Source organism: Haemaphysalis longicornis, unplaced genomic scaffold (genome assembly GCF_048455015.1).
Source record: "Haemaphysalis longicornis isolate Haplotype H1 unplaced genomic scaffold, Haemaphysalis longicornis Haplotype H1 scaffold_15, whole genome shotgun sequence".
Classification (NCBI taxonomy): domain Eukaryota; kingdom Metazoa; phylum Arthropoda; class Arachnida; order Ixodida; family Ixodidae; genus Haemaphysalis; species Haemaphysalis longicornis.
The window spans coordinates 11,968,587-12,040,675 of NW_027526257.1; the positions used below are offsets into that span (position 1 = coordinate 11,968,587).

Consider the following 72,089-nt stretch of genomic DNA (forward strand, 5'->3'; position numbering starts at 1 on the left):
TAATAAACACAGAGCCGCGTAAGAGTTTCCCGGAAAGCAAAAGTAAATGAAAGGAATAGCCGGACGCACTTTGAAAAGGACTTTGGGCCATAATAAAGACTCCGAGAAATCTAGATGGCGTTGGCCATACCATGGAATCCTTCGGCGGCTTTTCGGCCCGGTTGGAAATGTTTAAAACCGATCGGAATAACGTAATAGAATACTCAACTGCCTGTGTACGCGCGTGCACTCCGCCACCACGAAACGACGAAGCTCGGCAATGGCCTGAACGAGCGGCCAATTAAGTAATATAGAAACCGACGTCGGTTCGAAACGCATATACGCGCTCACTCTAACAAAACGTGAGGCGAATCCTATGTAATTCGATGAGATATAGTTTAGACTGCCATATGTCTCGCGCCATTCCTTCAACAAGCTTTTCCAGCCGTGAGCGCCGTGCAAGATACAGAAAAAATAAAAGAAATACGGACCATACGGAGCTCAGAAGGTCAGACGGCCCCGTCATAGAACCAGCCTGCGGTGCAGAATACCGAAGTTGTAGACAACACTGCAACCAGCTGTTCTTGCAGACGCCACCGAGACGCGAGCCAGCGTAGGCAGTCACATCACGCTGTAGGGGAGCGGGAGTAAACAAGCTATAATCCAGGTGCGAGCGAAAGCGCGATATTTTGATTTGCAAGAACTCAACTACTACTCATTGCTCTAACAAACTTCCTTAATGAGGTGATTGCTGGTTCATTGATTTCCCTGAAAATCCGAACATCCTTGTATCGGGAAAACCTGTTTTGGCGTCCATTTAAACCACAGAATGACAGACGGTGTTTAATCTCCCGAACAACGGTGATTAAAAGGCCTCGATATAAGTGTTTCTGCCTTCGCTGACATCAAGTGTTCGTGAAGCTTAAATAGTATATGCAACCACATGTTGCATAACCGCTCCCTGGGAGACGAAATAACGCTATCCCGTTTTATATTTTAGAACCAGACGTAGCTGTCACCTGCAATTTTTTCAAAGGTATTTTCGTAGTTATTATCGGCGTTAAAGTTTAATCTCAGTATATGAAGCGGAATTTGACGACATTGGGATTTTATTCTGGGCAGTATCGGCTTTCATAGCGTGTCCATTTCTAACTTGAACTTGGTGGTGTATGCCGTAGATATGCGACCAAAAGCGTTTTAAGCAAAAGCTGGGGCTTGTTTACCCGATAAATAGAGTAAGCTACGGCGATCACCGAGCTAAATTTCGGCGTTTCGCTTGTCGTTCCTAAGGGACTGATAAAGCAGGGAATGATGAAGCATTTTGTAAAAACAAAAATACTCCGCAGACACGCCGGCCGTGATTGCGGCCTATAGCCGACGAAGGGGCTCGAAACGACACAGGCTGCGGCAGCAACAGCTTGTTACCGGCCTTCAAACTCCCAATTATTGTGAAAAAGACGTTGTGCATAGACGAAAGCCGATGTTCGTCTGAACGAAAATTGGGCAAACATTGTCATTCCCTGTGATTTTGAAAGAAAGATCAAGTATCGGCCGCGATGCTACGCCTGCATTCCCTACGCCGAACACCCGTGGAAGCCCACCACCAGCCCCTCCACATTCATGCAGGTGTGGCGGACGGCCGAAGAATGGCGCTCCCTTCGCGCAGTACTCAACACAGGCGGCGGAAAATATATTGTCACGACCGTTAAGGGCACTCGCCGCTAAAATATTCTTTCACATTGGAGACAGGAGATGACATAGGTATGAAACATGTATTAGGGATTATCATCCGCAATTTTAATCATAGCAATGATCGAATATCTGGCGGGATGCTAAGCTTAAATTTCCAAACATCCGAACAACGCTGCTTATGCGAGCTGCACAATCTAGCTGCAAATTGTTCAGAGAACCCTCTTTTAAAACTCTGTCGCGCTTGAGCGTGTTGGGTTCCCTTAACTTACTTAGGGGGCACAAAACTGTCTTCCCCTATTCAAAAACCCTCTATTACCTCAAATCATAACATCACAACGTGCATTGCTTCGTACACAGCCTCGCCTTCGTGTGAGCAGTCGTGAATTCTCGAACTGTAGCTCCATGAGCTTGATTATTCTCGAGGATAGGTTCTATGCAAACTGACTAGTGAAGAGAAGCTCATGTTGCAAATGTGGTCTCCCGCGGTCAGACCTAATAAAAGGTATAGTACATGGTATGTCGAAACCGGCACTGACGGCGTTGAAAACTAACGTTCCCGCACTGGGGACATGTTTTCGCGAAAACATTTGACCGCGTATCTGCACCTGCCGTTGCAAATGTCGACGCAAGACGATAGTCAAATGGCACCTCTGGCAAATAAATGCATCCCTTCTCTTTCCCTGTCACCTATCATGCTGTTCCTCTCCAGTCTCGTTCCTTCGATGATAACATGATACAGGTTTGCTCAAGCCCGTTTAAGTTTACCGCCTTTCACTGCTCCATGTTGTGGCGCCTCGATGCCAGCGCTGCCTTACGGCGGAGACGCGCGGGAATCGAGGCACCCGATAACAACGTTTATACCACCACGTTCCCTTTCTCCACGAGCGTTCCAAGCGGAACGCAAAAATATATCCAATACCCGCCGCGGTCGCTCAGTGGCTAAGGCGTTGTGCTGCTGAGCACGAGGTCGCGGGTTCGATTCCCGGCCGCGGTGGCCGCTTTTCTGATGGAGGCGAAAAGCAAAAACGCCCGTGTGTACGAGATTTCGGCGCACGTTAAAGATCCCCAGGTGGTCAGAATTAATCCGGAGCCCTCCTTTACGGCGCGCCTCATCGCCGGCGTTGCGTCGGCGCGTTAAACCCTACAATCAATCAAAAATATATCTAATGGAACCTACCGTTGCTGTTGCCTATAGATTTTTTTAATTCCACAAGGTAGCGCGGGCAACAGCAGGAAAGGGTTATTGCAGTTATTGTAGTATTCGCAAAATCAGGCACCCGTAAAAATCAGGCACTTGCAAAAATCAGGCAGCCGTATTGTTTTATTAAAGGAACACTTGAAATATCACTCATGAATTGATTGTCTGCCTTCTGTTTGCGTAATATCTGTTCTTCATCTCCAATGTTTATAGATATGAACATTAACAAGAGACTTAGACGCTTAGACTTGGCTGCGAGCATATAAGACTATTACACAGCATCTCTGTTGCTCTGGCAGGCTGGCTGAATCGAGCGACAGACAGAAAGACATACAGAAAGACAGACCACAATTTTCAGGTTAAATTGCTCAAGAAAGACTATCGCCTTTAAAATTAACAAATCTGCCATACACTGTCATTTGGTGATCGTTAATCAAATCAAAGCGTAACTAAAGAGAGCATTGGAGAGGGCATAGGACCGCTGAGCCCCCATGGTATACGCTTTCTAGCTGTAGTAAACGAGGAGGGCGCACCCTTAGAACTCGTTATGTTGTTGGCCTTGCTAAGCATCTGGCGCTCCCGCATAGCATGGCTCCACGGTGACGTGGACGCCCGCCCTACGGGGCAATGTTTTCGTGAGTCCATATCACAGTACGTAGAAGTGCAGAGCATGTAGACGTGCAGATGTGCTAAGCATGCGCTCCTGAGTAGGTGTCAAGGATGGAACCCTTGACTGCGCTGAAGTAATGTTAGAGAGACATCAGCCCTGATGGGTTGGTAATTTGTCGCCTGAGTTGCTTATGTAAATAATTTTGTGTTGTGTATCTGTATTGTTTCGAAGACCGGCATTAAAGAAAAAAACACTGCTTATGCAAAATTTCAGATCCCAACAGCGCGTTTCCGCATGTGCGGCGAAGCAATCCAGTCACCGTGTACGGAATGCGCTCCGTGCGTGTGGTGTCATTTCTACTGAGAGGCATTTTTCATCTGCTGTAGTACGGTGTATTTTCTTTGTGCTTACACAGTATGGCGGATGTCAGGTAAGAATTATTTTATAATGGATAACCAGCGTAACGTTTACGGCATCAGTGGCACCGTCCTCTATTGCATTGGCGGCTGTTCGAGCTGCGGGTCCCGGTGGCAGCATCTACCTTTACGGTTCGGTCACACCAGGGACAATCGAGTCAGTGTTTACTTGCCCTTATTGTTAAGTAAGTAGACTATATGTTGTGTGATTCGCCTCAAAATCAATAGCAGGGGGAACACAGTGACTACAAGAAAAAGAACACGCGGCCGCTACGCCATAGGAAATGTATCCTGCAGGCGACAGCATAAGCCGTCTTCCTAGGAGTGACCGCAGTCTTACGTGCATGCTATGTCGTCGGCGCATAAACTGGATAATTCAGACAGACGAGAGAAGAAGGCGATACTGATGCAATAAACACTAACGCGAAATACAGAGATTTGCAGAACGTTTGTTTATCAGGGGCGCAGAAGGTCGCGCACCTGATGGACGAAAGGATAGTTATCCCATTCACTTCTGTCTTGCGCCGTGAAATGCGGAATGCGGCGTCCTCACAATTTTATCGCCCGCGACAGATGCCGCTAGCTTAACCAAGGCTTATGCCTTTGTGACGTTATCTGGGCCCCCTCGAAAGCACCAAGTCGTTCTTTGTTATTGCTCTCTTGGTGGAGCCATACAGGTAGCTTTGTGCCTACATAAATGTTCCCGTGGCGTGTTGTCGCCGATAAGGCATCGCGGAATTTACTATTATCAATATATAGAAGGAATGTAAATATATTTCTGTAACCTAAAAATAGTTGATATTTTGTTGGTTTTAGCAACGCAGATATAATGGCAGTTATGTATGCATCCGCCAAGATTAAAAGTAGAAAAAAACACCAAAGCCGCCTTTTGTGTTGTAATGCAAATCATTGAATTTATCGTAATCAAGCAGGTCCATACGATGCCACATGCTCTGGGGGTGTTCCGGGCTAGCTTGACAAAGATGAACTGACCTCCCATCGAGCGTGAATACCGTCCAGGAGTGGGCATCGCACCATAACGGTCGGACGCTCCCAACAAGACTGCTTACAATTCTGGACATTTACAAGCCTCGCTTATTTTATCGGCTTCGGCAGCATTGACTATACCTGGAGTGACCCCATTCTAATAATCATGAATAAATTAATTATTCAATCATGTTTATTTATGGTGCCCAGGAACAGCCTTGAGGCCTTAGTACTGACGCATTGAGAATAATAAATAAATAAATAAATAAATAAATAAATAAATAAAAACAAACAAATAAATAAATAAATAAATAAGTAAATAAATAAATAAATAAATAAATAAATAAATCGTTTATTAACGTGCCCAGGAACCACCGGAGGGCCTTTGCGCTGGCGCACTAAGAAAAAACAAGAAAAAAAACAGGCAATGTAAGATGCCCACACCTCACAAGTAATACAATTAAAGGACAGCGATACTCACACATACACACAAAATTACAGACTGTCGTACACCAGAATATACATGCACCCACAGAACACGCAAACGCACTTATGCACACAAAAACAAGTTCAGTGCCTTGCAGTAAGGCATGTTACATCACGCCAGTGGTCGTTATACACAGATAATGTCAAAAATATACATAAATGTTAAAGTTTAGTTTCGTGGAACAGAGTGAATGAAGGTAGCTTATAAATTAAAAGGGAGCATGGAAGGAATGTAAATGTAGAGAAAACTAGAAATAGAATAAGGGGTGTAGAAAAAGAGGTAGAGGAATAAAGAGAAGAGGAAGAAACTGCTCGGAAGGGTGGCCTCCTGCCTCTCTGCTTCTCTTCGCCCGCCCCTTTCTTAACATTTGGTGCCGAAAACCCCGTGCGGCAACGATTGACTTCAACGCACGACCTCAAGGGCCCGTCTTTCATCTGCTCCGCCCCTTCGCGCTGCGAGTGGGGGAGGAATCGTTTAACGAAGTGGTCCTGGAACGTCACGGCTGGGGGGACGATTAGGTGCCGCCTACCGCGTAACCGAGCGACTGAAGAGCAAGATTTCTCCGCGAAGAGCCAAGAATACGAGGCTTATAAAGGAAGCTCGCTCGTTGCTCGACGCTGGATGTCAAGACATCGCCAAGCTCACGGGCTTGCAAGATCGACTCATGGCCAACCACGCCGAGCTCTTGAAGATCAGCGAGGAGCTCGAGGCCTTCCTTACGGCGGAGGAACAAGACATCGAGTATCAAGCGGCCGAGGAATACAATGGTAGCACCCTCGACACGTTGGCGGAAATTCGATGCAAGATCGACTTTCTTGAACGAGCCGCTCAGAACGCCCCACATTCGCCAGCTGTTAACGAAATGGTCCCGTTCAGACAGGAAAGTGCGGCCACGACCTCGGGACCTCGGCTTCCGCCGCTGGACGTACCGGTCTTTCGAGGTGAGCTTCAGCTTTGGACGGGTTTCTGGGAGCAGTTCGAGCAAACCATCCACAACAACAACGCTCTGACGCTCACGTCGAAGTTTTATTTTCTGCGCCGTTACGTTATAGGGGAGGCGGCTGCAGCAATCGCAGGCTTACCGACCACAGACGCCTGTTATGCGGATGCTATAGAAATCCTCAAGCAGCGATACGGGAACAAGCGAAGGATTCAGCAGCATCATCTTTCCGCACTGAGGAATCTGTCGCCTGTAAAATCGTCTGCTGACATACGGGGGCTCAGGCAGCTCTACGATGCGGTGCAGCTGCATAGCCGCTGCTTGAACTCTCTGAAGGTGCCCACCTGCAGCTTCTCTGCCATGCTCGTAGATATATTGCAGCACGCGCTCCCACACGATATTGTGCTGAATTTTACTAAAGAGAAGCGGCATCGAGAGCTGACCTCCTCCCCAGGGTATGGCCCTCCTCCAGCCAATTCATCGGGAGAGCTGAACCCTTCCCCAGCAGACGAGGCACTCCCAGCCCGCTCATTGGCAGTGACAGCTGAAGCGGACGATGAATTGAAAGAGCTGCTCACCTTTGTGAGGATTCAGCTAGAGAGCCGCGAGCAGTGCTGCGAGTTGCCCCAGCGACAAGTTGCTGGCAACCGACCAGAGAAGCAGCGAAGTTGCCCCTTCACGGCGTCGGCATTACACGTTAGTTGCCGCAAAGACCGAAAGGAGGAGTGCTTCTTTTGCCATTCCCAGAAGCACAGCACGCGTTCATGCACCGCCAACCTCTCGCTGGCTACTAAGAAAGAGCATCTCGCAAGGGACAGAAGATGTTTTAGGTGCACGACCAAGGGTCACCAAGCGAGAAACTGCAGGGCCAGATTGAGTTTCGCGTCGTGCCACGGGAGGCATGCAACCACCATGTGCGACCCTTCGTTCAAAGGCAATAATGCAACCGAGGGTGGACCGCGAACAATGGTCTGCGTATCGGCCCCGGTTCAAGCGTCTGGAGAGAGCAGCAACGAACAGTCGAACGATCGTTCTAAAGACAATGGGGTGTACCTTCAGACGTTCCGAGCATGGTTGAGCCACGACGGGAGGAGCCGACTCGTTCGAGGTATACTCGACGGCGGAAGCCAGAGGTCGTTCATCACCGAAGACCTCGCAACCAAGCTGCGTTTGAAGGTTGTGAACGAGGCGACGGTCGCATTCAACACGTTCGGCAATGCTTCTACTCCGTTTGCGCAGAAGCGAAAAGTCGTTCAAGTTCCCCTTCGGAGCCAACACGCTACAGATGTCCACTCCATCGAAGCGATAGTGGTACCTGTCATCTGCCAAGATGTATCAGCACCATCAGCTGATATCTCTTTCGTAGAAGATCTGCGAAGGCAGGGCAAGGTCTTTGCTGACCAGCAGATGTTCATAGGAGTAGATTCAGAGCCCGGCCTCGGTCTGCTCATTGGATCCTACTACCTTTGGCGTTTGCTAACGGGAGAAGTTATTCGGAGCCCGGATATCAAAGGCCTGGCGGCGATAAACACTATTTTTGGGTGGACGCTTCAAGGTCCGTCTCGGCAGAAGGCATTCCTAGATGGGGGAACTCACCTCATGGTCTGCGTTCTGAGGGTGAGCAGCGTCACGGAGGACAAATCCGCGTCAGAGCTTTTGCAGGCTTTCTGGCAACTGGAATCAATGGGCATAGCGGACTCGAGCGAACAATCTACTGATTGCCTGGTACAGTTTGAACAAACAATTCAGAAGAACAACGGAAGGTACGCTGTTGCACTCCCCTGGAAAGAAGGCTGGAAGAATTCCTTGACGGACAATCGTGACATCGCATTGAACCGGCTGCAGAGATTAGTAAAGCGACTTTCTCACCAAGAAGGGCTGCTACAGAGGTACGACACAGTGATCAGGCAGTACTTGTTGCTCAACCATGCTGAAGTCGTACCCAAAGTAGTTCCTGACGATCGGGTGGTTTACTACATGCCGCATCGCGAGGTCGTCCGCGAGGAGTCACTGACAACCAAGCTGCGAGTTGTTTTTGACGCGTCCTCGCATTCACAAGGTGTACCATCCCTCAATGACTGTCTCGACAAAGGAACGAACCTCAACCCAGAGTTACTTCAGGTTCTGCTGCGGTTCAGGTGGTATCCCATAGCTATAAACTCGGACATAGAAAAGGCATTCCTTCAAATCGAAGTGCAAGAAACGGATCGGGACGCTTTCAGATTTCTCTGGTTTGAGAACATTCCCACCAGTTCCACGGAAAAGATGGTCGAATGGAGAATGATGAGAGTGCCATTCGGCTCAACCTCAAGTCCCTTTCTGCTCATGGCCACTATCCACCATCATCTGGATACGGTGAGCGAGGACGACCATGACTTCGCCAGAAAACTGAAGAAGTCGTTTTACGTGGATGACTTACTCATAGGAGCGGACACATACAACGAAGGATTGGACGTTTACGAGAGATCGAAATCTATAATGAGTAAAGCTGCTATGAATCTTCGTAAATGGAAAACTAATAACAAGCAGCTTCAGAAGGTTTTTGACCAGAAAGAGGAAAACGTTGACGGAGCATCAACTTCTGGGACCGTGCTGGGAATGCTTTGGAATACAGAGCATGATTGTTTTGACGTATCGCCCAAAGCAGTAACCCAGTACTTGGCTTCGGTCACATCTAACTCGAAGCGTTCTTTGCTGAAGACGGCGGCCAGGATCTTCGATCCACTTGGAGTTCTCGCGCCATTTACTGTCACAGCTAAGATCCTGTTTCAACAATTGTGGATGAGGCAGGTGTCATGGGATGCTGAGCTACCCACTGATGTAGCTATGTTGTGGAAAGCCTGGTGCGCCGATTTACTCCAGCTGGTTTCGATTAGGATCCCACGGTGCGTGAGACATGGGCTTGATACAGTAGTGAAAGCTGCTGACATTCATGTTTTCGTAGACGCCAGCTTGAAAGCATATGGAGCGTGCGCATACCTCAAGGCTTCAGACACCAATGAGCATGTTGTCACTTCCTTGATTATGGCCAAATCTCGAGTGGCACGATGAAAGCCTTGACTCTTCCGAAACTGGAACTGATGGGCGCAGTGGTAGGAACGAGAATGGTGAAATACCTGCGAACATCGTGGGATACGTTGTCGCTGAGCGTTGTCATGTGGACGGATTCTACAACCGTACTCAACTGGATCCGAGGGCATCTGAACAAACAAAACCAGTTTGTCCGGAACCGAATACTTGAAATTACAACTGTAACCAAACCAGAGGACTGGATATATTGCCCAGGTGAAGATAACCCTGCAGATTTGTTGACGAGAGGTGTGTCGGCGACTACTTTACGTGAGAGTCGAATATGGTGGAGAGGCCCAGAATGGCTGCCGAAACCGCGTTCTGACTGGCCTACTGACCCAAGCAGATTAAAAGACGCTTGCGGGGAGCAGATGGTGCCCCCACAGCCGGGTGATAAGGTCTCTCAGTTTGCAGGGGTGCTTCTTCAGACACAGGGAAATTCAGAGCCCATTTTATGCCTCGAGAGATTTAGCAGTCTGCAAAAGCTGCTGCGTATCACAGCGCAGGTCTTCAGGTTCATGGAACGTTGTCGACGTATGCAAAGGTCGTTTCCTGCGTCGATCACCGCCGAGGAGATGGACAGGGCCGAGATTTTCTGGATACGGCATACCCAAAATGAAGTTTTCGACCGAGAGATCGGGCAACTTCGATGTGGCCATTGTGTCGACAAACAATCTGTCCTGCATAACCTCCACCCATTTTTCGACAACAACCGAGTTCTTCGTCTAAGTGGTCGTCTTCAGGGAATGAAAGCTGCCTACGAGGAAAAGCATCCGGTTGTACTACCCAAGCGGCATGCCTTCACAAGGTTAATGGTTGTTGAAGCCCACTGTCGTGTATTTCATGGTGGCGTAGCGAGCACTATGGCCCAGTTACGTCAACGTTTTTGGGTTATTCATGCTCGGCAGGAGGCGAAGAAGGTGATTCGTGCTTGCTTCCTCTGTAAACGATTCAGCAGCAGACCTGTTAACGTACAACATGCTCCGCTGCCTGAGGACAGACTACTGGCTTCCAAACCATTTGAGGTAACTGGACTCGACTTCGCCGGTCCACTTTACGTGAAAAACACCCCGGGCGCAACTACTTCAAACACTTATGTATTGCTGTTCACGTGCTCTACCACAAGAGCTGTGCACCTGGAGTTAACAACCGGACTCTCTTCGGACGCTTTCCTTCTCGCTTTTCGTCGGTTCCTGGCGCGCCGAGGGGTACCGTGCACTTTGTACTCCGACAACGCGGTCGCATTCAGAAGAGCTTCAAGAGATATCAAAGAGGCGCGGAGGATAATGGGCACCTCTCCATTATCCTCATTTCTCGCCACCAACCGGATTAAGTGGAAATTCATAGTCCCAGCAGCGCCGTGGTGGGGAGGTTGGTGGGAGAGGCTGATTCGTTCCGTAAAGTCAGCCTTGCGGAAGGTGCTTGGAAAGACGAGCCTGAGCGCAGAGGAGCTGACCACGCTTCTTACAGAAGTAGAAGCTGTCATCAATTCAAGTCCTCTTACTTATACGTACACCAGTGCGGAGGAGCCCTCGCCTATATGCCCGGCGCACTTTCTCATTGGAACTTCCTTGCTGAGCATACCTGGCCCAGGCAATGAGGACGACTCCTACATCAACCAGGTGACACGTGAAACCACAATTAGCAAGCTTCGGTACCGGCAGAAGCTTTTGGACCACTTGTGGAATCGCTGGAGAAGAGAGTATATCCTTGAGCTGAGGTCCTTTCATCATGATCCAAGTGCGTCCAACCGAAGTTTACAAGTTGGGGACGTGGTCTTGGTGGAGGCAACTGGCACCCCCAGGTGCCTTTGGTTGCTGGGCTGTGTTACAGAAGTTTTTCATGGACGAGACGGGCTCACTCGGGCCTGTAGCTTGAAGACGCAGGATGGGAAGATAATTAAGAGACCGGTGCAGACACTTCATTTCCTAGAAATGGGACCTCCATCTTCTGGTGGGGGGAGAATGTAGAAAAAGAGGTAGAGGAATAAAGAGAAGAAGAAGGAACTGCTCGGAAGGGTGGCCTCCTGCCTCTCTGCTTCTCTTCGCCCGCCCCTTTCTTAACAAGGGGAATATATAAAAAAGAAAATCTTGTGTTGTCATCACTTCATGCTCAAGTGACCGCGCGTGAACAGAGGATAAAAAGGTCACTTACATGAGAAGCTCACAGACATGTTTGCGGAAGTTTGTTGATGAATTAATAAATATGTCTAAATATCCGTTGTACTGATTGTACGTACACTGAATGCGAAACATGCGCCAAGAGGCACGCAGACAGCTCGGATTAAAAAATGTGCCGTGTCTTCTGGTGGATTTTGCGTCACATGGAGAGTAACATGTTGCAGCATTTCACCACAAGACACTGTAGGGGGAATGATTTTGAACCGGAAAATAAGATCAGCCTTAATACGTCTAGAGTTTAAGCACTCTAGCATCGGTACAGAGAATGACCCAAAAGTGTTATGGCTAGCAAAGCGATGATTGAAGATAGAGGTAAACTTTTGTAGACGCTTTTAATATGCATATAGAGTGTTTTGCATGCGCTACTATATACCACAGAAACATACTCGAGCTGCGGACGAAAAATAGTCGTGTACAGCTTGAGAAAAGAGCCCGGCTCCGTGAACTCCTTTGATAGGCAACATATAACGCCAAGCGATCGGTGGGCCCGCCGATTGACCTCCCGGATGTGCGGGGAGAAGCTTAATTTACTGTCCAAATGGACACCAAGATCCCTAACCTCCCCAACACGTGGTAGTGCTTCACCATTAATGTTATAGGAGAACAATATGCTGTCTGTTTTTGTAGTGTAGGTCATTACCTTAGTTTTTGATGTATTAATAAGGAGTTTGTTGCATGAGCACCAATCTGAAAAGACGTGATTGCTTGCTGGAGAGCGGTACAGCTTGCGGTGTTCGAAAGAGCCTTAAATATTTTGACATCATCAGCATATAAGAGAAAGTGACAATCATGAATTACTGAGGAAACATCTGTAGCGGGAAGCTACAGTGCCAGCGGCAGCAGTGTGACGCAGGACCACAGGCGCGCTCACCCGCCGGAGGGCTCGCGCGCCCCTGGCATCAGTAGATAGGGACCCCAGGGCGTTTCGAATAAACCGGCCTTGCTACGTGGTCTGGTCGTCTCTGTTTCAACGCATCCGTGAAATGCGATCTACAGTTGGTGACCCGGACGTGATATCCCTCCCAGCGAAGTTGTAGAGCCATGTCCAGTAACGACCAGAGCCAGCGAGCACCGCAAGGAGCCGGCAACGAGATCGCCGCCCTGGCTATCCACTTGCCGCCGTATTGGGAACAGAACCCCGTCATCTGGTTCCTCCAGGCCGAGTCACAGTTCGCGCTGTCTGGCATCACCTCCCAAGAACGCAAGTTGCACTACGTCCTGAGAGCTCTACCGGCGACTGCTGCGGAAGAGGTTGCGGATATTCTTGTCTCCTTCATACGCAACCCTTCTGCAGCGGCCTACGACCAGCTGAAAGCAGCGCTACTCGAACGTACAGCACCATCTGAGCGCACGTCCCTACAGCAGCTATTCACACCGCGAAGAGCTTGGCGACCACAGATCGAGACAACTCCTGTGGCGCATGACCCAACTCCTCGGCGCACGTGCCCAAGCCATGGACGGCTCATTGCTGCGCGAGCTCTTTCTGCAGCGCCTGCCTCCGAACGTGCAAACGACCCTCGCAACAGCCTCATCCATGGATCTCCCTTCGCTCGCGTCCCTGGCCGAGAAGGTAATGGAAGTAGCCAGCACAGCTTCAACTATTGCTGCTGTGACCGCGACGCCAGCATCACCCGCCCCTCGCACGACGCCAGCTCCTGCCGACGAAGGTGCGTCTGCATCGCCTGCCAGTGTCGATCACCTGTGCGAACGACTGGAGCAACTCGTTGTCGCGGCGACGAGGCGAAACAGCTCAACACATTCTCCCCACCCGTCACTCCGACGCGACCGCTCGTCTTCCCGACGACGTGATGCCGTTCGTGGACGCAGCCCTACATCAGTCCCCGGTGTATGCTTCTACCACCGCCGTTTCGGCGCCGACGCTCACCACTGCCTCTTGCCACGCTCACGGACGGAAAACGGCCCGGCAGACCGCTAGCGGCGACGAGCGCTTCTGGTCCCTTTGAAGAATATCGCCTGTTTAACATCGCTGATCGCACCACCGGACAAAAGTTTCTCGTCGACACGGGAGCGCAAGTCAGCGTCTTGCCAGCTTCACGCCACCACCGCACCTCCAACGCAGTCTTCTACCTCCAGGCAGTGAACGGCACGCGCATTCCCGTTTTCGCGCAGCGATCCCTGACTTTGAACCTGGGTCTTCGCAGAACTTTTCGGTGGACTTTTGCGGTCGCGGACGTTCGCTCTGCCATCCTTGGTGCGGACTTTCTTACCAAGCATGGCCTCCTAGTCGACGTCAAGCGACGGCGGTTTCTCAACGCCACAACCCTCCTCTCAATTCAAGGCGTCGTAGCGACAGCAGCTGCTGAAGTAGCGCCTTCCGGCGCTACAGTTGCTGAAGAACCGTTTGCCGCCCTGGTAAAGGAGTTCCCAACCGTCAGGTCACCACCCGACTGGACACAGCCTGTGACTCACGACGTCCGTCATCATATCGCCACTACCTCAGAAACCATTTTCTTTCATCCGCGACGTCTCGCTCCCGACAGAATGAAGATCGCCCGTGCAGAGTTCGAGCACATGCTAGAACTTAGCATCGTCCGACCGTCTTCCAACCGCTACGCTTTACCCTTGCACATGGTACCCAAGATGAAGGGTGACTGGCGACCTTGTGGCGACTACCGATTCTTGAACCTCTCCACCATCCCAGATCGGTACCCCCTTCCCACATACAAGATTTCAGCAGCAGTCTGCATGGTGCCACCATATTTTCAAAAATCGACCTTGTACGGGCGTACCACCAGATCCCCGTCGCTGAGGAGGACATATACAAGACGGCCATCACAAAATCTTTCGGCCTTTTCGAGTTCCTTCGAATACCCTTCGGCCTCAGGAACGCTGTCCAAACGTTTCAGCGTTTCATCGATACAGTGACGCGTGGACTGCCCTTTGTCTATGCTTACGTGGACGATCTGCTGGTAGCAAGTACGTCGCTAGAGGAGCATCTTCACCATCTCCGCATTCTCCTCGAACGCTTAGCTGCCCATGGCGTTTTCCTCAATGCAACGAAGAGCGAGTTCTGTGTTCCCGCCCTCGAATTTCTGGGACACCGACTGGATGCGAGAGGCATTCGGCCCCTCTCCAACAAAGTCCAGGCCATTCTCGACTTCCACACACCGACGTCGGTCACCAAGCTTCGCCAGTTCCTGGGTCTGGTAAACTTCTACCGTCGTTTTATCAGGAACTGCGCCACTCTGCTTGAGCCTCTCTACCGCCTGTTTTCCGCGAAGCGCTCTACCATTGAAGTGGACTGGAACGCAAGTGCTGAGGCAGCCTTTCATGCCATCAAGCGTGCGCTGGCCAACGCCGCTCTCCTCGCTCACCGAAATCCAGGACGTCCACTAGCGCTGATAACGGACGCCGCAGGTTCTGCTGTTTGAGCTGTCCTCCAACAACACGTAAATGGCACGTGGCAGCCCTTGGCCTTCTACTGAAAACGTCTAACCCGACCGCAAACCCTGTAGAGTGTCTTCGGGTGTGAACTTTTGGCAATGTATCTGGCTGTGCGTCATTTCCGACATCTTTTTCAGGGTCGTCAGTTCCCCATCTTCACTGACCACAATCCCTTGACGTACGCCATCAGCCGGCCCGGCACCCATTACACGCCAAGAGAAGTGCGGCAGCATGCCTACCTGTACGAGTACACGACGGATATCAAGCATGTCAGTGGTGTTGACAACACAGCTGCGGATGTTCTAAGCCGAGTGGAAGCCATTGCCTCGACTTCGCCGCTTGTAATTGCACCCTACCTCCGCCGGCTGGCTGCTGACCAAGCTGACGACATGGAGCTGCTGCGTCTTCGCACATCCCCCACTGCGCTCAAGCTCGAAGACGTGACACTCGACGGACATCAGATCGTTTGCGACTTGTTGACCGGAAAGCCACGACCGTTGGTACCTAAAACCTGCCGTCGCAAGCTTTTCGACGCCCTGCACAACATGGCCCATCCTGGGATTCGTGCCACGCAGAAACTCATCGCGGGTCGTTTTGTCTGGCCTCGCAATAACGCTGAGGTTCGCGACTGGGTCCACGCCTGTGCACCATGCCAACGCGCAAAGGTTCACCGGTACCCAGTTCCTCCAGCCAAGACCTTCCTACAACCTGATGAGCGCTTCGCCGTCGTGCACATCGACCTCATCGGTCCCTTGCCCCCATGCCAAGGCTACCGCTACCTACTAACCTGTGTGGACCGATTCACACGCTGGCCTGAAGCCACACCGCTACCCGACATCTCCGCGCCCACGGTAGCGTCAGAATTTGTGTCGACGTGGGTAGCATGCTTCGGATGCCCATCATCCATCTTCACCGACCGTGGACGGCAGTTCGAGTCTACTTTATTCGCCGAGCTCCTTCACCTCCTCGGCACGACTCGTTTGCGCACGGCAGGGTACCGCCAACAAACTAATGTACTCGTCAAGCGCTTTCACCGCCAACTTAAGGTCACGCTTACACCACACGACTGCCCAACACAGTGGGTCCAGCGCCTGCCCCTCACTCTTCTGGGAATACGCACCGCCTTCAAGACTGACCTGACGTGTTCTTCGGCTGAACTTGTTTATGGAACACAGCTTAGACTACCAGCCGACCTGTTCAAGGTACCGTCTCAAGCACTTTCCGCCGCGGACTACGTGAAATCTCTGAGATTTATCCTCGCTGACCTTTGACCGCAGCCTACACGTGAACGAAAACCCAGAGGAGCCTATGGATAAATAATCAATCAATCAATCAATCAATCAATCAATCAATCAATCATGTTTATTTACGTGCCCAGGAACAGCCAGAGGCCTGAGTGCTGGCGCAAGGGTAGTTTCATGAAAACAAAATACAAGAAACATATAGCAAGAAACAAAGAAGCGACAAGACACACAAATTGAAGTAGTGAAAATGACAAATACAGCACAGGCGGAGCCTGGGTACAGGTAAAAAATAAAAAAAGAAGATGCCTATGTTGCTCTGCCTGTCGTAAAGGCCACACGACAGGCAGAGCAACAAAGTTTGACAGTAATACAACAAAAACAACGGAGTGTAGAGACAAATGATATTATGAACAAATGACAATAAAGTTTCAAAAATAGGCAACTATCAGTTGGATAGACACAACCGCAGAGAATAATAATAATAATAATAATAATAAAATAATAATAATAATCAATTTATTTTAAGTTTCCAGGAACGCCGGTGATGTCTTACTGTTGGTACACTAACAAACATAAAAACAAACAAAACGACATAATACATGCAACACGCATCATCAAAGGTACGCTACACTAATACAAGCACAAAGAACGGTAATAACAATGATATTACACTCCATGGACGGAAGAGTTAGCCACGAGTAATGCACCAGTTAAATGAACGCACAGACAATTAGAAGATAGTGAGGTGTAGTGTCTCTGGCTGCTCCCCTGGTGGTGGACGGTGGACTGCTGCCCTGGTCGATGCCTTTTCTGTTGAAATATAACCTGCAGCCACAACAGACACACACGCACTGGCGCTGCCTGGCTTCACCAAAGTGGGCTACCCGATGGTTTCGCTGGCTGCTCCCCTGGGGGTGGACTGCTGGCCTGGTCAATGCCTTTTCTATAAAAGCAGAAGTTGAATAAAATTTAATAACGACAAACAAAGAAATGTTCCTTAGCAAAGGTTCCTTAGCTATATGTGAACGGAGTAAGACATATAACCTTAGCTACAAACAGCACTACTCAGCCGTGCACGAAAGTTGTCCCGGGAGCCATTAAAAACATCCAATTGTTCACCAAGAAAGTTGTTCAGGCTTTGCAGTCAGTGGATAGGTGAGTGATGACTACTATACTCGGTGACAACTTAAGAACGGCACTGGAAGTTGCCGCTGTGCCTTATCACCGTAGCCGGATGTTTCTCCACGCGGCACAAGTAGGGTGTTACTGGGAATATTTTAAACATGGTGTTAGCCGTTCCCGTAATTTTTAAATGCGGAGCAGTTCTTAGGCTCGCCTGGTCCTGCGTCGTTGATGGCGGCGCCGTACACACGCTCACTGCGCATGCGCAACTCTCCTCCTTACACCCACAGCTCCGCGATACTACACTATAAAAAAAAGAACTAGTCAGCACCCGGTTTCGATCCCACGACTCTCTGGCCGCAAGGGGAAGTACGCGGTGCTCTTCCCACTACGCTACAAATCCGGGAGTGGAGCAAGTGCTACGAACGCGCCCTATGTCCTTGACTCATTCCAACTACGTCAAGAAGCTACTGATACGACGAAGGCACGCGAAGTTGAACGTCAACGGAAACGACGAACTGAAAACTTTAGAGGGGGATGCTGAATTTCCCTTGGGAAAACTTTGGCGGGAAGCGCCAGGCGCCTTCCAGCTCAATCAGCCCCGTCCGCAGCGCCTCTGATGCTGATTGTGGCAGGATGCCCCTAGGGATTGGCCAACCAAAGAATCTATTACGAGATAGGTTCGCGTTCAACCACCGTCGTCATCTTCCCGTAGGGGAACCGCCGAAGAAGAACGAGAAGACGAAGCTGCGAAGAGGAGGGCGTGTACATTGCTCTCAGCCGGTGCACCAATGTCAACAACCTTTACCTCACCAAAGCTGACGGAGACTACCAATTCTCTTCAAGTTACGTGGGCGTGGATGGCCTGTCCACTGCGAGGAGGTGGAGCGAGACCACAAAACAGCAGGTCGACATCCCATGCCCTGATCTCATAAATGTCTACAACACCTTTATGGGAGGCGTGCACAAAATGGATTTTCTGCTCTCGTTGTACCCTATCCGGCAAAGAACCAAGAAATGGCCAGTGCGAGTCATATGCCACTTTGTCTCTTTCGCCATTGTCAACAGCTGGCTTGAGTACGTGAAACATGCTGAAGCGAACAGAATGCAGTGTAAGAACACTCTGGATTTGCTGGCATTCGAGAATGAAGTTGCCATGGCGCTAATTATGTGCAGCAAGAACGTTGCGAAGAAACGGTGCCGCCCAAGCCTCCAAGTGTCGGCTGAACCTCGCCGCAAAGTACACAGCGCAGAGCCGAGGCCATTCAATGCTGTTCGCTATGATGGCCTAAACCACTGGCCAGCCCACTCCGCACAACCGTTTCCTCAGCGTTGGACGTTTGAAGGCTGCATGTCTAGAACGCGCATCCGCTGCCAGAAGTGCAATGTATTCCTTTGTCTTTCTGTCAACAAGAATTGTTTTTACGCTTTCCGTAACAAATGAATGATCAAAAGCACTGTTTGCATGAAAAACACAGCATGTAAAATGCCTGCATAACGTTGGTTTGTGAGAACATAAATCTTTTTTTTTATTTTGCAATTACCAACAAATGTGGTGTGTTTGTACCGGGTGGGGCACGATGTACGCAAATGTGTACGCGACCTAAAACAAAAACATGGGTATGTAGAATTTTTTTGATGCATCTAGTTTATTCTTTAGGGTAATAGATATCAGAAAAGAAAGAATTTTTTTTCCTTCCTAAGTTTTAATCCTGTCTGAATGGGCTACTGAGCAAAGCTGGTGGCAACATCCTCAACATGTTGACCACCGGAATAAGGCAGGCTATTGTGTTCTTTAGATGCCTTAGAACGGCCGCGTACATACCTCCAGGAGTCAGCCGGTTTCTGAGATGCAGAAGCCTCTAACGACTCTATATAGAGCGGGAAGGAACGCCGCTAGAGGTTTTTACAACGTGAGCGATACCGACTAAACTCAGCTTTCCACTTGTCAAGCGCAGAACGCTTTGCCTTTTTGTGGCCGTGGTCCTTATAGATAAGCAAACTTCGAAGTTTTTTAGAGAACCAGTGAGGAAATTTGGAATGAACAGACTTAAAAAGAGGGATGTAATTTTCCATGCCACTCCTTGCAGTTTCGGTAAAACTGTAATAATAATAATTATTATCAATCAATCAATCAACCTTTATTTTTGGTGCCCAGGAACAACCCTAGGGTCTTGGTACGGGTACACCATATACAAGCATTCTTAAAAACAAACTAAAATCAAGACAACACAACACAGAAAACCATATGTATGAAAGAAACAATAAGGTAAAAATAGTTACAGAGATCCCAGAATGCAAAACAGCAAAAAAAGGAAGCCTAGTGTTAGAAGCCATGACACCCGGCCAGCAAAAACGTTGAAGGCACGTGAAAAATTGAAAATACACAAGCAAATACTCAATGAACATGACGGAGATAGATTATACACATAAAACAAAGGCTTTGTAACAAAATGTTAGGAAGTTTCAAAATGGAAAAACGAAGTTCAGCATTACAAGCACTGACACTTAAACCGACAGAAATTCAAGCAACACAAAATCAGGAAAAGTGAAAAACAAACAAGCGAGATGATGATTTGCATAAAATAAATATGGAACAGAAATACGGCACATAAATGACATAAAGGCACTTAAGCTACAACAGTTTTCAATTCATTAGAGAACAAAGACAAAGAGCTCTGGAATATATCAAGACGATCGGAATATTAATTATATGCACATTGTATTCTGCAGATGGATGAGCGTCGTCTACTTACAGCATCTGTTCTGAAAGTTCGGAATCTTCGGAAAAGTTTGTTCGGCAAGTTGACAATGATAAGTGCAACCAAGTCATCACACAAAATATCACCATGAAGAAGTTTATAAAGAAAGATAATGTCAGCTCTCATTCGTCGACACCAAAGGGAAGGAATACTTTTGAGACAAGACATGCTGCCGTTTGCGTCTTCTTGTACATGACGGAAACGGTGCCTAAAGATAGAAAGGAACTTATCTTGAACCCTTTCGATGCGGTCACTATTGGACTTGCAAGTTCCATTCAAGACAACAGACCCGTATTCAAGAAGAGGTAAACAGAGAGCCGAATACAACTTTAAGAAAGGAAGCGGACCTTTAAACTCTCTAGAATACCTGCAAACAGCACCCAGACAACGAAGAGACCGACGGGTAATTTGTGCAATGTGGGAAGAGAAAGTCAGAGGAGAATCAAAAGTACTCCCAAGTCCCGAATTTCGGTCACCCTCGGCAGTATGGTGCCTGCAATTTCATAAGGGTATTGCAGCTGTTGAGTTTTTCTACTATAGGAGACAACTTTAGTTTTTGAAGGGTTCAAAATAAGGTCGTTTTTGGTGCACCAACGATGGAATGACACTAATCAACCTGAAGAGAATTACAGTCCTGAACACTACGCACTTCTCTAAAGATTTTTATATCATCAGCGTACAACAAAAAAGAAGAATTTTGAATGGCAGAAGCAACATCGTTAATGAAAATGGAAAAAAGAAGGGGACCCAGAACGGAGCCTTGGGGTACACCACTGGTTGCTTTGTACCTAAATGATGTTTGACCGTTAACACTTACATAGCAATATCGCTCCTTGAGATAACAACGTATAAGACCCACAAGCGTGTACATCTAACAGAGTGAGCTTTGCAAGCAATAACGAGTGGTTGACAACATCGAAGGCTTTGCTCATGTCACAGTAGACCACATCCAGTTGGCTTCTACCAACGATTGCTGGGACAGCCTGCTCCATGAAGCATACAAGGTTCGTGGAAGTTGAACGACCACGCATAAATCTATGTTGATTAGCAATGAGGACATGTTTAAATGAGAAAGACAAGACCGTATGAAGAGATAACTCGAAAATTTTAGAGGCAGAACAAAGCAGCGAGACAGGCCTATAGTTTATAGCATCAGTTTTTAGGCCTGACTTGAAAACAGGGAATACGCGAGAGATTTTCCATGAGTGAGGAAACGTTCCCGACCGGAGACAGTGATTAAATATTGAAGTGAACACAGGAACGAATATATTTGCATACGTTTTTAGGATTGCAGCAGGAATACCATCTGGCCCACAAGAAAGCGAGGGCTTGAGCCGCTTGATGCTGGTCCGAATGATGTTCTCGTCCAGTTGTAAACAACCGGAGTTCTCGCCCTGGTGACAATGGGCGCTGCTGTTGTCACTACCACCGCTAATCCCAAAAAAAGAAGAAAATTGACGAGCAAAGCAGTCGCCCACCTTGACAATCTCATCGCCGTTAGAGTCTAGACGACGAATAGAATCTTTAGTTGTACTAGATCTAGAATGAATGTATTTCCAGAAGGCTCCTGGTTGGTGAGTTGCTTTAGTTTCTAACGACGCCAGGTACGAAGTATGATCACGTTTGTGCAATATTTTACATAGGGCACGTAGGCGCCGGTATTCTTGAGCAAACTGGTTGGCACCAGAGCGCTTCATCTTTCTGTGCGCACGCTCCTTGAGTTTCAGGGCATCCCGCAATTCAGAAGAAAACCAGTGTGGAAACTTGAACCTCCTCGGTAAATATTGCGGGATGTATTCCTTCATACCCGAAAGCACAATCTCTGTGAAACGGTCGACTTGTTCATTGACATCAGTGTGGTCAATGACGGTCGACCAAGGGGCAGCGGAAAAATAGCCTTAGAGCCCAGCATAATCTCCCCTGACGAAAGCGTAATGAGGTTGTGTGTTGTTGGAATTTACGGAACGGTGGAGCAATGAAGGGAGGCAACAGGAAATAGAAAGAGGAGGATAAAATCTGTCCGGTATTACTAACGAACAATCAGAGTGCAACACACTAACGCCATCAAAGTTCGAAAAGCACAGGTCCAGAATATTTCCACTGCAATTTTTTATGCGATTACACTGTGCCATAGAAGTGAAAGCCAAAAAATCTAGCAACCTATTACCCTTCTGTTCAATGTGGTGGTTGTAGTGGGAACAAGTTAGCTGGCTCCACTCCACGCCAGGAGCATTAAAATCTCTAAGCAGGAGGACTTTGCGGTTGCCATGAGTGATACGCACCTGTTCAATGGAGGAGATTAACTTATTGAACGCCTCAGGAGCTACATCAGGAGGAATGTAAAAAACACCAACTAGAAGTTTTTCAGTTTTAGAGAAATGAATTTCGACCCATAAAGAATCATCTGCGTTATCAATATCGCTACGTAGCACACACGGGAGAGATTTGTCAACGGCGAGAAGGACCCCGCCCCCTTTTTGTTTGCATCCCGTTAAAGCACGATCATTACAATATACATGGTAATTTTGAGGAAAATAATCACTGGATAGGATATCAGGGCACAACCAAGTTTCAGATTTAGCTATTAACGGAAAACAAGAAGCCGGAACGTTACCAAAAAATTCAGTCGGCTTAGTTCGAAGACCTCGCACATTCTGATAAAAAACATCTAAACTAGTCATGGTTGTTTTTCTTACGTGATGCGCTCAGAGCTGTGAAGCATGCCTTCGCGAAACATGCCTCGAAACTCCTTAAAGAGGCAGTCTTTCGGCCAAACAGCGGGGTCATTTAGGCGCTCGAAACAATCTTCATTCAAGGAAATATAAAAGGATGCATAGGTGTCGAATTTAGTCTTCAGTCGTCGGCAGCTCAAGGGCGAGACACCTAAAGTTGACAGATGAGCATTGAGACTGGCAGGGGTGGTGGTCGGAGAAAGCTTGGAAACAAACATAGCTTTGGGGCGCTTCGGCTGCGAAACGACGACCAGTCCAGATGTGTCTGACGCACGCACACATGCACGGCTTCGGCGCTTCTTCTCAAAACTGGGAGGGTGACAGTCAGGCACAGACACGGAAAGCACTGGGAAAGGGGTGGACGGAGTTGGGTGCAGTGTAGGAGACGCCGGAGACACCGCCTGCAGCGGAGCCGACGTAACCGACGAGGATATAATAATAATAATCAATCAATCAATCATGTTTATTTACGTGCCCAGGAACAGCCAGAGGCCTGAGTGCTGGCGCACGGATAGTTACATGAAAACAAAATACAAGAAACATATAGCAAGAAACAAACAAGTGACAAGACACACACAAATTGAAGTAGTGAAAATGACAGATATAAAGCACAGGCGGAGCCTGGGCACAGCCATTGAAAGACTCTGGTACATGTAAAAAAATAAGAATAAGAAAAGAAGATGCCTATGTTGCTCTGCCTGTCGTAAAGGCCACACGACAGGCAGAGCAACAAAGTTTGACAGTAATACAACAAAAACCACGGCAAGAGTGTAGAGACAAATGATAAGACGAACAAACGACAGTAAACAGTTTCAAAAATAGGCAACTATCAGTTGGATAGACACAACCGCAGAGAAACCAAGTTCCAGAAAAAAAAGGATGACAGACATATCATAGATGTTTAACATCAATCAATCAATCAATCAATCAATCAATCAATCAATCAATCAATCAATCAATCAATCAATCAATCAATCATTTATTTGCGTGCCCAGGAACAGCCGGGGGGGCCTTTGTGCTGCGGCACGGAAACAGAAACACACGAACATAATGTACACATCTCTCAAATACAAAATAAAATACAAAATACAAAAAAAAAACAACGAAAGGATAGCTTATGTTTAAGTTACAGAATGAAAGTCATTTAAGTGCATGAATTCACGGATAAAAGACAAATGCAGAATAAGAAAAGTTGGCAGTTACGCCAATACAAACTCTAATAATAATCAATCAATCAATCAATCAATCAATCAATCAATCAATCAATCAATCAATCAATCAATCAGTCATGTTTATTTACGTGCCCAGGGACAGCCAGAGGCCTGAGTGCTGGCGCAGGGATAGTTACATGAAAACAAAATACAAGAAACATATAGCAAGAAACAAACAAGCGAGAAGACACACACAAATTGAAGTAGTAAAAATGACAGAAATAAAGCACAGGCGGAGCCTGGTTACAGGCAAAAAATAAAAAAAGAAGATGCCTATGTTGCTCTGCCTCTCGCAAAGGCCACACGACAGGCAGAGCAACAAAGTTTGACAGTAACAACAAAAACAACGGCAAGAGTGTAGAGAGAAATGATAAGAATAACAAATGACAGTAAACAGTTTCAAAAATAGGCAACTATCAGTTGGATAGACACAACCACAGAGAAACCAAATTCCAGAAAAAAAAGAACGTCAGACATATCATAGGTGTTTAACATAGTGTACTCAACAGCGCTGTATGGTAAATTGTAAAGGATCTCTGAAAGATGTCAAGGCGTTCAAAGAAGCGGTTGTAACAATTCTGTATTCTGCGCACAGGAGAATGATTGGAGTTGCGCGCAGCGGTCAAGAACGGGCGATGCGACCTGGTGGGCCTTTGTGGTACACTAAACTCTAAACAGTTAAGCAGGTCTGCGCAAGAAAGGTCACCATGAACAATTTTTTGAAGAAATGTAAGGTCTGCACGCATACGTCTGCGGTTCAAGGAAGGGATGGAAGGGACTATGGGTAAGTCAGAATCAGGATGAAAACTGTGATGTGATGACGGTGCTTAAATATGGATAAAAACTTCTTTTGCACACGTTCTATTAATTCACTACTAGATTTAGAGACACCGTTCCAGGCAACAGAAGCATATTCTAACTGTGGTATACATATTGCATTGTATAGCATTAGAAATGGATCTGGAGAAGAGAATTCATTTGTAATCCGACACACATTTCCAAGGCTTCGGAGTGCTCGCAGGGTGATGAGCCTAATATGAGGAGAAAAAGAGAGGGTACTGTCGAAAAGCACCCCTAGGTCCCTAATTACCTCAGCCCTTTGCAGAGGAGCTCCTTCAATACTGTAGGAAAACAGCAGACGGTGGGTTTTCCGGCTGTAGGTGACAACCTTCGTTTTAGTGGGGTTTAAAATCAGGCAGTTTTTCCTGCACCAGACCGATAATTCCGACACATCCCTCTGCAAGTCACAGCAGTCCTGAATACCGCTAATGTGCCTAAATAGTTTGACATCATCAGCATAGAGAAGAAAAGAGGAGTTTATTAACACTGTTGACACATCATTGATAAAGACTGAAAACAATAATGGAACCAGCACGGAACCCTGGGGTACACCACTTGTTGCAGGGTAAACACTAGACTTTTTGTAGTTAACATCTACATAAAAGGACCGGTCAAGGAGATAGTTGGACAACAAGGCAACAAGGCTTGCTTCTACACCGGACTTAGCAAGCTTGTTAATTAATAACTGATGGTTCACCACATCAAATGCCTTACTGAGGTCAAAATAAATAACGTCCAACTGGCCGTTTTCACAAACTGCAGCCGAAGCCTGTGTCATAAAGCTTGCAAGATTTGTGACCGTAGATCGACCCGAGAAAAAGCCGTGCTGATTTGGTATCACAATGTTCTTGACGCAGGCAGCAAGAACTTTGTGCATAGCTGACTCAAAGAGTTTTGAGGCGACACAAATGAGTGAGATCGGGCGATAGTTAGAAACGGCTGACATCACCAGACTTAAATATTGGAAAAATTCGAGCGATCTTCCATGCACGAGAAAATTTACCTAAAAGTAAGCAGTTATTATAAATGGAAGTTAAGACAGGCACAAAAATGTTGCCGTAAGCCTTCATGATGGCTGCCGGAATTCCATCTGCACCACAGGAAAATGGGGGTTTCATCCGTTCAAGGCTATCATTGACAATTTTTTCATCGAACATAAGTGTGTTAAAATTAGAGTTATTAAACGATAGGCGTTCGTCGTTGCCATCTTGCAGTTGAAAGACAGAATGAAAGTACTGAGCAAAACTGGTGGCAACATCCTCAACCTCTTCACCATCGGAATTAAGCAGGCTAACGTGTTCTTTAGACGCCTTAGAACGGCCGCGTACGTACCTCCAGAATTCAGCCGGTTTCTGAGACGCAGCAGCCTCTAACGATTCTATATCGAGCTGGTGGTCACGCCGCTAGAGGATTTTACAAAGTGAGCGATACCGACTAAACTCCGCATTCCACTTGTCAAGCCCAGAACGCTTGGCCTTTTTCTGGGCGCTGTCCTTAAGTTTAAGCGAACTTCGAAGTTCTTTAGAAAACCAGTGGGGAAATTAGGAAGGAACAGGCTTATAACAAGGGATATACTTTTCGATGCCACTTCTGACGATTTTGGTAAAACGTCGAACCTGTTCGTCAACATCATTGACATCCAAAACACTAGACCATTCAGCAGATGAATAAGAGTGATACAGCCCAGCATATTCTCCACGCTTGAAAGCGTACCGCGGGACTGCACAATTGTCAACACCGCCAGAGCGATTCTTGGTCGCGACCGAGACAGAGACAATAACAGGGGGGTGAAACTTGTTGGGGTGCACAAGGGATATTTCGGAGGCACACACTAGTACGTTTTTTTAAGTTTGAGAAGCACACATCTAGAACATTACCACAAGAGTTTTCTATGCGACAAAACTGCTGCATGGAGGTGAACGATTGAAAATCTAATAGCATGCTGCATTTCTGCGCTGCATATTGGTTTTTGTGCTCAAAGGAAAGACTGTTCCAGCGAATACCTGGGGTGTTGAAGTCTCTAAGTATAATGAGCTTATGTTTGGAGTGTGCATTTGAGACATTTTATATGGATGTGAGTGTTCGAATAAATTCAGAAGGTAATACGTCCAGGGATATATAGAATGCACCGATGAGTAGCTTCTCGCCCTTCGTGAGGCCTACCTCAAGCCAGACTGATTCGTCTAGGGTCTCGAGGTCAGCACGCCGCATGCACTGCACTGAATGATCAACGGCAACGAAGACCCCGACGACACCTTTTTGTTTAGGTCCAGTTAATTTTCTGTCGCTTCTAAAGATTTGATAGTTAGAAGGGAAATAGTCGGAAGACGGGATATCATCGGAAAGCCAGGTTTCAGTAATGACAACAGCAGAAAATTTAGTGCATACAATATTTCTAATAAATTCAGAGGACTTAGTTCGTAGACCTCGAGTGTTTTGATAGTATATGTCGAGACTCTCGTACTTACTGATCATTTTCAGTTATTTCAGAGCTGTGCCGCATACCAGGGTGGACCGTGCTTTGGAACGGCTTGAAAAGGCAGCCTTTTGGCCACATAGACGTGTTGCTCAGGTGCCTAAAACACTCCTCGTTAACAGTTACGCACAAAGAAGAATAGCAGTCGTACTTGGTCCTAAGGCGTTTGCACGACAATGGCGTAACTTGCACAGTTGACAAGTGAGCCAACATTTGAGCAGATGCGGTGTTAGCCGACAGTTTTGAAACAAAGATGACCCTGGAGCTCGGAGGTCGGTATACCACAACCAACTGAGAAGCTTCCGACGCACCCACGCGGGGAGGGCTCCTTTTCTTCTGCAAGTTCGTCGGGGGCCATTAAACGCAGTGTCGGACCTAGGAGGCGGGGGCAGAGGGTGGACCGAAGGGCAAAGCAAAGTGCTCAAGGCCGTAGCAGGTTGATTGCTGGGGCGGTCAACAAACGGCGAAGCGGTAGTTGTGGACAGGAAGGGGGCACCTTCACCAGCTGCACCGGCGGCGGCTTCGGCGAACGACGACCTCGTACGGATACCAGACTGCGGTGACGTCACCGGCGGCATGAAAGGATTAGCAGGCTTCGGGGAAGCAGGCGGAGAAGGCGGGGGACGCGCGATCTCCCCTCGCAGGCAGCGAACCTCTTCGCGCAGGAAAGCGACGATTACAGCCTGCTGGGCAAGCCCAGCCACATTGTCCCGTCGCAGAAGCCGGTTCTCCTCGCGCAGCTCGGTGACAACATCCCCGAGAAACGAGAGGCTGGCGCAGGCTTCGGACAGGACGGACAGGAGATTCTTCAACGCAGCTACCTCTGCGCGTAGGTCCACCGAAGGGTTGAAGCTTGCTCCGACAGGGGACGCCACTCGTTTGGCCGGCATGTTCGCTGGCTCACCGTCTTCGCTGGCTTGGTCACCGGGGTCGCTAGGCCTAGCGGGTGACGCCGCAGCCACACACAGATTGCAGACGAACGGCTGCTCACCGGAGATCAAACTCTGCAGTTCGTCGCCCGGAAGAACTATGCACTTTCCGTGCGCACTGGGTTTACACGCAGAACATCAAAAAAACTCATGCCTGCCGAAGAAAGCGAGGCAGCAGAGGAGGCACTTGTCCTTACTGGGCGCCATCATGCCGCGCCCAGTAATTAATAATTATTAATAATAATATTAATAATAAACATAATATTATAATCTTGACTTTTACATCTTCATTTCCAAAAGAAAAGCTTCTGCGCAACGTGCATTGTGCGCAGGCCACTCGAAAATATTTCAGTATTTGACGTTAAGGGTGGGTTTCGCGAACGGAACTGTTTCCACAGAACCCGGGTCTTGCAGTGTTATAGTTGTTGACAAGGTAACTCTGCAGGAGAAGCTCCGCCCATGGGCATGAGGCGGTCGCCTTGGGGGACTTCCGCGATTTAGAATGTAGTTCCGTAATGATAATGTTGTTTTGCATGTAAATGATCACTACAAAGAAGAGAATTATATCAATATCGAATAACTTTTACGGCACGAAGAACGATTTAGTTAGAATGTACGCACAAACAACTTAAAAAAAAAACATTGTAGAAAACACTGTGCGGCAGAAAAAAAAGAAGTGCAAACCTGCCACAAAAATAAATTAGAGTTAGGAAGAATGTATGTAATTGTTTTCGTTTTTTTAATTGACATTGCTGCATAACAGAATGTTTTTAGCCATTTTCATTTAAAAACATTCGATATAAGTTACGTGCGCAATAGTTCCTACGTCAGGTTTTGACGCATTCACGCATGCATAGTGTGCCGCCAACACCACTTGCACCGCGAGTCCCCTCATCGGCTCTCTGAGTGCGTTGTGTGGCTTTTCTTCCGAGATGGATCCCCGCGTGGTAACATCGGCGTGCAATTCTTCCTTGCCTAGTGAGTCTGGAGGAGCTTCAACCGCTACACCGAGGACGCTAAGCAAGAACAAAAGCGGCAATGTGCTCAACAGCACTGCGCGGAAAATGATCTTTCACTGCTACCAGTTCTGCCGGGCCAGGGAGCCGAAATGCACCGTGGAAGATACTGTCGCATTTGTCGCCGATATGCTAGGAATTGGCGCGCGGACCATGTTTGCGGTCAAGAAGGAGGTACACGCCAATGGTGTAGTGTTGTTAACGCCGTCTCGCAAACGGCCACGGAATTCCGAGAGGAAGCGACGCAGTGCCTTGTACGACAGCTTCAGGTTGAAGGCGCTGAGGTCCTGCGTGCACGACTTTTTCTGCCGCAGCGAAATACCGACGGTGGCAAAGATAACAATGGAGTTCTCGGAGCGTACAGGTGACCCGTCGCTGAAGCCATGGACTGTTCGTCGTCTACTTCGAGAGATCAGGTTCAAGCGGGAGAAGAGAAGCCGGAACTCTTTGCTGCTTGATCGCGAAGACATCCTCGCATGGCGGCCCGAGTACCTGCGTGACATTCGGTGGTACAGAGCGGATAATTGGCAGATTTTCTACTTGGACGAGACATGGGTGACGGCAAGACACACGACGTCAACTGTGGGGACTGACACCACTGTGAAGTCCAGTGCAGAGGCCTTCCGGCGCGGCCTGCCGACGGGACTGAAGCAGCCGTCAGGTAAAGGTCAGCGGGTCATTGTCACCCACATAGGCAGCAAAGATGGCAAATTAATGGATGTCTCGACGTGTTCCGTGGCAACAAGACAGGGGACTACCACGAAGAAATGGACGGCCCCCGCTTCGAAGGATGGTTTGACGGTTTGCTGCAGAGGCTACCAAGTGGTAGCGTCATAGTGATGGACAATGCCCCCTACCACTCACGGTGGAACGAGGCAGTGCCAACAACGAATTCCCTCAAGGGAATGATCACAGGGTGGTTGGACAGCAAAGGCGTCCAGTACGGCGCTGGGGTGTCCAAGAAGCAGCTGCTAGAAATAGTTGCTCGTGTCAAGACACGCTTCATCAGCTACCGAGTCGACGAGGGTGCACAGAAGGCAGGCTTTATCGTGGTAAGGCTTCCAGCTTACCACTGCGAGTTTAATCCTATTGAACTGATCTGGGCGCAAGTTAAGAACGCTGTGGCAGCAGCCAACACGACGTCCAACATTACGCATGTGGAACAGCTGCTAAAGTATACGGTCGCAGAAGTCACAGTCGAACATTGGCGGGAGGCTGTGAGGCATGGGCAAACACTGGAGGAACAGTTTCAGCAAGTGACGTGCAGTAGTGACCACATTGACGCATACGTAATCGCGCTTGAGGAAGACGACGAAAGCACTTCCGACGACCTCACTGCTTCCCACTGCGACATATCAGGTGTTTGGCCTGTTGATGAGCTTTGAACACAATGACGACAGCACTTCCAATGGCACAGGTGCTTCCTACAGCACCAACCGCTTTGGTTGGAGGCGTTAAACACGCCGAGGCTACACCTGGGCTATGAGGCCCGCAGTAGTGGAGAGCTGTGGATTAATTTCGACCACCTGGGGATTTTAACGTGCGCCGAAATCTTGACACACGGACGTTTTCGCTTTTCGCCACCATCAAAAAAGCAGCCACCGGGGCTGAGATTGACCCCGCATTCTTGGACTGCAGCGGGTCGACGTCTCTGGTCTTCGCCACCATCAGTACTTGACCATCTCCAGCAGCACCATGATGAAATAGCCTTTTTCAAGGCTACCAAAATTTTGTTTGGTGGAATTGGGCCTTGGTGACACCCATCCCTGTCTTCTCTCAAAACTTAATGATTTGGACTTAAAACAATGGCAGAAAAAGCAGTGTCTTATGAAATAGCCACAGAGTACTTTGATACGTTTCAACACCACAGAAATATAACTATACCACTAGCTGAAGAAAAGATTGTAATATCTCCACATCTCACCATTGCACCAGTAGCAGTGATGGCAGTGGTTTTGACTCTGATGGCGGAAATCCCATTGCCATAAAGGTGTACTGAAGTGTAAAAGCAAGTTGGAATGTATAAGTAGTAGCAGCGTGTCGTGAATACAAATATACCAATCACAGCAGCAGCAGAGTTTTTTCATTAAATAAAAAGCAATAGGCACAAAAACAGGTATCACTGCCCCAAACACTTTCTCACACTACATTATTTGACATGAGAAGTCTTGAATGGTGACTTACAGGATTGGTGGAGCTTGCCGAAACATTTTTCTGTCGCTAAAACTGGGTCAGGCACATGAAAACGTAAGTTAATAGACGGGGGAACTTACTCGTGCACTTTCTTTTAAATGTAGGAAGCTCAGCTACCAGACATAAAGCAGGATGCCTCAGTCCAAGCGGTTAGCGTTGTTTCAATTTTTTGTTGAAACATTTCTCCTTGCATACAAGCAAAGCCAAAAGATGCATGCATGCGGGTCAACATCAGAGCTTACTGTACCTGCTTACCACTGCCGCATACATGTAAGAAAAACGGGCAAAATTAAACTGTGTACAATCGCACTGAAAAACTGGATGGGATATAGTAGACGGAAACGTTTGGTTCAATTGTCAGCAAACAAGTCATTGTTAGTCATAAAATAAAATCTGCGAGAGATATGAAACGTATGATGTTTCAGTTAAAACACAAATTTATTTTGCTGCAGTGCTCCTTGAAAGACAACCAATTGCAGTATCAGTGGGCTATGCATCTTAGAGGTAGCAAAATCGCCTGCAGTTGCAAGGAAACAAGTGGGCCACTCTCACATTATTGTGTAATAAAGTTGTATCTCTCTCATTTGCGAGTCCAGAATAGTTCTTAGCAGTTTGCGGCCATGCGTGAGGGCTGATCCCGCAGTAGGCATTCCATGGGCAGAAATTAAGTATGGAGCTACTCTTTTTCAACTGTCACCGCTGTTTCTTGGCCAGAAGCAAAAGTGTGTGCATGAGAAGCAGTAACTTAACAGCATGAAAGTCTGAATTCATTTCAACGTATTACACGAGTGTCTTCAACTCTCACCGCCGCTTCATGGCCAGAAGCAACAGTGTGTGCATGAAAAGCAGCGACTTCTTAGCATGAAGGCGTGAATTCATTTTCACGTATAAGAGCCTTTGATTCTTGCGTAGCTTCCTAGCCAGAAGCAACAACCCACCCTTTCGAAGGGTTGACACAGCAAGCACCTTAAAGTCGTAACATCTAAACGTTCGAACCTGCTAAGCAATCTTTTCCAATTTTTACACCCAGGAAAAAAAGAGTGTGTTTGAAAAGCAGCACCATGACACTCCGAAGGCTTGAAGTTAAACCATCTTGATATGCGGCATTGTTGTTTTCTATTCTTACCACAGCTGTACAACCAGAAGCAATAGTGTGTGCTTCGAAATCAGTGACATGGTACTCTTAAGGGGTGACATATACCATTTGTATCTGCTACAGAAGTGTTGGCAATTATTACTACAGCTCTTCACCCTAAACAAGATTCAGCCACTCTATGAAACCTATGCCACTCTTGTCACCATTTCCGAAGCAATAACAACATCCCCTGTGGTACTGTGGTTTTCTTTTTTCTCTCTCTCTCTCTCTCTCTCTCTCTCTCTTTGCAATTGCGATTTATCAATGAACCATTCGAGTTCAAGACAGCCTTGTCGAACGAAATAAAGGATAGTTGCGGCAACATGATAGCTGATATCTTGCATGTATATAGAAATATGTAAGTGTGGGGAAAAGGTGTTGAATCAAAATGAACTAAAGCGCTATGGGAAGTCTCTCGAACATTTGCCCCACCCTATAGAATAACAATGGTTTATCTGCCATAAACATTGTAAACCCTTTTAACTTGAATGTAAACTCTGTTGTAAAACTCCGTGAAATATTCAGAGAAGAAGCACAAGAATTTAAGCATTAAACCACAGCCACCAATACAAAACAAAACGGCAATTAACAATTTTTTATTATTGGTGAAGGCCATCACACAAACTCTCTTAATGGCAAGATAAACTGTTGGTTTAGTCCTGTGAAATCCGAAATACATGGAGCTATATTAAAACAAGTTTAATACCTACACTTCTGAGAGATTCCAACACTGCAGACAAAATACAAGGCAATCTGAGCTCAGTCCACGCATTCAGTTTCTTTCATGCCACTTTGATTAGCAAAGGGCACATATATATACAAACCAACACGATATACAACGCAGCGCACATAAGCAGTTTTCGCCATGTATAGAAAACACATGAAGTCCTGCGGCGGGGCCACACACTTCCAGCTTTATGCAATGACTGAGTTCAATATCAAGCAATATCACACTGCGACTGTTTATTTACCCTCTTACAAGCAGCCACAATCCAGTCACTGCATTTGATTACGTGATCAATATTCGCGCTCGTTCATACTATTTTTTTTTTGCTGTATAAGCTACGCAGTCTCAGATGACTGTGCGCGAACGTTTTGTTCTTGTAACATCTCTCGAATAATGCTGTAACCATGCTTCCTTACGTCAGGTAAAAAAAGAAAAAAAACATCGTTGCTTCGGCTGTACCTCGACCAGGCAGAGCAACATGCGCTGCTGATGTCAATTAGTAATGAACGGTACCGTCCGCTGTTATAAGTCAAGTATAACCCGATACTTAATCACGCGTAAAGTTGTAGGGCCAGCCGCACGTATGCGACAAAAACAACACGCCCCACACGCGAGCACAACCCTGCACGGCGTCAGGCCAGACGGGAACAAACTACGTAGGCATAGCGCTCTACAACGGGCGCAGCTTACGTTCACAGCACGAAAAAATAACCCTTGCAACTGGTCAACGCTACTGTCGTAGAAGAAAGCCACTCATATTATTCCCACAGAGAGATTGCGTTACGCGAAAACACTCTCCACAATCCCTCCAGCAATCGTCCAGCCTTGATGTTTTCGGTTGATTGTTGACGACGGTGCGCACAAAAACAGACCACCACAATTTTCTGATGTACAAATCACTACAAAGGCGTACACGAAACAAGCAACGATCACGAAACAAACGCGTTCTTGATGCACTACAGCACAATCGCAACGCGCGTACAGCGCTTAGGTGCCGTCAAGGTCATTGACGCTTGACGACGCGACGGCGGAACGGCGGTCGGAAAGCATGCGTGGCCATATTAGAAGTAGTTCTCCTTCCAAACCTTCACCAGTGACGTCACGCTAACGGCGAGACGCCGTCGGTTGCTGATGGGCACAACTTCCCTTTGATGTGAGAACTGCCGCTGCAGAGTTAAGCTGTCACGGACTATAGGGTAAAAAATCGTGATGTCCTGTAGGAATTCCGGTCCAATAAAAAGTGACCCTAAGTATAGATACTTAATGTCGTATGCTTGGGAAACGCAGTGAACTAGGTGAACGTCGTGCAAAAAAAGATATTAATGTGATTGGCTGGAGGTACCTAAGCATTTAGACAGATAACCGCGAAATCTAGGTTGGTAGGTTACGAGGATTTCTGCACTAAAACCAGCACGTATTTCCACTAACCATTCTCTCAGAAAGCCACGAGATGGGCGGCAAATAAATGTAGGTGAGAAAAGCGCCAACAATATTAGAAAGATATAAAAAGGACTGCATAGTCATTTCAATGTACAATTTCTCCAATGCTGGAAACAACGCTGAATAAGTATGAAGGGTCACTAATAGAGTTTAGTAACTCCGCATAAACTTTGTTAGGTTTACATGTGAAACATATACAGTCTACTAAATTCGCTTCGAGCAAAAAAACATTTCATGTTTGTCCTCAGAGTTTGTTAGAGTGCCGTTCATCAAGTTGTATACATTTCCGGTTTCGTTGTAGAAAGCCATCCGTATTTTATCTTTGATTCTGAAAAAAGCAAAAAAATGAACTTTAAATAGTGAGCTATCATGAAACAATAACCTGAGAAAGCCCGGTAAGTTTTGCTAATATATTTTAAGAAATTTTGTTTTTTCTTAAAATAAAATATAATATCTGCTTCCCCAATTAATATGCGCTCATTTTGATACTATATGTTCTTTGGCAGACAACAAAATATCTGGTGTCTCTGGCGTCACGCGTTTGTTTTTCTCCGGCAGATTTGAGTTAAAAACAAAGCCTTTTTGGATGATGTTTTCGTCGATCACTGCCGCAAAATTAGTGTTCGAAACTCCTGGCTTCCTACCCCAGTATTTGAGTTGGTGACGTTACCTTAGTCATTTCATTTGATCGTCTAACATTTGGAGCAAAGGTGAAAAGACATGCTTACTTCGTGGTACGTAACATAAACACCGTCCACTTTCAACTACATTTAACGGCTCTTTCTTTGTAATAGTCTATTACCTGTCAGCTACTGCATAGGAGCAGGTTGCTTCATAGATACAATTTCTGACAGTTACTTAGAGAACACACAGCCGCCAACTGTCGACGGTAGGGTATCTTCTAAGTCTCAAAATCAGTTCACAAATGCGTGATTTGGGAACTAGCGCATCGTTCGTTCGTTCGTACTGAATTCAATGAAATCAATTATCACCCAGAAAAATATAGCCAATGCGTTGAAAAGTATTACAGAGACGAAATATACCTTTCCACACTGCTGAAATCAATTGAAATAGTATACGCTTATTTCATGAAATGATCTTTTGTCAATTTCAACTACTCAGTACCGTAATGTATGTAATACGGCAGAGTGAAACAAAATAGCACCAGAAAATCCCGGTGACGACTGTACTGTATAAAAAACTCGCATAGGCCTGACAATTAAAACGACAAATTGAGAATATATACCGATTCCAGTAAAAATTTGAGCCGCTGAAATAACGCCGGTGATTAGTGTTATTTTGTGTATTGAGTATTTTAAACCAATAAATGGCTGTTATAACTACAGATTGAATGGTCAACTGGCCACGAATCATTAAAAGGGAATGAGTCGGCATACGAGACAACTTGCACCCATTCATGTAGAGCCCTTTTTCAAGAGGGAGACTACCGACATGCTTACGAGATGCGTTTGCGAAAATACGCTGATATACTCGCACATGGCCGGAACGGCCGCCCACTGTGCGCAGAACCCCACATATAGCTATCCACAACTAAAGCTGCCCTATTCCAGCCACTGCCGACAAACTCTTACCTCGCAATACCATGCATCATGCAATGTACCCGGCAGTCTACCCCGCTTTTTGCAAATACTGCGGGCACCCTGGCACGCTGTACAACTTGGTATGGTGGTGTCAACAAACCCAATCTCTTTCTCGCGATCACCAACATACATACGAGGGGCGCAGGGCTGACCAGCTGTGACCTCTCCTCCCACCGTAGCCTGGTGGAGTGATCCCCGTTTCGAGTGCAAAACGGGGTACCACGGACTAGAGAAAACCCCCCAGGCGAGTCCCGACATCACGACTAAGTCTCCCTCCTCATCCGTCTCCTATTGTCTATAAATTGGGAGTAACGACAGAGTTTTTATTCCTGAGCTAGCAATAAAGGGAGAATCATAAATAATTATGCATTATTTTATTGCAGAACTGTAAACGCCTTCTTAGGAACAGACAGACATCTCTCTACGTTGTTTATGCCTCTGTAAATGTTTCTGAAATTTGGGAGATTGCTGCGCGGTTTGGACGAAATGGGGGCTTAAATTACCTGTGATGAAGGCTGCGATAATAGATGCCTCGGAAACATCGATGTCCACTTGGATGCCTTAGCTTTTGTAAAATGAGAGGTGACAGCAGGAAACAGGAATGTCTAAGTGCGTCTTATTAGCCGAGGTACCACTTGGTCTCCAACTCGTGGTCCTAGGACTGTATGCGTGCCGTTTAATGTTTGCGGCATGCCCATTCAGAAATGAGTGGAAACAAAATCCACTCCTCTTACGTACCATTGCCTCGGCTGGCTGAGCTCATCTGGGTTTGTTTTAGTTTAAGGGACAGGATGTTGCAGAGTCGTGACGTCCTATGCATCCATTGTACTAGCAACTGATTCAACTGTGCGCCCACGGCTCACGGTCGACTGTTGAAAGTTTAGGTGTGGCCTTTCACTTGGTATGAAATTGAAACAACGATTTTCTTCGGCATCTATGACATCCAGGCACATGCGGAACCACCGCGCTTGCGTTTTGAGCATGCATAGGGGAGGGCAAAGCACGAACATGCACGCCTGAGCGGTTTGCCTGCCGGGAAGTATTTTATAAAGTTGTTCATCAGAAGATTTTTTGGGTGTTGTCTTTATTGCCTTTACTTTTTATCACTTTTCGCTTACGACGAGGAAAAAATAAAAAATTAAAATCCGGGATCTTTGCATTCTACAGTACGAGAGTTAGGTTTGTTTCCCTTCATTACTGCGCATTCCTTCCAATTCCACGGTTTAAACATACCTAAATCGACAATGGTTACGAAATACCAGCCCCGTTATTTCATTTTGTAAAATCTTCACGAGAACTCCAAGCAGAAATCAGAAACCTGTTAGCGACAGATACTGACGGGTTGACTTACAAAAAAAGCTTTTATTTAGCATGCGCGTACTTTCTCCCATTCAGGCCGCCATTCTTAGTCATATTAATTTATATATGGCTATTGTTCAATTAAAGTAAATCTTAACCGCAAGGCACGGATCGTCGTTGTTGTAGAAGGCTCACTTGGAACGCCGCAGCATGTACTGGCACCCACGTACTATTCGTTTTGTTTCCCAGGAAGGTCTCTTCAAACGCGCATGCATTTTCACCTGTATGGCTTTTATTTAGAATATGCGCACTAGCATGTTGAGCCGTCACCTATAAATTACTCGTGGGACAGGAGAACAACGAATCCTGTGTATCAATCCAGGTTCGTGCATTCATGACGTACGCATGAGACATCTTACCGACGCAGTGACATTCTCCAGGTGCCTCAACTCTTCAAAGTGATGACATAACAGCTCATGCGTAGAACTTTTACTAGTGATCCTATATGGTATAGGAGAGAAGTTACAAGTTTTTTGTGTTGTTGACCAGTGCTGTGTATATGCTCAGTATGCTGAGTATATGCTCAAGTATCGCATATTACGCCAGAGGAGGGGAGGTACGAAAAATGTTTTCATTGGTCGTGGTATTTTTATAAACACAGGAAAGGGTAAAATTAAATTCAGTGCTGTTTCTGCGCGGAACCACCATGACCACATCAGACACAGCTCTGTGCACAACAACAAAGGTGTTCTTTGGCGGCGTCTGAACACACTTCCCTGGCTGGTAACTATAACGTGTTGCCATTATTTGACATTGAACTATGGCCCGATAGCCGGTGGTTATGCTAGTCTGCCACTGCTCAATAAGGCATTGCGAAAATGCGGGCATTACGTCACTCGCCCGTTGACAGATAGGAATAGCTAATAGTTATATAAGTAGCACGCAAGGACTTGTAAAAATAGTTTCTTGCTTTCAACATAAAAAGCACCATTTGCACCGATCTTCGGTACTAAATAAATTGGGTTGCTACCAGAATCACTAGTTTCTGTTAACACGGTTTAGATGTCATTATGGTTTGCTGATAACTTTTACTAATTGAAATACAAAAAGGTAAGCATTTTTGCCTAACCAGCTGGTAGAACACCGTTAAGGACTACACCGCGAAGGAAATTTCAAGAAATTGAACGCAGACGAATTGAAAAGGTAAAATCGCTAATAATGCTCAGAAAAACTACTCGCCCTAGAGGACTGAAATTTTGAAGAACATTCCTATTATGCCTGATATACTCACACGGCTAGATATAAAAAATATAGCTACGAGAGTGAAAAGCTTAAAGTACTTTCATTTATGAATTCTTATTGATATCGGAGTCCAATTGACATATCGGTTGGGTACTGCGGTTATCGGTAACCCACTGAAACATTGAAAAAGGGTTTTCGATGGGTTTTTCGAATCCAATAGTATCACGTGCAATCTCAAGATATATTCAATTACGTATTTTCACGGTTCCTTAAATCAGTGCAAAACACTTTCATATATCTAAATTAATCTTGGTTACAACTACAGCCTGCGGTGAAGAAGGGAGCGTCTCGCTGGCGTATCGTAAAGGCTCGTCGCCCCAGGGCGTGTCCGTGGACCAGCGAAGACTCCGTGGTCCCGGGAGGACACATGGAATCGCCATCAGGTGCGGCTCCAGGACATCGTGAAACCAGAAAGCTCCATCACTAGTGGAAGGCGCGCCGTTGCAGGGCGAGGCCCAGCCACATCGCACAGCCACATCACACGGCCTAAGGCGCCTGGACACGCCACTGCGTTCGGGTCCGGAGTTCCCAACGAAAAACCATCTTGGCTTCATGTGTAGTCGCTTCGAGGGCGGTAACGGAACTCTCTTGCCTGACCATTACGCTCCTACGTCCCCAAAGCCAACTCCTGCGCCGTTTCGTGGACATGTGACGGTAACTACACCGCAACCACCCATGAGAATGTTTACTTTTCTTTCTGTTCCACTGCGAGGGACTACGGACCCGATTATGCAAGTGTATGCATCGAGCGCTGCATTAAGTGCAGGAAGAGATGGCATTGTAAGTTTTGCTACTTAGCTGTACGTTGCTGTCAATAATTTCTAGTTGCCTCTGCGCCACCTTTTTTTCTGTAATTGTAAATATACTCGCGCCTTTCCGCTCTGAGCCTTGAGTACCATGCAGTTTCTTTACCATGTACCTATCTACTTCGTGTTGTTTCTTTGTCACACGCCAACAAGGACCTCCCTTCAATCTTAAAAGTGGGGCACAAAAATTCGAAAACAAAATTTCAGATTTTTTTTCTCACGAATGTTGAACGGAAAATTTAAAACTAATGAAGCGCAAGGGGACTTAAAACAGCAGTTTAGCGAAACTCCTGCGTTCGCCAGAAATATCAAACAAAGATGATTTAGATACCCTCTTCGCATAACCGCTGTACCTCTCCCCATCTGAAGTCTTGTTATATTTTCCTCTTGCAACTTCTACAACAAACGATGGTTCAATACAATTTAACTTTACAATGTTGCGCGCCACCTTTTTGTACAGCGCGCGATTCTTGGACGCTGCTTTTCACGCGTCGTATTTTTTTTTGCTTTGGTAATAAAATATACACAAGTTTTGCAATCAAACAAATTTTGGTCGTGATTATGGTGGCCCGAACAACTTTCTTCCTTGTTTATTCAGGTCAACAAACGCTGTGGTCTACGAAAAGTTCTGTTATGTAACGCAGCAAACATGGCTATGCAGCGAAGCCATTGAGTGAACAAGAACAATGCAAAACACACTCTCCGCCGGTGCAGACTAAATGTGTGCTGCAGCAAGACATTATTTCAGACTGAACACCTAAACCTTTGTTTGCTCTTTTTTCATTCAGCCATTCTTATTTCATTCAGCGAAGAGATGACGCGCATAGTTAGTTCACACGGTGAAAATGTTTAGTGCTACAGCTAAAGCGTTTAATGTAAAGCGCATTCCAAGAACTTTTTAGGTCTTCTTCACCTTGTGGGCACCAGCCATTTGAACCTGCACATTGGAAAGGTACACTAAATACTGAATTTATGGTTTCCTTTTGAAAGTAGCTGGTCTACGGAGCTGGCAAATATAACGTAACGAAAATCGAACAGAGAACATTGATGGAAACGGTGGGGTTATCGGCATGTCTGGGTTAGTGCATGGGTTAACGACGTTGTATCTGAATTAGGTGAATGCAAAGCGTTGCAGAAAGCGCAGTGGCAAGATCACTGAAAGTTATGGGAAGGCTAGTGGATTACGATTCCCGTCATCGGTCTAAGGGCACTGAGTTTCTTGCCATGTGATATAAAAAACACGGCCTGGAGAGACGCCATTTAAAGTGGTAATGGCAATTTGAAAAATTTGAGGTCAGTGCACGGAGGCTACAGCAAAAGCAGTACATGAGCACCTTTTTTTTTAATAGAGATCAAGTTGAGCCGAGGAAACACCCAAATGGGATGGGAACAAGCGAATAGCTTGATGAGATTATTACGAATTACAAAACAATGGTGTGCGCAATCATACATTACTGAGTAAAGGGACAGACAACCGAATTTTGTCTCGTATATGTTCGTAGCTCATATGAAAGCCAGAGTTTTATATAGCCCGGTAACCACAAGCAATTTCTAAACAAAATTGTCGGAAATAATTTTAATTTGGCAGCAAACTTCTGAAATCGGAAGGGTGGCGTTTCGTAGTGTCGAAAATTGACACTACAACATGTCTCCCTGTCACGTGACCTGCAAACCTAGCAGCTACTGTAACTGCTGAAATTTTTATTTACGTATTGAAAACCTTTGAACACAAGTATTTTACAAGGTTAAATTGTATATGTATTTCTAAACAATATTCTAAAATTTAAAAGGCAAGCCGCCCGCCGTCGCTGGATGCCTCTCGCATGCCTCTCAGTTCAGTGTGGCTAACTGAGCCTCCGTGCCCAGAATCAACGTCAGCGTTCAGAAAACAGACACAGCGAAGGAGCTTTGACAATTCTGCATGTTAAGGGGCGTTTGTTCTGCAAAATATTTGATTGCAGTGTCCAAATACGCCAACGGCAGCTTAAAAAAAACCGTTGCGCCCGGTGAGAATCGAACTTCCCACCTCCACAACGTGAAGCCAAATTCTACCTATCGTCTATCGTCTATCCCAACAGATGGCGCATTCGTGCAAAAGAGACTGTTGCATTACAAAAAACACATAAAGGAAATGGAAAGCCTGCGATTCAAACTATTAAACTAGGAACAAGTTTTTAAATATCGTTTTTTATTTCGCATACAGACAAAATTATGTTGCCGAGCTACTATATATGTCATGGTTGCCAGCATTATTTTGGGAGCGACACACATGGCATGTATATCTAAAAATTTCGTTTAAAAAGTTTTAGGGAGTTATCAGCAAAACCGTTTCTCGTCAAGACGTTTTAAGCGATTCCCTTCTTTTTGGGATCGAGAATATATACTCGGCAAAAATTGGTTGTCTGTCCCTTTAAGGTAAGAAGGGAAAAGGTTTGGGCGTGTTTGTTCATCGCCACACGAAAACAAGCGCTAAATAAAAACAAGGGACGAGGAGCAGACGGGACAAGCGCTGACTTTCAACAAAAAGTTTATTGCCGCTCCAGCGCTTATAAACAAGTCTGGGAGCACGAAGAGAGGGGAAAAGAAAGGGATGATGTTTCCCTTTCTTTTTCCCCTCTCTTCGTGCTCGCAGACTTGTTTTTAAGCGCTGGAGCGGCAATGAACTTTTTGTTGAAAGTCAGCGCTTGTCCCGTCTACTCCTCGTCCCTTGTTTTTATTTAGCGCTTGTTTTCCGTGTGACCTTTAAGGTAATGTCCACAAAAAGCAATAAACCCTCCCATTTTCCTGTTTCAAAGAAACCAGGGCCTTGCATACAACAAATACACGGGCATATGTCGACGCCTTCCTCTGAGTGTGTACCGCCTCGAATGCTCTTATTTGCCTGTTTTTCTCAATGCTCAAATCAACGCAATTTCAATTACAGTGACAATTATGCCAGTATTGTAGTCGGTGAAATGAACGTGGTTGCTTTGATTGCGGAGTCTCTTCTTTTGCAACAATACGAGGATGCATATCTTATATTACGACATTTTTTGAAAGTACATCAAATATTGCGTACCTAATTTTAAGTTTTATTATGGCTTCGACATGTATCACACCGAGAAACCGTTCAGCATCATTGATTTTCTTTGTCACAACCACCAATTACTAATAACCCTTGCCACGACAAAGCATGAGTTACGTATTTTGTATGTTATCAGTGTCTCAGCGGTGTCATTTATTAGCGATAATCAGAAAAGCTCAATTACTTTCAAAGGGCTGTTCAAACTTACCTTCTTGTTTGGGTGGTGTAGTTGTAGTAGAAGAACCATCTATAGTATGCATCCTTTAGGTGATGGTATTTTATGATCCTGTTTCCAGTTTCCATGCATAATACATCGGTATCACGAGACGAAAAGTTGTGAGTGCTCCTCAATAAATAGAAGTGAATGTCTCGTTTCGAGAAGAACTGAAATACCCCATTTAAAAATCAAAATTGTACCAATCAAAAGAAATATTTCGCCTTAGAAAATTTCCCGCCGGTTTTATTAGCAGATTTGACAAAAAAACATAACGGAATACCAAAACAATCAAGGCACGTTCATGGATTAAAATAAAATGCGCAGTTGAAACGCCATGCAGCAGTTTTTCGCGTAACTTATAAGAACTCTTCGGTAAAAGGGTAATAATAAATGGAGCTACCAAACGTCTTAAATTTCACAGAAAAACTGCAGTTTAGACCAGATGTGGAGATTCAGATGTAGAGACCAGATGTAGAGATTCCGCGTTTTTACTCATCACCAACATTGTCAGCATTCCATTGTCACCTTTCCATCATCACCTTTTCATTGATTTATATAACAATTAGCGTCGCATCCTTGTGCGTCCTGCAAATGTCGTCGAAAGACGACAGCATTCTGCCGACCTTGCCCCGTAACTGCTTGACGTGTTATATCCATCTACCTCCCACACTGTAACTTGCTGTTTCGCTCAAATCAATGAAGATTTGCGAACTTGCATTTCACCCCGTTTGTGTGGCTTCGCAATCCGTCAGGACTTGTGGTCTTAGCGCTGAAGCCTCAGGCATGAGAATCTGGCCTCAGCCGTGCTTCTATTTCGTTATTAAAAAAGGTTTTGAAGGAATTCTTGTTTAGTATTTTGTTGCTAAAACGAACCATACGTTCTTTAGCAAAACATAAGAAACCTTTTTTTGGTATATATATTCGTCCGAAGTTCCCTTAAAATAACCTCTTTGTGGATGAATGTTGCAAATATTCTCTAAAGGTTTACGTATACTCAACTGTAGGAGTTTTGCCTTTACAAACTTGTAATATAGGAATCCGCTCTTTTTGGTTCAACTGGTAAAAAAATTCACACACAAACACTGAGATAGGCAGTAACCAGAGACGCGATATCATTTACAGAGTCGAAAGGGTAAGTGACCAGACATGAGTTCGCAATCTGCTGTACTTCAGTCGGGCTGAAGTGTTTTCAGTCTGGTCGAGCCAATGTTTTTCTGCCATGGACTCATGTTATTATTTGAATTCCGGGTCGTCTTTATTTACCATGTACCTGGGACAACCAAATGTGTTCTGTGGGCACTGTAATTTACTTTCTACCCATAAGACCACTACAGCATCGGAAAGCGGGAGTTTTCAGCCTGAAATGTCAGTGTCATTCCGACATTTTAGGTACACCAGCGTATAAACAGGATAAAAATTCAAAAGTTTCCAGCTTCTTTTGTATTCATTTGCCAGCCCCTTTATGTACAACGTTTTTCTTGGCACTTCCGCTTGTAAACGCTTGGCGTTAGAAGTATAGTGAATTACAACTTTGTACTTCCAAAATCACTTCTTTTGTTAAGCCAACGTTACTTCAGGATACTGTTATGTGGACTGTTTTGAGCACGTTTTGTACATTTTTACCAACAGGTGTAGCACAGAATTAGCGCACTGAAAATTTCAATTGCGATACGGCACGTGCACCTATATTATTTACAACAGAGAGCAAAAGTCAGCATTCAATGCGAGCAGCGGCCAAAATGTGTTGCAGAGCCACCACGCGAAAGATTGTGGGCTTCCGAATCACTGTCTGTGCTTCCTGTTTTACTTGCACGCACCTTCCTTTGCAAACTGGTGGTGATGCAGCGTTGGTAAGAGACAACGTAAATGTGACGCTCTGGCTATGCGTATGTAACACGATTTAAAACCACTGCGGTGATGCCAGACTGAGCGGAGGAATCGGCCTATAGCGATCTGTTCAACAGTGTGTCCCTTTTTTGCCGCCTGTTACGAGCTCTGAATGCAACCGGCTTCTTTCAAACAAGGCCTGAGCATATTCAACGCTCGGCTACATGTTACGACAGTTGATGAAGCATAAAGATAATAACAAGATGTAAAAACCAGAAAAAGCTAATCCTAGCATAAACTCCCCGTGAGATAACAAATTCAAATTTATCCGCCTGCCGCGAAGAATTTGCACATACTTCAAACACGCACAGCGGAAGAGACACCAAAAGGTATGTGTGTTTACCAAGAGTGTTGCGGGCGCCATCTTGCAGATAGCCGTGTCACCGAGTTTCTCCTCCCAATTCAATTTATGCATGTATGTATGTATGTATGTATGTATGTATGTATGTACGTATGTATGTATGTGTGTGTGTATGTATGTATGTAATGCTCGTATGCATGTATGTATGTAATTATGTATGTATGTTTCCATGTATGAATGTATGTATGTATTCCCGTGAACCATGCATTGGATTTATTTATTTATGTTTTTGCTTTCATCGCCCGGCTCCGCCTAGTCTGTGTTATATGTTCCCGGAGTGAAGGGATTTTCGATTCCTTCTTTTTATTGCCGCACGGATTATTCCCTTTGATAGGGAGAATGTTTCCCGCTAAAGCCACTAGTTTAAAATAGTCTTCTTTTATCTACAGTGTTCTCGATGTAATTCGACGGTTCGAGAAATCCCCGAGCTGAAAGATATATTGCCGCACCGCCGACGCCGCGGCATTCGATTCGCGGACGCTCGCCTACGGACGTCACTTTGTTGACTGCTGCTTTACCGCGTCCGTATTTTTTGGGTTGTTAGAGGAGCACAAGTTCGCACCAATAAACTTGTTTTTTCTTCAAGGAAACTCTGTCTTCTTTGGCTTCGTGACATCTTGTAGAAATGTTGGATAACGCACCCTTTATGCTCTCTGCTTGTCCTGCAAGCCGATAAGCCAGCCAAAGCCGAGCAAGCCGCCGACTTGAAGGTTTAGCGGCCGCGTTAGTTTCGGTTTACATTGTGTTCTTTCACCCCCAGGGGGCGCGTCTGTTTTTTATGTACATATTCGATCTGTTAAATACAATAAACGTCTTTCGTACGGTGGTGCTGCCGGTGCTCAAGTCCGTCGCAAACACCACATTGGCGACGAGGATGGGATAACAACACGTCAAGCTACCTTCAGCATCGAGTGCTGTCGGGATCTGCCCCGCCATGAATTTCTCCGGCATTGCTCCGCCGCCGCCGTTCCTCCCGGCGCCCGGCCGTCTGTCACTTCCCTGGGAGGAGTGGGAGCAGACATTCACAGTCGACCTTCTAGCGTCCGGTGCAGCAGAGTTCCCTCCAGAGCGACGCAAGGCCATGCTTCTGCATCGTTTGGGGGTGGAAGGGCAGCGTATTTACCGTGCTTTAGCTGCAGGGTCAAGCGCCTGAGCACCAGCACCAGCAAGCGCCGCACCACCGGCAGTACAAGAGAAGCCTCCCGCGCCCGCTACTGACGAGTACGAGTGTGCACTCACAGCCTTACGGTGATGAGTGCAGTTTTCGACGTCGTGCAACGTCGTCGTCGAGCGTCATCGGTTCCAACGCCGCAGCAAACACGCAGGCGAGTCCGTTCATGACTTTGTTGCTGCTTTACGGGAGCTCGTCTGTTGCTGCTTTCGGGAGCTCGTTTCATTCCACGCTTGGCCCAGGTGGTCGAGCCTATGCGCGTCCTGCTCCGCAAGATGATCCGTTCATATGGTCAGCCGAGGCAGACAGCAGTTTTCGGAGGGTCAAGAAAATGCTCTCTTCAAGTACAGTTCTACACATGTTCGATCCCACACTTCCAGTGATCGTGTCGACCGACGCTTCCGACTGTGGGTGGGGAGCCATTCTGCAGCAGCAAAATGGCCAAGAGCTCCGCACAGTTGCTTTCGCGTCTCTTACCTTGTCATCAGCGGAAAGAATGTACTCGGTCGGCAAACGCGAAGCATTGGTATGCATTTGGGAGTGCGAACGATGGCACACTTACCTTTGGGGTCGCCATTTCAAGATACGAAAGGACCATCAGGCGTTGGCATCGTTGCTGTCGTCGCAATGACGTAGAAGAAGGCCACTCCGAATTGCACGCTGGAGTGCACGACTCCTATGTTACAATTTCACGGTCGAGTACCGCAAGGGGTCCACCAAAACGGTTGCAGATGCTCTTTCTCGGCTGCCAGCTCCTACGGCGGAGGCAGAGCTGGCCAAGGAAGAAGAAATTGCGTCGTTTGTCGAGCCGGCTTGCGTGATGAAGGAATAATTCAAGCAAGCCGTCCTCAACGATGGCTGTCTGCAAACTGTCAAGTCGTTCGTGCTCGGTTCTTGGCCACCACAAAAGTCCGTACCAGAGGAGGCAAAACCTTTATACTCTGTGCGCGAAGAACTTTCTGTTGTTGATGACCTTCTACTGCGCGCAGAGCGCCTCGTTGTTCCGTCCTCGCTCACAGCTCAATTCATCGCCGTCACCCACGAGATACATCCGGGCATCACGCGCACGAAGGCGAGACTTCGTGAGCTGTTCTGGTGGCCACGAATGGACAAGCAAGCTGAATCTGCCGTGAAAAACTGCCACATCTGCCTGGAGGCAGTTAAGTTCACCAAAACATCGCCAGCGCCATTGCACCCTGTCGACTGGCCTGAAAGGCCATGGCAGAAACTGGGCCTAGACATTGTTGGCCAATTGGAACATGCACCTCACAATAGCCGATTTGCTATAACGTTGGTCGATTACCATTCCAAATAGCCAGAGATACATTTTTGCAGTGAAGTGGCCACAAGCACCGTGAAAGACTTCTTAAGCAGTGTTTTTGCCCGTGAAGGATACCCGGGGGAGATTGTTTGCGACAATGGGCAGCAGTTTACTTCACGTGAATTTAAAACCTTTCTTCGAAACCGAGCCATCAAGCTGTCGCATTCATATGTACACTACCCCCAGGCGAACGGGAAAGTCGAGAGTTTCAATCGAACTTTGAAGAAGTTCATCCAAGTTTCACTCCTCGAAAGGCGACCTATCCGCAAAGCAGTCATGGGCTACCTCGCTATTTACCGCTGTACTCCACAGGCCACCACTGGGGCTGCCCCAGCAGTTCTGCTGCATGGGCGAATGTCCCGAACCAGATTGGATGTTGTGGGGTTTTCGGCACCAGCGTTTGCAAAAGACCCAGCAAAGGAACTTGCGCGACTGCGCCAAAGGGTCCGGCTTCAGCAACAAAGCAGCAAAGAGTACACGGACCGGAGGAGAGCTGCCAAGAAGCCGACGATAGCTGTGGGTGATTTCGTTCGATTGAAGAACCCGTCCGTTTGCTTCAAGGGGGATCGCTCCTTTTCCTCGCCAAATGAAGTGTTGGAGAAGAGGGGACCTGCCGCTTTCCGACTTGCAGACGGCCGCACATGGAACGCCTCCAAGCTGACCATACCAACGTTCGGAGCTACCTGCACCGCAGCTTCCGGTTCGAGTGCCGCAGCCTGCCCTGCCGCCACCGCCCTCTCCCGGGTCGCAGCCGCCGCCCACTGGCGCACTGTAGCCTGCCATACCGCAGTCGCCTGCTCCTGATCCGCCGCTGCCTGTTCCGGAGCCTGCCGTGCAGCAGCCGCCTTCTCCTGGGCAGCAACCGGGGTCTCCTGGCGTGCTCCAGAGCTCTACGAGCTCACTAGCATCTCCGGCCGTGCACCGTCCCCGTCGGCTGTCCCGAGAGCGCCGGCCACCGGCCTGGCTCAAAGACTATCAGACGCACTAGTTGTCGGTGTGTATAGCACAGTGTGTATGTAGAGTGTAAATATGTATGTGTATACAACGTGTAAATATGTGCAGTGCATGCATGGGGGTTTCTAACACTTACTAACAACTAATAACTAAATATAAGGGAGGGAGTATGTTATGGTCAGTTTCTGTTTACTTTGTGTTCTTTCACCCCCAGGGGGCGCGTCTGTCTTTTATGTACGTATTCGATGTGTTAAGTACAATAAACGTCTTTCGTAAGGTGGTGCTGCCAGTGCTTACGTCCTTCGCAAACACCACAATAGCCTCAGCCGTCAAGATGGTGTTTGAAGTCACTCCTCCCCCATCATCCTGCAACAGCCCCGGGAACCACCATCGTTACGCGGATCTCCCGGTGAAGACCCTGAGGACTGGTTGGAGAAAATGGAGCACGTAGGGACCATTAACGGGTGGCTGACGATGAAATCGTTCGGCATCTGTTCTTCAATTTGGAGGATGCCGCTGGAACTTGGTTCGAGAACAACGAAAGCTCCCTGACAGGCGGGACTCCATTTAAAAGCCAGTTTCTGAAAACATCCGCCACCGTCGTGCGGAAGGAGCGAGCCACACTTCTGCTAGAAAAGCGAACGGAACACCCCAAGGAAGGGGTAGTGATTATTGTTGATGAGATAAAAAGATTGTATCGCCGTGAGTGCCCGGAAATGACCAAAGAAGGAAAAGGAATGTTTCTTATGCGGCGAGAAAAGCAACATCTTTTCGCTTGCCGTGATCGTAACCCTTCCTAACAATGACCGAATTAGTGTCTAAAGCGGCCGCGATGGAGAAGACGCTTGAAGTTCGAACGAGGCAGTACGACCGCCCAGTCACTGATCTTGCTTCGGAGACAATCGCTGCGGAGACTATCAGCTCCAACGTACTACGCGAGACCATCCGCGTGGTGGTAAGGGAGGAACTGCGGAAACTTTTTCCGACGACGCCACAATCTCAAATTGTTTCCTTGTCTGACGTCACCCGGGAAGATGTTCAACAGGCCCTGGGAACTTCTACGCCGTCAGAAGCACCCGCGATCCCAAAACAATGACCTACTTCACGGCTCTTCCTCGACGCCGCCCTGTCTAGCACCAACCGAGGTCGAGCGCCTTTCAACTTTTCGCCGTCGCTGTATCTGTACTGATCGCCAAGCCATCAAATGAACGCCGACTTCACGCGTGGGAGGTCCCATAACCCAAGTAGTGAAAACTAAAAGCAGCAACGTCTGTAGGTAAAGTTGCATGACGGCGAAAAATGCAAACCCTCCGACGAGGCAACGACTTGCTGAGGACCATGATCTACGATTTGCCGTAATCCCGACGACCCGATATCAACCTGACGTCCCTCCTGAATTCGTGACAGCAATACAGAGCGACGTGTACCCGAAATGACCGATCCTGCCGGTGAGAAGACGATGACAACGACGACGCGCAGTGCCCAACCATGAACCCACACAAGCCTGCATACGACGTCTCAACGCGCCTAGAACTCGAGGCAGGCGAAGGCCCACGTCCAGATATCCATCGACGGCTTCAATTTAGTCACCCTCATTGACACGGGGGCCCAATACTCAGCGATAAGCGGATCATTTAATTCAGTTCTGAAGAAAGTTACGACCAGATTGGACGGTCCGCCCATACGCACAGCAGGAGGGCATCTCGTAGCAGCAAGTGGAACGTGCTCATCACGCGTCACCATAGACGGTACCACACACGCTGCCGCGTCTGTGCTTTTGACTCACTGCTCCTGCGAGCTAATTCTTGCAATGGACATTCTGATGAAAAACGGTGCAATAATTGATCTACAAACAAAGTCCATACCTTGTTCACCCGATCACTCCATAATGCCAGAACCGAACCCTGAACACCGTGCTGCTGTAAGGGTCACCGATGATCGTGCCCTCTGTTACCCGGCAAAACCTTGATTATCACAGTCTACTTGAAGATGCTGATCCTGACGTAGAAGCTATCACAGAGAGAGACCAAAGCTTGCTTCTGGACTGTGGTGTCTCTGTCGCAAGAGGGATTGCGCGCTTTAAGCAACGCCAATACTACGCGTTGGTTCGTTATGTCACGGAGGACTACCGGCATTTAAACAAGACCGCTGCAATGGCGTTCCTCAAAGAAACGCAGGAAATAAGGGACGTGATAGAGGTCGTCGACAATGATCGTGCACCGCAAGATGGCTTGAAGCTAGCTTCCACATCCCTTTGAAGTGAACACAGGGCTACCTCAAGATAAACAGAACGAATTATTGGATTTTCTGCGACGCTATATCAAGTGCTTTTCTTAGAATTCTAAATTACGTCAGACACCCCTAGCAAAGCACCGAATTTTAACCGCAGATGGAGCCAGACCTACCGGACAGTCACCGTACATCGGATCTTCACTCGGGCTAGAACCCATCGACACTTAAGTTGGCGGCATGGTCAGCGACTACATTATACAGCCATCGAAAAGCCACTGGGCTGCGCCGGTCGTACACGTGAAAAAATACGGCACATTAAGGTTCTGCGTTGAACATCGGCGACCGAACAAAATCCTCAAAAAGGACGTGTACATCACTAAAAGGACGTGTACAGGTGCAATAGCGTCGTGACACCAACCTTCATTTTTCAAATGAAAGCATTAATGATTGAAAGTATCACCCGCACAAGAGCCTCAGATTCACATTTCTTGCGATCATTCACGCATATTTTGGGAGGCAATCACTCCTTGACAATGTTACACCGGAAGGAGCAGAGCGCCTACGAATTTCACGAAAATGACAACTCCTACTTTTTGTCAATGAGTGCGGGTTGCCTAAAGACGGCGGCAACGTTTAGCGGGCTCTGCGTAGGTCACTTCGTTTTGGCGAATGTGGTCCATTCTCAGCCAACGCTTAATTTAAAATCGAGTAAAGGTACGCCTCCAGAAACAGCCTAAACGTTATCTCTTAGTTTTTACCCACATTTACGGCCCAAGCAAATCTGGAAGCTGAGAGCAGCTAATCCGAACACGCTCGCTATCTCCATATACCAATTAGGTCCATATTTCCTAAATAAGACAAATACAGTCATTTCTAGCAATAGTGCCATTGATGCATGTCATTTGATTTTTAAACTAGGGTACGGTTGTATGTATAGAAACATTTAGTATCGAAACAAGAAAACGTGATAACAATAAACGGTGAAGTTTGAGACTTATGCACCCTTATGTTTTATGCCGCTCATTTTTGCCGGAACAAGTGTTCACTAGCAAAAGTCAAGTTTGTGTGGCAGGGAATCCTCTAGGGGCACTTACTTTGTATCCGTTAACGGTATCGTTGAACACAGGAACACTACTCTTAGTGGCACCCGCAGCCACCCGCCCGACCGTGAGGAAGGATAACACGCAAAACGCCAGAGCAAACATGATTGAATACGTGTTCAAGCTTGGGTTTATCCTCTTAAATACATATTTGCGAAGAGATGACGTGGTCTAGGAACATTTTTCAGACAGGGCTATTCCTTCGTCCATATGTCGGCATAAAAAAGGGCAGCGGAGTGACAGCTCACCGTTGTACGAATATTTTATTTGGCTTCAAAAATTCCGGCATTCAAAGAATCTTGACCAATGCCACCTTTATTATTCTCACAAATAAAATGCGGACAAAATTTATTCGGCTATGAAGTTAAATTGCTGAAAAAAATTTCAGGGTATGTATTCGCCTAAAGAAAATTTGCTGCCTGTAGGCGTTGTCATTATATCAAACATTTCAAGAGTACCATCGATTGCATCAAAAATGTAAACAATAAACTTTTGTTTTATTTTTGTGCACATGATTTTGTAATGTTAGTCGTTGTCCTGATACCGAACATTTCAAGACTACCATCGATTACCTCAAAAATGTGAACATTAAACTTTTGTTTTATACAGAAGGCATATTTCGCGCACATACGTTTGTGATGTTACTCATGGCTTACTCATAAAAGTCTCGTTAAAATTATGGCTGTTACTCTCGCTACACGTAGGAAATTGACAGAAACGGAAGCGCATACCGTTTCGGCGCCTACCGACAGCGTGCCAGTCCGCGCCTCTGGACCGCGCGCCAATTAGTGTCCCCCGTAAGAGGCCCTTTCCCTCGCCGACGCCGCTTCCGACTCCGCGGTGCGATGGACAATGCGCGGGAGACGCTTTGTGGATCTTGCTGCAGAGCAGACGAAAAAGCCGCGTTCTTCTTGAGTGAATAAACCCTATTTTCAAGTGTGCCCGTGCGTCAGCTTGTCACTGACCGCGCAGACATAACAATAGGCCTGCATGATTGGTGATTGCGGTTCAGCGCACTCAACCAAAGAGCTCATGCGAAGAAACGAACTGTTGCAAATGCGTATGCCTTACGCCGAAACCGAAACCGAAACTGGTTTATTGGGAACTACTTTAGCGCAGTAACACAAAGCAGTTCGCCCCCCAACACGAAGCTTTGTCTCCGTTGCCACAGAAAGTTGTCCCCGAGTATAGCGGCAACGGGATTTGCTTTCAGAGTAGAGTTACATGATTTTGCTGTCCAAAACATTCAGAACACATTTCTTATATAGATTTTCAGAAAAATGTGAGAAGGAGCGGAAGACATTTGTTGAATGGAGAGTATGCGTGCAGCCGGGCTATGCCTATGAGACAACAACTACAAAAAATCGACAGAGAAGGAAGAGAGGGAAGTAGAGAGAAAGGGGTCGTATCAATAAGGCACCTGTCAAGGTTGCACCACGACGGGGCAACGTACCCCGCATGGGCTGCTGGTTCAGGCAGTGCGGAAGAGCAGAAAATCGCGGTTTCAAAAGGAAAGGAAAAGTATACAATAAGTTATTCAATGGGTGTGGAGACTGGTTCGGACGGATCTATGCAGGCATGAACGAGGATTGTGTTCTGAATACGCTTCAATAATCACCGCTCTCATACAAAACATTGCCCTTATTTTCCCCTGTGAAGACATGTGAATTGTCCTGGTCATGCATTTAAACATCTTAACGCAAAATTTTAAAAACCGCTTTCAAAACTCACCACGACAGCGAGGTTCGGGAATCATATCATTTATAAGTATGGGTCTGAGACGTTTGGCATTATTGAAAGTTACGGAAAACTAACGTGCTTTTCCGTCGAATAAAATTGTCAACTTCATAATTTTTATCACATTCTTCATTAATCCTACCCTTGCGCTTCCCAGAAGAATTCGCTGAAACTCGCAAATACAGCAGCTTTATTGGCATAATGCGACTCAACAATGCGATTTGTCCTTGGTAAAGATACCGCGTCCGCCCCCCCCCCCCCCCGCTAAGAAACATTGAACCCTTTGTGATCGGTGGACCCCAGCTATTTCTTTTTATTTGCGAGCTCAAGTGCACTGTATCTATTCTTTCCATTCGCACATGGCACACCCAAAATTCTATCCTCGTTTCTACCTGTATGGATCCGTCTGAACCAGCCTCCTGACCCACTCAATACCTTATTGTACACTTTTACCTTCCTTTTGAACAGCGATTGTCTAGTTTTTCGCAATGTCTGAACTTGCAGCCCATGCCGGCTCCGTTGCTCCGTCGTGGTGCCACCTTGACAGCTGCCTTGGTAATACCACCCCTTTCTCTCTCTCTCTCTCTCTCTCTCTCTCTCTCTCTCTCTCTCTCTCTCTCTCTCTCTCTCTCTCTCTCTCTCTCTCTCTCTCTCTCTCTCTCTCTCTCCTTTCTCTCGCTCTTTTTTTGTGGTAGTTGTCACATAGGCGTAGCCCGGCTGCATGCATATTCTCCATTTCCGAAACGTCTTCCGCTCCTTCTCACAGTTTTCGGCAAATCTTTATAAGAAATGTGTTCCGAATGTTTGTGACAGCAAAATCATGTAACTGAACTTTGATGAAGGCAAGTCGAGTGGCCGTTACGTAAGTAAACCTTCTTTGTTATTGTTCTTTCTGTGTATCCGACTATTTACTCATACTATTTCTGCGAGCTTTGTGACTTTCATCTCTCTCTAGACTTATATTTATGTATATATATATATATATATATATATATATATATATATATATATATATATTTATATATATATATATATATATTATTTTATACACATACACTGGTTGGTGTATGTATGAAATTTGAACACAGTAGTGACCTCAATTGTTGCCGATGTTTCGGCAGCAAAAGTTCTATTCGACAAGGTATACATGCTCATTCATTTCACGCCTTATATGATTGCGCGCCCCACGGTGAGACAGCGAGTGAAACAGAATTACGGTGAGTGTAAGAAGAGGGTTGGTTTGCAGAGGAGAAATGGTGATAGTGAGGCCAAACAAGAATGCGCATTATTTAGCGGTGCATTCCGGAATAGGCATGTCAGGTTTGGTCGAATTTCTGTGAAAAATTTGTGGGAGAGGGAAAAATGTGTTTGTTATCCCGACACGTGAGCTCGAGCAATTTGCTAAGGAATGCCGGCAGTGGAACTCACCGTACGTGGAAAGCCTTATCGAAAAGTGTTGTAGGCCGCTGGTAAAAAAAACATTTCACGTTTTAGAAAAAGCTACTTTCCTGGAGACAGCCTATCTGAAACTGAAACTGGAATAATACCGCCAGAGGCATGCATGGAAGACCGCACAAAGGTTTGGAAAAAAACAATCAATTCAGAGGCAATGGCCGAATTGATGCCTCTGCGTACGAAAGTTGGTGTGAAAGAGAACAAAAAATTGAGGAGTCATTTCAGCAGCAGGTGAGTAGGGGGTCATATTGTTCGATGAATGGAATTTGCAAGTCAACGCCTATTGCTGTGGTTGCTGGAGAGACTGGTATGGATAATAATTGCCCTTAGAAACATCATTCCGGTTCTTAAAGAAAGTTAAAATTTCTGACTTACTCTGCATTCTCCACATTTTCTATTTCTAATGAAGTAAACACCCATTGATACAACTACAACGTCAGGTCATTAAATATGTGGGCTGGTTGGCTGAAATGTTTTTCTTGCGACAATTCACGCTTTGTTAACAGTATCTACCCGGTTAACGCTTAGACGTAAGCTTATAGGTTGAATTGCTTCTCCTATATACTGCTTGTGACTTTGTGATCATTTTAACATATTGACGCACACCGCAAACAGGCGTTTCGGGGTGACCTAATGATTTATTTCAGCGTTATTATTAACAGAAGCAGCGGTGAAGAACGCTGCTGACCGAGAAGTGCTTGAGGGGCGAGAGGAAGCCACACGGAGGAGAGTTTGTGATGGTGATGCGTTCCGGTTGGCACAAGTTTGTCGTCGTCGCCTTGGCTCCACTATCTTGAATCAAAAGTTCCTTCACCTGCATGTTGCCTTCGTCCCTTGGCTTTTGAAGATTGCGGGACACTACAGACAGTGTTAGAGGAAGTGCACGCAAAACTTTAAAACAATCTCTTGAGCACACTTGCTGGCTCATCTAGGCAACCCTTGGTGCCTCCGGGGACGTGTTTTCAGGTGTCGCTAATGGCAAAATTACGAGAGTATTTTTTGAGGGTAACGTTTACGTTATGGAGGTCGTTTGAAATTTTAAATATTACGGTTGCATCCAGGACGTCACTTCTTTTTCTGAGGGCTGGCTTGATAATGTAATGGCGGAATGCGAAGAATTGAAGAATTGGGAAGAATTGAGGTGGGGTGAGTCGCGCGTACGTACTCCTAAATCGGGATGTCGTCTGCGTAATGGACGTAAACCTGCTGTTTGTGCTGAAAAGATCTTATCAGGGTGGATTTAAGTTGCCCCTTCAAACCATATGCATGTCTTGAGAATGGAAAAGGTTGGGGCGTATTGTTTCATATCGACACAGAACCAAAAGCAGTAATAAACAGAGGGCGAGGCGAGGACAGGACAGCACTAAGTTTGAACAATTGGCCTATTGAAGAACCACCACAGATAAATATTCCTGGCTAGCAAGAGGAGAGAAGGAGAAGAAAACATCAAAGCGATAGATGGAAGAAACAACAGTGACGTTCCGCCTGTGACACTAAATCAATGTCAATTTTTAACGGCCTGCTTACGCCTCGAGAACTGGACATTCCTTTCACTGCCGCAACCACAATTTCTCTGCTTTGACCAGGGCGACGAAAAAACAAAACAATAATCTGGTCGTACAGAAGAAAACATCACCGTTGTTATATTTTAAACATCGCCCAATTCTTAACGTCGCACCACCCCGACGATCAGAATTGGAGCGTCCGGCTGGTGCCAGTCCTGGGACCAGGAGAGTAGCAGCTGATGCTTTTGCGTATATACACACATTATAGCGTTGAACACAAGTTTAACCATGTGGTTTTTGGGGGGCTTGTGCGATGATAGTGCGCGAACAACACTCAAGGAATCTGTATAGATGACGGAATTGGGAATTGGTTTTTGAAGAATGTGCTGTACGATGAGTAAAATTCCATAAGCTTCTGCTGAAAAAAAATTTTGTGTGCACTGCTCATGGTTCTCGCTGCATTCAAATTCGGACCATGAGAAGCGCAGGACACCACAATGGAGGTTTTAGAAGCGTCGCTGTAACATTCTGTATATGGGTATTTAGGCTGTAGAGACAGAAAGTCCTGCAGAATTGCAGCTCGTGGTACCCGATTTTTGTCACGTTTCATAAAAGAAAGGTAACAGGACACACGGTGAACTTGCCAAGGCGGTGATACGTTTGAAATGGATGACATGTGCACATCTAAACTTGAAGCACTAAGATCTGAGGATCGCTCTCTCACTCTAAGCGAAAGCGAAGAGGAACGGATGGGCGATTTACAAAAAGCACAGATGTGGATGTACTGTTAAAGACAGGATAAAAAGGATGGTTGTTCAGCGAAGAAATTTCAAAAGCATACAGCAAGTTTATGTAGGTCCATTGGTTCTCAAGAGACCATTTGTTGCAATCGGCATACAGACTCTCGAGAGGGCTAGTGCGAAAAGCACCCGACTCAAGACGTTTTCCCAAGTGTAGCACAGGGTCAAGCATTCGCAACGCTGTTTTAGTCGCCACCCCATAGACCACACTGCCATATTCTAAACGAAACCCAACCAAAGCAGTAGATAGCGGTAGCAGGAGTTCTGTGTCAGCCCCTTAGGATTGGTGGGAGAGAAACTTAAGGATATTCATTGTTTTCAGAGATCTATCCCTAAGTTTTTTTATATATGGGATGAAGGTCAGTTTGTGGTCAAACAGCACACCTAAAAACTTGTGCTCCTTGTTCACAGGAAGTGACACGCCATTAAGAGTAATTTCTTAGTACATATGGACCCCGCGCTTCCTCTAGAACACAACGCATGAGCTTTTTGCAGGATTTAATTTAAAACCAGTCTTCTTTGCCCAGCTGGCAAGTTTCTTGACCCCGAGCTAGAATTGACGTTCGCATATTCACATTTTACATGATTGAAAAGCTATCTGCACGTCGTCTACATACATGAAGTAAAAAATAGTAGGTGGCAATGCCTTCCCAAGGGAGTTCATCTTTACTATGAACAGAGTGCAGCTTAGAACTCCACCTTGCGGCACGCCATTTTCTTGCACGTGAACCATCAAGAGGGCACTACCGACTCTCACGCGGAAGGTTCTCTCCGACAAGTAACTAATAATAGTAGTTACCATGTTACCCGTGACACCGACCGACTTGAGGTCACTAAGTAGGCCGTAACGCCATGCGGTGTCATAGGCCTTCTCTATGTCAAAAAACATCGTAAGAGAGAGTTGTTTGTGAGCGAAGGCATCCTTTATATAAAATTCCAAATGAACCAGCTGATCGTTGGTCGATCTTTCTGCCCTGAAGCCTGCCTGGCAGCTCTCGAGAAGGCCGTTGTACTCCAAGAAGTACATGAACTTCCGGTTTACCATCTCTCTCGAGAAGCTTGCAAAGGCAGGCAGCCAGGGCAATGGATCGATAGCTAGCGGGAGAAGAAGGGTCCTTCCCTTCTTTCAAGAATGCTACAACTATGGCATCCCTCCAAGACTTTCGAATGCGTCCCGAAAGCCACATCTTGTTGAAAAGGTGAAGGAGTGTTACAAGATTGTCTGTGTGTAAGTTCTGTATCATTGCATATGTAATGTTGTCTGGGCTTGGGACTGAGGGTGTACAGGTTCTCAGAGCACCCCTGAGATCATGAAGTGTGAACTCGAAGTTGTAATAAGTGGCTGATCTGTCATTTTTTATGTAAAGGCTTCTTTTCGGCCACGAGTTTGTGTTTCATGAAAGTGTTTGTGTAGTGTGCTGAACTGGAAACGTGTGGAAGTGTTGTGCGAATGTGTCAGCCTGGGCTTCGACTATGTCCCCTGTTGTGCTGACCGGAGACTGGCTGCGTGTTTGTTGTCCCTTGAGTTTGCGTATTCGTGTCCATACTTTTCGTGTGTCTGTGTACGAGTTATTTGATGTTTTGAATGCACGCCAACAATCGCGTTTTTTCTCACGGCGTACACGTTTTCCAAACGCGTTGGCCCGTTTCAACAAAAGGAGATTACTCGACGTGGGGTATCGGAGAAGGGTACCCCACGCCTTGTTCTGGGCCTCTCACCCCGCCTACAGTCTTCATTCCACCGCAAATGCATCCGCAATCGCTTTCCCGGTGTATCTATTTTCTCGGTTACCCTCAACGATTTCCCGGTGTCTCCATTAAACGCAGACAGGGCATGGGTAAGGGATAGTATTATATGAACATGTGCAGGCAGGTTTCTACCCCGTTTTACGGGACGCAAAACACTATTTGCTGGCGTCAATGTAAAAAAATGATGAATTCTTCCAAAGCGTGTGACTTCTCCACACATACATTTTTCCGGAACGTAAAGAAATAGGAAATGACAGAGATGAGATGGGTGACAGGAATAGGTTTCCGGCGGAACCTCAGCCATCACCACTGGTTTATGTGATTTAAAAGAAGGGTGTGCTGAAAATATTCAGAAAGGTTCTAGAGCGCACCACAAAATGTACTTTGTAAGCAGCATACATTTCTGACTCTAAGTCGTTTTGCAAACTCCACTAGAGATATATGCTTTTCTGTACGTATAAGCAAGTTTATTGGTTGGAAAAATGCGCGCAGCGTTCATATTGTCAGCACAAATGTTTTTAGAGTTTTACAACACCGTATAACGAAGGTGTGATTCTGTGCGCGTACGTATTATTTCCCTACGTAAAGAGTACGAAGTGTTGGGTATAGGCAAGGGTTTTGCAGCTGTGGTGAAACCTGCTGTTTTGAGGCCTCACGCCAGTGACCGCCGCTTGAAGTACAATAACTTTCTTGTCCATTAGCTCATGGTTGACAAATGTAGACGTGAAGAGGTCGTGTGACGTAGGTGCAAAGCTTTAAGCTGAATGTTAGCTAACAAACGCTAAGCCTAGAGACATGAGAATGCAAGCATGTCAGCGCAAAGCATAGCAGTATCCTGCCTTCCCTCTGCTGCAAATCAACTTTTTTTTAAATGAGGAATATATAAAATATTTTAGTGTATGCTAATCTAAAGGCAAATACCTCGTTGATCTACGTTTATCTATTGTTATAAATTCTGTTGAGCTTCGCCCACCCCCACTGACGAGAATTCGGGACAGCGCCCGGTGATGCTCGTGCCGCTCGCTCGCCATAGCCAGCAGCCAGCAGTTCATCCCCGTGAGTACCTTTTATTGTTATTGCGGCTACTTTTGCACGTGTGGCATACTCGCTTTCGGTGCGGGCTCAGTTATTCTCTTACAGAGCCTTCTGTCGACCTTCTTGTGACAATGCTTTTTTGTTCTTGGGAAATCCCCAACCCGCACCTCGCGATCTGAGGTCGAAGCTAAGGCTTTAGTTGCAGCAGTCTGCGAAAACCCATCGCCGCGGTAGGTGTCAACCCAAGCAAATCACTGATACTGTCAACAATAAATGAAAAAGCGAGGCGTGACCAAATTGTAGTAGAACACGGGTCTCCATCGTAGCAACATAAATCGGTATCACTGCGCTCTCTCAGCGCATTGACAACTGTATAGCCACAGTGTTCCTTCTTTTTCGGTAGTTTAGGGGGCTAATATTCTTGTTCAGTTGCTGAGCAGGCTAATGAGCAGGTATTATATAATATGCAGCAATGTTCGTTTAAACTGAAAAGTGGGGCAAAATGCGCACCGTGGTAGACCTGACCGCGATGCCACGTCAGTATTACATATGAAACAGCTACCGCTAAATAATGTGATTTTATTCCAGCTGTGCCTTAGGGAAGACAGCTTGCAAATGTAATTCGAGCCGTGGTGCGAAAAAAAAGTGATCAAAAAGACGCAAACACGGTGGAGAACAATAGGGCGCCGCTCGAAATAATTCATGACAAAGAAAAAAGAAACTAAAGCGATTAAAGAAATATAAATACGAAGTCAAAAATCTATAACAAATATCGCCAGGCCTCTAAAAAATGTAAGCAGACTTAAATGCCCCAAGGAATCTTTTGCACGAATCTATCCTACAATCAATTATCGCATATCACGTTTTTAATGAAAGATAGGGGTGTGACGTTTGTTTTTGTTGGTAAAAATGCAGCAAGTCTCATAAAGGAGGCCTCAAGATAAATGCTTTTGAGCAGAAAACGTTACCCCTATTTCCACAAAAATAGATTAGACAGCCTAACAGTTTTTGATGTGAAAGTTCCCAAAAAGTGTTTAGCATGTATATAGAAGAAATCACACAAAATCTGCGTTAAGGTCTCGGTAGACATAATATCTTTATAAAAAGCGCTGGTGAATACCATACGTCCTAATGCAAAATTTGTGTGCAGCGCAAACGGCAGTCTCCTAGGTGACAGCGCGGATCTACTGCATCTCAGGAATGGATCGCGTAGTCACCAGATGCACAGCGGCGCGCGCTACTCTGCTTTCATATCGCAGCATGTAGTTGAGAATCGTGTTTGAACCTCCTATGTAAATATCCCGTGGTGCCTATGAACCATTCATAAAAGAGAAACTTATGACGAAAGTGGGAGGAGGCAGTGCGAGAGATTGCGGCCAAGGTGCGTGCACCGCCCTCCCCCACACACTTCCGCTCCACCCTCCTCAGCCGTTTTAAATGCAGAGCATTTCAGTAACTCACGATGTCACCCGCGTTGACGTCCGTAGTCGCAGTCCGCACGTTCACTGCGCATGCGCGTGGAGTCGAGGCGATAGCAAACTCTCTCGGGAGGGGCATTGGATTGGATTCGAACACTGTCTCGCGAGGGGCATTGGATTGAATTGGATTGGCTTGGCTTGGATTGGCTTGGCTTGGCTTGGATTGGATTTGGATTGGATTGGATTAAAGTGGATTGCGTTGGATTGTGTTGCGTCATAGCCGCGGCACGTTGCGTCATACCGCGGCAGACGCGCTGGGGCCGGCGCATGTGCAGTACTCTCACTTCCACGGTTTCCTCTCCTTCGGGCGCGCTGCGCATATAACCAGTGTGCCGTTCTCCGGCGAAGCAACATCCACGCTTGGCTCAAACACCTAAAGTCCACGCCACTTTACAAGTACGCCAATGTCGTCATCTACTGGGACCTGCTTACGCAGTCCCCTCAACGTATGCAAGCGGCGGAGCGCGCGTTCGGATTTCAGTCAAGGGCGTCTTTGCTTGGCTTTCGCTTGACGTGACGCTTTGCTTGACTCGAGTAGATGCGACGCATTTATTCGAGTTCCCCCGTAGGAAGATGCGAGTGGTGCCTTCGCTCGCTGGGTTACAACACCCTCACCGGGGACATCGCGGCCATAGCAACAGAGTAGCTGCCGCCGCAGTGCTCACGCACTAAAATATCTCTTTCACGCGAAACTTGGCGACATACTATAAATGTGCAGACGCTCTTGAGGTATTCTGGCTGGTTTCATGAAGCCTATATTCGGTCTCTAATTGTTTGCTGGTCATGGGAATTGGGATTGACACGGCTCCCTCAATATGTAACGATAATATCACATAACTTGGCAAGTCTACTTGGATGCGTTTAGTTCTTTTGACAACGTTAAGTCAACAACCTATAAAAATACACGGGCGACATTTGTACAGCGAGCTACCATTTACATAGTACAAAAAGCGTCGTTTTTTACTGTCTATCATTCCATTCAACAAGCCCAGAAAAAGCCTTGGGTCAAGTGTGGGCGGCATTTCAGCCCATTTAAAATAGACCAACATCATTTCTTATCCCGAAAGCTTGAATAATTCCACATCACTCTGAAGTAACTCGTAGTTTAAAATACACCATCGTCATACGGAACTTACGGAACCTCTTACGCAACGCCCATATGAAAAGGCCCCAGTTTTCTTCTTATTTTTTTTAATCTTTCTCTTACTCTGTCCGTGTCTTTTTTGTGTGTATTATTTTTTTGCGAAGTAAGTGTAACTTTATAGAATACCGACCAGCTCGAACGCAATGATGATGATGATGGTGGGTGTTTATTGGCGCAAGGCCGACAAAGGGAAAAGAGCGCCGGAGAAAAGTTACTGAATTTTGATGAGACCGTAAAAACTAAAACATATCACTAAAAATAAACGTGACCCAAAACAAAAGACAATGGAGATGGCTGGTGTATAGTGCCAGGATGATTACACGTGATATGCGCAGATGTAGAGCAATTTCACTTCAGCTAAAAACGTAAGAACACGTTGACGAGAAAACATTGGTTCGTCGGCTGGAATATGTATATTTCTGTAGATTTCTGGAAAGTATTTGCATCGTGTGGTGCAGTGCATATGATTAGTACGTGAAATACGGATAGGGGCCCTCCGCACCTGCTGCACTGGGGTCTAGAAGATCCCGTCAGCAGATACGAGTGCGTTTCATGGGTGTGCCCTATCTGTACCCTAGCCGAGGCGACTTCCGTGTATCTGCTGTGTGAGTCAGTTGTGTACCGTCCCAAGTGTGGCTTTATTACATGTAGTTTGCTGTCTGTCTGTTCATTCCAGTGTGTTTGCCATCTTCTGCGCAAGTGTTGTCTTATGTATGGCTTGAGGTCTGTAGAGGGCACCATTGTAATGTCTACAGTGTTCCTGAGTGCCGCAGCAGCGGCCCTCTCGTCTGCCAACTCGTTCACAGCGGTCTCAGCATGTCCTGGGACCCAGCAGAGGAGCAGCTCATGCTTTTGAGCATACACAGATATAATAGTGTTGTACGCCAAATTAACTATGTGGTTTTTGGTGGGCTTGTGCGATGATAGTGCGCGAAAAAACTCAAGGAATCTGTATAGATGACGGAATTGGGAATTGAATTTTCTAGAATGTGCTGTACGATGAGTAAAATTCAATATGTTTCTGCTGACAAAATGGTTCTGTGTACGCTCATGGCTCTGGTGCAATAAAATTCGGACCATGAGCAGCGCAGGACACCATATTGGAGGTTTTAGATGCATCCCTGTAGAATTCAGCACATGAGTATCTAAAGTGCAAAGACAGAAAGTGCGGCAGTATTGCAGCTCGTGGTACCCCATTTTTATCAAGTTTCATAAAAGAAGGTCTGAAGACACAGGACAAACTTTAGAAGTAAAATGTCTGAAAAGGATGAACTGTACACATCAAAAAACGAAGTGCTGAGAACCGAGGCTGGCTCTCTCACTCTAAGTTTGAAGGGAAGAGGAATGGGTGGGCGATTTGCAAACAGTACAGATGTGGATGTATCGCTAAAGACAAGGAAAAAAGGATAGTTATTCAGCGATGAAATTTGAAAAGCATAAAGCAAGTCCATGCACGTTCATTGGTTCTCAAGGCTCCACTTATTACACTCGACATACAGACTCTCGATACGGCTAGTGCGAAAAGCACCCGATGCGAGACGGAGCCCCTAGTGTAGCACTGGGTCAAGCAATCGCAACGCTGTTTTAGTTGCCAACCCATACACCAAACAGCATTGTCCAAAGGAGACCCAACCAAAGCAGTATGGAAGCGCAGCAGGAGTTCTTTGTCGGAACCATAGGATTGGTGGGAGAGAACCTTAAGGATATTCATTGTTTTGAGACATTTATGCTTAAGTTCCTTGATGTGGGAATGAATGTGAGTTTGTGGTCAAACAGAACACCTAAGAACTTGTGCTCCTTGTTCATAGGAAGTGAAACACCATTAAGAGTAATGTCTGGGTCCGGATGTACCCCCGCTTCCTGGAGAACACAACGCAGAAACTTTTTGCAGCATTCAATTTAAAACCATTTTTGTCCGTCGAGCTGGCAAGTTTCTTTACACCAAGGTGGACGTGGCATTCGCAGATGGACATATTGCATAATTTATATGATATCTGGACGTCATCTGCATACATAAAATAAGAAAATGTGGGTTGCAATGCCTTTCAAAGAGAGTTCATCTTAATTATGTAGAGAGTGCAGCTGAGCACTCCACCTTGCGGCAAGCCATTTTCTTGCACGTGAACCTTGGAGAGTGAACAGCCAACTCTCACTCGAAGCGTTCTGTCTGACAAGTAACTAATAAGAGTGTTTAACATGTTACCCGAAACACCGAATGTCTTGAGGTCACTAAGGATCCCATAAGGCCAAGCGGTGTCATAGGCCTTCTCGAGGTTGAAAAACACAGTTGAACAATGCTGCTTATGCACGAAGGCATTCTTTATGTAGGAGTCAAGTGCTACCAATTGGTCGTTCGTCGATTGCCCCACCCTGAAGCCTGCCTGACACCTCTCGAGAAGACTGTTGTACTCAATGAAGTACATGAGCCTGCGATTATTCATCTTCTCGAAGAGCTTGCACATGCAGCTCGTCAGCGCCATGGTGCGATAACTTGAGGGAGACGAGGGGTCCTTTCCCTCCTTCAAGAAAGCCACTACTATGGCGTCCCTCCAGGAGTGTGGACTGTGCCCCGAAAGCCATATTTTATTATATAAATATAAAAGTGTTGTAAGTGTGCCTGCGTGTAGGTGTTGTATCATTGTCTATGTAATGTTGTGTGGGCCTGGCGCTGAGGGTTTACACGTGCTCAGAGCAGCCCTCAGTTCATGCAGTCAAAACTCTGAGTTATACGAAGACGTTGACCTATTGTTATCTATTAAAGGCTTCTTTTCGGCCGATTGTTTGTTTCTTATGAAAGTGTTTGTGTAGTGTGCTGAACTGGACACGTGTTGGAAGTGTTGCGCGAGTGTGTCAGCCTGATTTTCGAGTGTGTCTCCTGCTTGGCTGACCAGAGGCAGGCTGCGTGTTTGTTGTCCTTTACGTTTGCGTATTCTTGTCCATACTTTTCTTGTGTCAGTGTAGGAGTTTATTGATGTTATAAATGAACGCCAACTATCTCATTTTGCCTCAGGGCACAGGGCGCACGCGTTTTCCCATCGCCTTTGCCCTTTTGAACGAAAAAAGGCTTACCGACGTGGAGTACCGACGAAGGATACCCCACGCCTTGTTCTGGGCCTCTCGCGCCCGCATAAAGTCCGCATTCCACCACGGCCTCCGCTGGTTGCGCATAGTAGCATTAGCGTGGAGAACGGACTTTTCAGCTGCGTCCAGGATATGCGCCGTGAGTAGTTGGGTTGCATGTTCAACCATTAAGCGTCTTATTAATGAGTAGTGTAGTTTAGATTAATCTGTAAATGCATTCCAGTTTGCTCTTGTTTCATTAAACCTGTTCTGGGAAGATGGACTGCTCGGGCCTTTACCTATATATGTTAGTGAAGGTGTTGGGTCCGTATGGGTCCGTGCCCGCGCCCCACTCAAGACAAGGAAAAAAAACGGCGGACCCAATTGCCAAGTCAAGGTGTGAATGAGTGTTGTGTCCTATATTATAGTATGTAGGCTGTTTCTGGTTGAAAAGACATGCTCCCGACAATGCTAAGAATTTCTCAATGAGGCGTCCTCTGGCCTCCTTGCGAGCAGAGCCCCAAAGAGAGTTATGTGCATTCAGGTCGCCTGTAAGAATGTATGGTTCGGGTAACTGATCTACCAGGCCCTCAAAATATGAGCTGGAAGTCAGGAGGGATTTATAAAGAGCATAGTGTTATAACCATATTGAAGAGTATCGTTCGGATGGCAACAGCTTCAAGAATGGTCTGTTGTTGGACATTGTGGCACTCCAAGAATTATTGGCAATGATAGCCACACCACCTTAGGATGTACCACCACCACGTCTCTCCTTGCTAAATACCACGTAATTGTTTAACTAATTTGTGTGTTTCGAGTTTCACAGCGCTTCTTGGCGGCACATCACACTTGCCTGTTTGGAATGAGATATTTCTTGCATATCATCAAGATTTTTAAGAAGGCCTCTGCAATTCCACTGGATGATGTTTTCTGTTCCCATTTAGAGCAACTGGAATAAGTTTAGAAGTTTAGAGCAACTGAAATATGTGCGTGTTTATTTATCGACGTTCGGCGCTTGGACTCTTGGGAGGGTTTTTTTTTGGACTTGTCTACTGACCTGGACACTGGAGCTCGTTCCTTTCGCTGCGAGGAAAGCCGGAAGGTCTCGACGTCCATGTCGTCATCTGAAGGCAAGGGGGTGCCCAGCGGACTGGGCCCCCTTGACTTGGTACCCTTTCCGGCGTTCTTTGCTGGCACTGCCGGTGCTGAAGGCGTGGAGAGCACCACAGATGGCCCAGGCAGTGAGGCGAGGGAGGGGGTCGCTGCTACTGCCTCCGCCTCCATCTCCTCCGTTCCCTTGCGTGTGCTTTGGGCCTGTGGAGAGGAAGCAGTGGATGCAGCGGCATGCCCAACAGACGTGGTTGCCTCCACAGCCGCTGCTGGCTGGGCAAGTTTCGTGGTGACCGGCGCGGCTGCCACTGGAAGCCCCGGGGGGGGGGGGGGGGGGGGGGGGGGGCGGCGGGAGCATATCAGCTGCGCTGCGCGGGAGCATATCAGCTGCGCTGCGCCGCTCCGCCCTCGGGCGAGCAGAGTCGGCATACCTTCCGCAGCTGAAGAATGAAAACCTCTTATGGGCCTCCGGGAAGCTGATGTTCTCCATTACCTCCAAAGTGATTATTTGTTTTTGTTGTTTGAACTTTTTTATGATCGTGAAAACGCGGCATGAGGTCCATGGCAATTGGGACAAGTCAAGTTGCTATCATCACAGTTGTCTTTAGGATGGTCAGTCTGCCCACGCTTCGACATGTGAGTCTACCGCGGCAGGAGTTCGTACCGTGCCCATAACACTGGGACTTGAAGCAGCGGCGTGGATATGGCACATACGGGCGCGTGGGACATCGGAAGAAACCTGCGGTCACGGCTTCTGGTAGTGGGGTTCTATCAATAGTCGGAATAATGTGCTTTGTTTTGATTTCTTCGTTGTCTCGCCTTATTGTGATGCGACGGAATGCTGTGACCCCTTGGTCACGCAGTCCTTCTAGGATGTCGGTTTCTGTTTCATTGATGATATCGAGTTCGGCGATGACGCCTTGGGAAGAGTTTAGTGTTCTTTGGGGAGTGACTGTTGTTTCTAGATCATGGATTCTGGTTGGTTGCAGAAGCTTATTTGCCTGCTCTTTGTGGCTGAATTCAATGACCACATCTCCAGAAGAAAGTTTGTTTTGCCTTGTAGTTTTTTCCTGCGAAACTATCGATGAACTTTGCTACGAGGAAGACTGATTTTTTACTTACGGGGGTTTCTTTATCTACAGATTCTTTGCTTCGAAGCTGAATGGTCGGTTGCGGTTTGAGAGTTACATCGGTGCGGGCCCTTTTCAGGGTCCGATCATTTGAAGGGGGTTTTTGGAAAAACCATATAGCATAGTATAAAAGCATGGGACGGGGGTACTTCATTCTCTCCGGTTACCCTGATACCGAGGGAGGTCGCAGAGCTCCGTGCTTGGTGAACAGACAGGGAGCCCATCCGCCATAGCTTGTCGTAGGCTCCGACGGCCAGCGTTTGCGGTTTCTAGCCTTCACCCCACAACACATCGCCACGGTTGGATCTAGCTTATGTTTGGGGGCTCGGGGTCCGTGGTGTCGCAAATACCGTCACGAAGATTACTCAAGGTGCCCCGTGTGGGGCGCCTGAACGCAACCCCTTCTTCAAACACTGGAATAGCATGTGCCCAAAATTATTACCATCCATGAGACCTAAACTGCCGTAAGCAGCAAGCACATGTAAGACAGGTGTCTTAGCTGCGCTTGCTTATTCCGGCATTTTAAATGTGGTTGTAGTGTTGTTTGGTAAAACAGTGGTACCCTGGCAAGACATGCGAACAACAAGCTGACCCCAGCGGCTCCTCAGCATTTATGTTATAGCGTCTTGACATTGACTCTCCGAGTTCTGTCTTAAAAAATGCTAATCAGGAAGTGTGGCTGCTCCTTCGCCGTATCAAGCGCGCATTTGTGGATACCATGGTGACCAGCGCTGTGTGTGGAGCAGCGGACTTTTTTATCACCGAGAAGAGGATCGTCTGTTCGACAGCATAGTGTAACGGCATAGCAAATAGGGTTCGATATCTCTATCCACCACGCCCGACATGCGCCCAAACGAGCACAGGATGCCCACCTTGAAACGCCAAGCCGTCACCGTAACTGAGAAACGTTGGATGCGGTAAACTAAAGTCGCATCCGTATTTCTTAGCGTATATTTATTCTCACAATCTTGCACAATCAATGAGGTTATATTCGATTTCTTTTGGCATGAAATCCCAACACAGAGATGGTTCAAATGCAACCGCTAGACATGGAAGATACTTGCACGCACCGGCGGTTTCATGTTAATAGCGCGAAATCATAGGCGCCGGCGGCGAAAACGGCGTTTTGAGGTGAAGGACGGGGCTGTTCAATTCCGCCCCCCTCATCAACATTAAAACTATGGGAGTAACGGTGACCGATCCGTGGTGCAGATGGTGCACTGGAAGTGACTTAGCCACTTTTCTCGCCTACTGCCCCCAAAGCAATTCTTCAGAGGTTTATTTAGGACTTCTCACGCACTTTCAATGCTTCAAAGGTGTCGCCTCACGTTGAGATATTGTGCTGACACCTGGATTTCCTCAAATGTTGGTTACACGGATTTTCAAAAATACATTACTTCGTTCCCGGCATGGTGTTTCGAATGTTCATCAAACTGGTAACAAATTAAAACAAAGAACACCAAGCCAAGAATCAATAAAACGTGGTAGCAATAAGAATGGTGTGCCAAAGCGACAACAAGCAGTATGCGAAGGGCTTACATACACCCACACAAAGCGTAAAGACTGACTTTACGCTTTGAGGATTCAAGTCGTGAAATGGAATCGGCTGTTTCTTTATGACGACGATGTTCCTTGGCACGTCGTTAGCCTAACTGTAATGAGAACCTAACGTTTGGGGTTAATATAGGCGCTAACAGCATTTTGACCTACCTATATGAGGGGTTGGCGAGTAAGTACTACTGCTTTGGTAAGAGGTTTAGGGCGGACTTCGCAAAGTTTAATAGTCGGCGACGTGCCCAAGATGTTTGTGCATTGAAACTGCGACTTTTAGTATTCGTTAGTACTGGATTAGACAAATATTTCCGCAATACGTAGCCGTTAAGCCGTCTAACAATAAAGAATATTTTTCTATTGTAATTCCGATGAAGCATAAGCAAAAGTTGATCTCCCACCATAATTTTCGAATCATAACTATACCGTAGGGAGTGACAGATGAACACAGACTTCTAACTGGTTTAAATTTCAGGGTGAGTACCCTAGAGAAAAAAAGTAAAAAAAGCCGAGTGTACAAATACAATCCCATTCGCTGCGAATTCACATGAATTACTTCCAAGTAGTTCGGAATGAACACAAGTTTTGAATATTTATTGTAACTATAACTTGCTTTCAGAAGGCCACGTATAAACATGAATTCAGAAGCCCACGTTGCAAGTAAATTAGTCTCCGATGTAGTGACTAATAACTACATACAAAATGAAGCGCCGACGTACAAGGGTCTCATTAGAAGACATTTGCAGTAAGATTTGTTTTTTCACGTACAATATTTGAGATTCCCACGGTATTGGCGGTAACGTTAGCTTTGCTGCAAGGAGCTCTCTGAATTCCGGAATCTACGAGGCATTCAGATTACTGTCATATTTATTTGCTGCAACATCTTCGGTTAAAAATGCAGACAGGACTAATTAAAGATGGGCGAGCTGTTGTCTTGACTGCTTCTGTTGTCTTGACTACATGATTCGCGTTGCTAAATCATGTATATGCCTATACACCCCTTTGTTATTTTCAAATTTCACCAATTCACAGGACTCCACAATATTTTATGTGCGTTAAACTGAGAAACAGCGTGATGTATACGGTGGCTTGTACTCGCCGAGACAAATTCTTTCAAGAAACTGCAATTTATACTGAGGACACTCAAGAAAAATGGGGCATTATGAACATTGTGCGTCGGATTTGCCCCGGCCAAACGGCCAAACTCAAACTCAAATCAAACTTTTAAAAGTAATCACGAGAGCATGGTAAAATGTTTTGCTGTCTATCACCGAAATTGAACACATCGGCAATGGCTATCAACGCTTACCCAAAGAGCTTTTACAAAGAATATCAGAATCTACTAAAATCTAGTGTAGATGAATGAACTACACGTGTAATTCGTAGAGCTCTGTACGACGAGGCGATTTGTAAGCCCAAATATAACATTTAGAAGTGTGTGTTGTCATTAAAAAGGGTACTTCGGTCTACCAAAAAAAAGCCTTCACATTGGAACGAAAGCTTAGTTTTTCATGCTAATATCAACTGTGATATATTGACGTCGAGTTTGTTCTCTGATAGGCGCAGCCTAATTTGTGTCACTAAGAATTATTTGTGTAAGGCCCGTTGATCAGAAATTTTGTTGCAATCATTCCCTAAGCCCCCAAGCGTCCCCACCATATGTCATCACCGGCTGTTCGGGTTGGTTTTATGGTGTAATCGCTACCTGTAGAGATAGTTAATACTTTTTTTCGAATTGATTACCGAGTGTGCTGTAACGGAAAGATATTTGGCGGCGAATTTGCTCGTCGTTATTGGGATGAGCACTGATAATAACACGGGGTTATTGAGAATTTATTTAGGGTTTTGCTACAAGTTACTTATTTAGGATTAAGAATAATTATATTTATTCATAATTATCGGTATGCCCTCACCCAGACGTTCTGTATTTAGATAGTAAAACAATTTCTGAGGGTGTTAGCTGGTGCAAGACTAATTTGCACAAAACGTAAAGCTTTAAGCCTAAGTCCATTAGAAAAACAACACATATATATGGCATCCCAGTAGTCACACATGTGGAAATCCTCAGAGTTACTTACACGTCAAGCGGGGTATCACTTAAGACATGGCACCAGACACCTAAACAACTCAGGGAGGATGTAAATGAAGCCTTAGCTTACGACTTTCCATACGCGGTTAGAAGGTATCTGGCACTAAATGTTTTTACAGGGAAAGTATGGTATATAGCCGG

General features: G+C 46.4%; 1 long non-coding RNA gene across 1 annotated transcript; it reads right to left on the reverse strand.

Moving 5' to 3' along the window:
- Positions 1 to 33,193: 33,193 nt before the first annotated feature.
- On the reverse strand, positions 33,194 to 52,205 carry LOC144165758 (uncharacterized). Its single transcript, XR_013321507.1, has 3 exons — positions 52,100 to 52,205; positions 43,071 to 43,246; positions 33,194 to 35,118 (listed from the first exon to the last, which is right to left on the reverse strand). It is a non-coding gene; the product is annotated as an uncharacterized LOC144165758 (long non-coding RNA).
- Positions 52,206 to 72,089: the final 19,884 nt, after the last annotated feature.